The 72089-nt window shown below is 41.1% G+C and overlaps 1 long non-coding RNA gene across 3 annotated transcripts; it reads right to left on the reverse strand.

Annotated features, from left to right (window-relative positions):
- Positions 1-14891: 14891 nt before the first annotated feature.
- LOC111926657 (uncharacterized) lies at positions 14892-25869 on the reverse strand. Of its 3 annotated transcripts, none has more exons than XR_015283711.1 (4): positions 25769-25869; positions 24585-24667; positions 18117-18164; positions 14892-15108 (listed from the first exon to the last, which is right to left on the reverse strand). It is a non-coding gene; the product is annotated as an uncharacterized LOC111926657 (long non-coding RNA). The 3 variants fall into 3 exon arrangements; XR_002863092.2 differs by having other exon boundaries at positions 25765-25869; XR_002863091.2 differs by lacking the exon at positions 14892-15108 and adding an exon at positions 15276-15463 and having other exon boundaries at positions 25765-25869.
- Positions 25870-72089: the final 46220 nt, after the last annotated feature.

The following is a 72089-nucleotide window of genomic DNA, read 5'->3' on the forward strand; positions in this document are numbered from 1 at the left end:
TCTGACCGGCTCTCTGAAAGCAAGGTGCGAGGCAATTAACAGGTATCTCCCTTTTCCTGCTCTTTCAGAGGCATCAGCATCAAGGTAAAGTACAAAGTAGTAGGTGTTGTACATGTCCTGATAGAAGTTCAGAATAATTTTGTGATGTAAAATGAAAGAAATTGTTAGAATAAATGTTATGGAAATTGCCCTTTGTTACATTATTTGACTATAATTAAAAGAGAAGCCAAGTGCTGATAGCTTAGCAGAGAAAATATTTTCATACTTATCTAATCTGTGGTTTTAAGTAGGGACAGACAAACTCATTTTGCCTAGTTTCAAACCCACTTGAACACTATTCAGCAAAGCACTTATGGTCATATTTTCAAAGCTTGAGATCTTTTCTTTCCCCCACAATGGTATCACTGCTGATATTCCTTCAGTGAGAAAGTTCACATGATTTTATAAATGAATTTCAGGAGCATCTGAGTCTAAAAGCTCTATGAAAGTCTGAATTATAACTGTCTGGCTGTCTCCTTTCATCCCTCAGCCTGTCCTTTCCTCTCCTTAAAGCAATTGGCATACAGGTTGATAGCGAGTTGTCTATCCAGCACAAAAAATGCATGGAGTGAGAAGAATATAGACTGCTCCTGGATATCCCATTGGGTCCCTGTCTAGCCAATTTTTTCAGGCAAATCTATGTGCTCAGATGGTACTTTTTTTTTTTTGCTTTGAGATGAAGTTAAGATTGGCTGGATGTCTGAGAAGATGCAGGGTTTTGATATAGAATGGGAAAGACAAAGCACCCTCAAAGGCTTTCCATGTTGGGCTGAAAAGAAACTTCAGTGTCCAAACCTGCTTTGTTTTAACTGTCTTTATTAGACCGAGTGCAGTGGCCAGAAAAAAGCCCAAAAGCTGTGAAAGCACTAATTAGTTCTAACATCTGGTAAGAATGACCTCAGATGTACAAAGGTACTATTTGTACCAGCACTTTTGTATGCATGAACTGGGGACCAGAGTGGGTTTTGGCTGAAAAACAGAGGCAAGAGGTGTGATAGGGGACAGTACCTACTTATTATTATGAGGTGTAAGACAGGATTGATACAGGTTGTTCCATATCACTTGTCAGCTTTGGAGAGTTAGCATATACCCTGGTTTTATTTTTGACTCATCTTTAAGCATATATGCCAACACAGAGTGCAGGTAGAAAGGGGGGGAAAAGCAAAGATAACTCTCTTCCAGCAACTTCTGGGGATGCTCTAAGGCTGTTCTGCCCTGTTTCATACTTGCAAATTGCTTTAGAGCTGCTACTGGTATAAATACACTACTGTGATACCATGAGCTGACAGACAAAAGCAAGAACTGCTTTCTAGTCATTTGTCCTTCTTAACTCAAACAAGACAGAAAATTAGAGTGAAAGAAGGCCAATCAGAAGACAAAGATGTGAAAAACTGTTGCATGACTGCACAGTGAGAGCAGATGGCTGCATGAACTGTCTCTCCGTACACATGAGCACATGGATAATGAAACAAGATCCACACTCATCATCTCTCTCTGCAACGTCCACTGTGTCACACAGAGCCTGTGACCAAGTATTAAAGATCAAATAGACGCCTTTTGTCAGAATGATGATTAACATACAGGCTTTGCTCAGTCCTCTTACTCCTACACATAACTTTGGAAATCTATCATGATCTGTCCAAAAATGAATTGTCTGTTGATGACCCATGTTAGCTGTAAGTCAGGAGTGCTAAAGGGGTTGGCACATACAATTTTCTGTGGGAAGAGTTCTGTGCAATCTCTGTCATCCAAACCAACACTGGAGACTTTTTGGCTGTTTTCTCATACCTTCTGTTACGACTTCATGTCTGTTCTTACTGCATTGTTTTCCCTGGAGTCTAAGGCAGCTGTAGCTACTTCTACCACACTTCGATTTCATCCTCTGTTCACATTCTTTCAGTCACATTAAAAAAACCACTTCATATCTAATCCAAAGTAAAACAGAAATTAAGTACTAGAACTGAGAAGTATTTTGGCATTCTTGGTTCTGGGAAATTGCTTTACAGCCTCTTGTTCTTGGCTGAGACAGAACTGAGACAAGAAATGGGAAACAACGATGGGACTATGAAGGATTTAATGAACTGTTTAGCCAATACCCAATTCTCACAAACATTTCCTCATCTGACAGTATTTTTCTGCCCTATTACTTGAGTTTGTACTGCTACCGTGTATCATTCCCTGGAGCACCGTGGTGCTTCCAGACCTGGTTTCACGTTATTAACCAGTGAGTCTTTCCATCCCTGTACCTTTAAAGTACAACCAGCAGTGCTGGCCATCTCAAAGATCAGGTGGCCAATGGCTGAAGTTGCAAGGTGTTTTCTTCATCCAGGGACTTCAGATTGCCACTTTTTTTAGAAGTTTAAATGTCAGAAGTCTTTTAAGCAAAGTATTGGGCTGTAAGAATGAGGTACAAGTTACTGACTTTGCTGTACATGAATAGCCTTACAATTCTGAGCAGGCACCTCAGCTCTTATCAATCATGTGTTGTGTTGAAATGAAATACGAGAAGATATTCCCTAAATCTCATGTCTGCTTTATCGAATCAAAGTCCCTGGCTAGGACCCTGATATGACCAGGGAATTTTAAAGTCACGTTCCTTTATTCCTCCAGCCTAGTGAATATCAGTGTCTTCCATGTGTAGTGAAACAGCTTTAACAGAGTATGCCCAGCATCCCAGCCTGCTTTATGGACCACTGCTCAGCACAAAGCTGTGGAAATGAAAATGTATAGGTTCAAGTCACTGCAAGCAGATGGAAGATATGAGGTCCCATCTTTCATACACCAAATGGACTCCTCTACTTAGGTGTTTATCTCTCCTCATGACTCTAGATATAGGAGTGCAACAAATCCTTGAGCCCAAATCTGCAGAACTGAAGTAGATTTTTCCCTTTTTAAAAAAATCATTGTTATGCAATCTGTGTCCTCCCACACTTACTTTCTGGGTAGCTTTTAAAATCAGAACAGGAATCACATCACATACTTTCTCCTTCCTGAGAAGGTATTGCCTGGAGCAAACCCAAAATCCTCTGATTGAGGGAAAAACAGGTTAACAGGAAAAGTGGATGCATAATGCTGGAATGAAAGTTTTCAGCTCAATTTAGCATTCCCTCCAGGGTTTATAGAGACTAGTTGTTTGAGATCTCTGGCACTCACATGAGTTACATGGTTTACTCTTTATAGGTAGAAATGAAGTATAATTCTACAACATACTCTATGATGGAGTATTTAAATAATTCAGAACTAAGTGTGCAAATACCTATATTTAATTATATATTATATTGCACACACACAAAAACCCCTCAGTAGCTGAGCTAGGGCTGCTAAACTGCATATTCCTCCACAGCAAAACAGAAAAAGCAATTAAATTATTTAGCAGTCTATTCCTCCCATCAGCTCTACCCTGCCACCACCCACAGCCCACATATTTCTCTCTTTTCCCTGAGCCATCCATCCTAGCAGTGTTCATCAGTTATAGGTGCACTTCTGGGTGAATGTTGCTGCAGGGAGGTTATTTCTGTGAATTACAAGGAGCTCGGCTGTGTGTCTGGCTTTGAAGGGAAAGAGAGGTAGAGGAACAACTGGGAATGATGAAAGGTAAGCTTTCCTGTAGCGTGCAGGGAAGCAGAAGTGTGTGGGAAGATAGAATTGAGGAGCTGTAATGCTGCTATTGCTCCTTAGTAGAGAGCACTCCACTGAAGCCTATGTCCATGCATCAGGTGATGCACCAGACTTCGGGGAGCTGTAAGGCTGCACCTTGCTGCTGAAGAGCGGAAACAGCAGACTGGGAGACCCTGTGTCCCTGAGGCATCAGTTCTGTGCTTGAAGACAGACATCATCCTTGCTCATCCTTGCTTCAGTGTGACAGAAAGTGAGGACAATCCCTGGAGAGACTCACTGAGAAGCGAGGGCAGTGCAGAGATAGTCTTGACCCCGCTTAGCAGAAGGCCCTATTTCACTCTGTGATGGCCGGGCCTGAGCCAAGCAAGTATTCAGGGTATGAGAGCTGTCTCAATTTCTGGCATGCTCAGCTTTGAGGAAGGGAGTGAATTGCAACTACAGAAAAGAATCAGTTCCCAAACCTCAGCCATTTTTACTTGGCTGTGGCTTTGTGAAAGAGTCTTTGGCATGACCTATTACAGCACATCTCCCTGTGGTTTTCTGTGTGTGCCCATTGCCACAGCACATGTCTGAGCCTGGAGACAAAGGTGAAAGAGGTCTGTCCCCCACAGTTACATTGTACTTCAACAGGTATTTAAACACAGGGGAGAAATTCAGTTGCTTAAACCCAGTCTTGTTCTGCCAATTGGGACACCCATGTATATTTGATATATTTTCTTGGAGTCAGCTGGCATGGTAACGAGAGACCAAAGCCTTCTAGAGCTTCTAGAGCAGTGGCCACCAACTGGAGTAACCTTGCAACTCCACTGGCATGTGCTGCCTACATTAGACAAATTAATTAGGCACCTGCAGTTCATCCCAACATAAAATCCAATATAGGCCTAAGAAGAACTGTGGAAAGTTTTCTCTAACTGGTCAGAAGGGTTTTAGGACCCTTGTTTTGTTTTGACTGGGGCAGTTCAACATATCCAAGCTGGAAAGACTAAGTGGGGACACAGGTGATGTTTCTGTGAGTGTTATACATCATGACTTTGTGTAAAGTCCTTGCTTAAAACCTCCCTAATAATCTTGGTCATGATGGAGTTTTTGATATTCTGTCTTCTCATTTTTTGGGTTGTCCCATTTGTATTTTGTTGCAAGAGTTCCTTACTGCTTGAGTACAGCATCTGCAAGCATGGGCAATCTTTGTCAGTCAAGTTAAATGAACACATTCCTCAGAGTTACAGAAGGAGCTAAAATTACATCAGATTTTTCTCAGCTAGAAACTCTGTAGAAAGTCTTCAATATGAGAAGAGAAATTTGGAAACAAGTTTTATTGAAAGAAACTGGATGGGGAGGAAAAAATTGTAATTTTTAAGTTTACTCTTAAAACAAATCCAGCTTTCAGAATGTTCTAAGAATAAATGGGAAATCTCAGCTTCTTACTGGATGTGTGACACTGTCTTTAGTCATATCCACAACATAGGAAGAAGGGACAGCTGTAGTGGAATGTGGCAGTTAACTAGTTTTAACTAGACTAGTTAAAACTTCCACAGGGCCTCATCTAAGACCACAGTCATGGAAGCATGAAGCCCTCATCCATTGCCCATGGCTCTCAAGTCAAGCAAGCTCAGAAAAATTATTTTCTTGAAAGCTATCTTTGACTTTTTCTATTACTTTTCATCCAGATCAGATCCTTGACCCAGCTCAAAAGGCAACCTGTGCCTGCCAGCAGAGGCAGGTATGGAAGCACAAAGACAAGCAGCTGAAATCAGGCTGCCTGAAACTGGCCACTGTGACTGCCAAATGCATGAGCAGGTGACAAGGGGGAAGTGAGAAAAATGCATGTGTGAGAGTGGCCTTCTAGGTCAAGAGAGAACCTCACTTTACAGAAATGTTAGTCCAGCACCTTTTGCTAAAATATTCACTAAAAATATGTGTTTGTCATGTTGGAATGTGCTAATGGCTGCAATCAAGTTGTCTGTCATCTGCAGGCAGTTGCTGACCTCATTAAGGCAAATGGGTTTGCAGCCACATATCACTGGTGTTGCAAGGAGGAGCTTTTCCTTGTGAAGAAAGATAAAGACAGTCAAAGACTTCACCTAAGGAATTAGGCTTCAGGGGAAGCCAATCAACTTGAATTTGGGCAGGCCAAAGCATTTTTTCATTGCAAATGTGGGATCTGGGTGCTGAGCAGATGGTGGGAGGTAGGAGAAACAGGGTGAGGTGTCATGGAAGAAATCCGAGAGAAGTTTTACCAAAGCCCTTGCTGAGAGACAGGCTTGAATTCTTCAATAGGGAAGTTCCTAATCTTCAAAATTTCTCATAGAAACAAGAATTTCTGGGTATAACTGGTAAATAAATTGGATTATATAGAAAGAAACACCCATAGGCAAATTGGTTTTTTTCTAATTTCTATAGGTGAATTAACAAGATCACAGGTACCAGTTAAGGCCAAGGTTCAAGGAAAAGTCAGATAAGGCATAGATGTGCAAAACAAGGGCTTTGATTTTATTGAGTATACAAGATGCCTCTTCTTTCCATTATACAACAGCAAAGGTGTCTTACCATAATGATGGAATTTAATAAACTGATCATATGTTTTAATCAGTTTTAACATTTTAAGAAAAAAATACCCAAGATACTCAAGGTTTAGAAAACAATCAGCCTCTGCTCATATGCAGTAAACATTCTCTACCAAAAATGTCAGTGATTTTTTGCAGAGGAATACAATGTTCATATGCAGCAGGCAGGCTGACACAGAAGAACTTTGCAACAATTACAAGCAGGCCAATGATGTTTGATGTGAGATGAATTGTCTCTGTAGGTTTAAATCTGATGTCATCAGATGCAGGGAAATCCCAAGACTGCAGTATGATTTAGTAGAAGTGAAAAAGGATGAATCACATTTTCTTAGATTTTTCTTGTTTTGAAAACATAAACATCTTTGTGCCATGGGAGAACAGAAGTCACTGTCATCCTAGGGTCTGATTGATTTCAGCAGGACTATATGGATAAAACAGAGGACTTCATTTCACCCTTTAAGAGAAGTAGATCCAAGAAACCAGAAAGCCTGGATGTTACTTTCAGCCAGTCTGATTTTCTCTGTTGAACAATCTGGGGTTGAGTGAGTGGCACAAGTACAATTTGGACCTAAGCTTAGCTATTAAAAGAGGTCCAAAAAACCCCAACCCTGTAAACCATATAAGAATAGTAGCTCCTTCTGGCTTTACTTATATTGTGGAAGGACTGACCTCAAAGTGACTTGATATTAGAGCTATTACTGTTGTTTGTGTTGTTTCTCATTCCATTTTGGCTACCAGCACTAGCCATGAGGCAGGGCCACTGAGCTGACTCTGTACAAACACAGCACAAGAGCCCTCATTCCAAGGGTGAGAGAATGGAACACAGGTAGAGTAAGAAGAAGATTTGAGGGTGGTGTCCAATGAGATTGGATCCCTACTGGTCAGAGAGAGAAAGGGGAGTGCACAGCTCTGTTTCTGTACCCCACCCTGCACTGCACTGCATGCTAGAGGGGAAAAGAAGCTCTGTAAGTTATCACAGCACCTTCCCTAGGAGCTGTAGTGCTTGGATGGGCACCACTCCTCATAAATGCGGCTCCTCAAGAATCAGGGATGCTCCATGTTATTTTTGAGTTCTTTCTTTGCTGTTTCATGAAATAATGTGCAATTTGTCTATTGCTGTCTGTGACTGAATTGCAGTCATCCTCTCCTTGCCCCGGTTTCAAGCTAAAAAATCTTTTTTTCATTTTTTTCATCTGCTGTTTTGAACATGGGGACTGTCAAAGACAGAACAATACCCTGTGTGTGCACACATGTGCATATGTACATGCACAGCCAGTTGCTGTGGCACTAAGAAACTGGAGAGTGGAATTAGAAAGACAGGTTGATGTGCTGGGGAAGATCAATGAATATGAGAGGTTCACTGATGACAGATGGCTGGTTTCATACTCTGAAGGAGTGACAGAGGAGGAGGAGAACCAGCTGTGAGCAAGTTGCAGGATGAGTGCATTGGAAGCACAGCCTTGTGCTGGAGAAGCAGCCCTGTTCCAGCAGAAGCAGGAGGATATAAAGGACAGTGGCTGGGTAACTGAAAAGTGGTAGTAAAGGAGGGAAGAAGTGTAATAAAGAGAGGGGAGCTTGTGCCAGTGCCTAGAACATTTCCCAGAGTTTTAATGATTCAGAAGACAGGGTCTCACAAAATTATGAAATGGGCATGGGAAAATGTGCAGCACAATTAGATCAGAGAAGTGTTGATGGCAGAGTTGATGTTGCAGACAGTTGTTTAAAACACCAAATCCTCACACAACTTAAACGCTTCCAGGAGAAGGGATAGGGATTTTTTAGTCAGTGGGTTACAGCAGATAAAAGAGCTTTAAAACAAGTCTAGCATAATGGATGGTGATTTTTATAAATTATGTAGAGGGAAGGTACTTGTAAAAAGAAAGTCTTACACACCCCTGTTAGCACGTGGAAGAAGAAAGCAGCATAATGGTATTTTCTTGTATGAAAGTGGCTCATTTTAGCACAGTAAAAGTAATAGATTAGATTGATGGTGGGGGGAGGATCAAGAGAAGGAGGAATGTGAGACTTTGGCATGTTGTAAACAACAAAACAGGGAAAGCAAAATGGCAAAGGAGAGATGGTCTGCATTATTCTACACCCTATGGGAGCAAACAGATTGTCCACTAATAAGGAAATGATCTAGCCATTTTTTTAGATTAGTGGTGTGGGAGGAGAAGAATTTAAAGGAGGGAATGCATGGATCTCTCAGTAATGTATCCGCTGGTTGTCGTTGTAGGAGATAATGAGAATGTAAAGCAAAGGTGGGAGGAGAAAATAGCTTCTATACAAATGCCGTGAGCATATTAATGTCAGCAATTGAAAACATGCATTTCCAAGGCTAAGTGTGATATTCCTGGAATGTGTGAGCTAGAATGGACTGAAAACAGAGTAGGGAGATGCAAAGTTTATTAAGGGGCCAGGCTGTGTTCTTCAATCACAGCAGAGACAGCAGCATATATCCATGTCCAGAGCAGGAAACACTACAAATGTTTTGTCTGTCAGAGCAGAGACTGTTTGGGCAGAAGCTGAGGAAGGACAATGAATGCAGTCATGCTATTCCTGGATGTTGCTACAGACCCCCAGGGCAAGCAAAGAAAGTAGGTTGGGAAATGTTTTTACAGATAAGAGAAGTCTGTAAAACAGCTAGAACATTGATCATGAGGGATTTTAATTACTCGGCTATTGATTGGGACAGCAACGATGCAGAAGTGAAGCGGGGGAATGAGTTTCCAGAAGTAATGCAAGATTGCCATCTCACATGGCCAGCTGAACAGCCAAGCTTGTGTAGCCTGAGCCTACACAGTCTTAATTCTAGGAAATGTGCCAAGTTCGATCAATTAAGTTGAAGTTGGGGAGTAGTTAAGATCCAGTGACACGGTCTATCACCAGGAAAAAAAATGCTCAAGAAGAGGCAACACAAACACGTGAGACACAGGAAGAAATTCAACCAAATGAAAGTTGTGCTAATGAAAATTGACTGGAATATTGTAATGTGTTGGAAATGTGATAGGGGATATTTCTTGAAAGAGGCTATAAAGCTGGAAGGGAAGGGAATGGAGCAGTAATTGAAATTCATCCTAGTTCATCCTAGTGAGGGAATACGGCAGCAGAGGCTAATAGTTGCAATGATCCTTGGCTAATGGAGAGTTCAGTGGGGGTCAGGAACACCTGCATATTTTAGAACAGCCCTGACATTGCTGTAAATTTTGTGGCTATCTGGCTGTCCCTGGCAGCTATATTAATACTTTTACACCTTGGTCCTCTCAGGTATATCAGTATATCTGTTGGCACTCCAGTTCTTAAACCTAGTCTTTTATTGCCTATGGCATGAGCATTATGAAGAAATAAGTGCCTCTGTAGCAAAAGTAGAAGCACTGAAGAAAACAAATTCTTATTCCAAAAGGCAAGAATGAAGAAGGATTTAATCAGGCAAGGAAACAATGGCATTAAGAATGTGATAAGTGGTTTCTTCTCTTTTAGCAGCAGTAGATGAGGGAAAAAATACCTTCCTTGGAAAGTTTTAAACCCCAATAAATACCACGGGTGATATGACAAGGCCCTAGTATGGAAAAGTATAAACTATTTGTCAGTTAAAGGAAGTTATTTGGCAGTACCTGATTGCCAGGAAGCCTTCTAGGGAACTGTGGGAATTAATATATATAATCACAGCATGAAAAATGAGGTGGTAACTAAAATACTAGCACAACCTGGGTGGACTTTCTAGAGGATGAACTGTCAAGTGTAAAGTACATCACTCACCTCTGGTTAAAGCAAGCAGAAGGGCAGACCAGGAGAAGGCATTGCCTGCAAAACTTGCAATGTGTTGTGCAAGTGGTCTGCACACAGCAGAGAAGGGCAGATGTTGGGAGTGTGGCAGCAGGAAGCACCTGGAAAAGGCAGCCACTGACCCAGATAGGTGGCCGCACCTGTAAGAGGTGTAAGAGATAGGATGAGCCCATCTACCTTTCCTGCTCAAGCAGTTTAATTCTGTGGAGTTGACTGAGGGTCCAGGGCAGGTTCTTCCTCAGCTGCAGGATGTGCAGGGTTGAGCCCTCCCTCCCTCTGATTCACTCCCTCTGGCTCCACTTACAGCTGATGGAGAGCAGCAGTCATACTCAGGGCTTGAGTAACGTGTACTAAAAATCCCTGCATCCCTCCAGCAGTCATAAGGCAGTAGGGATGATGAGCTCAGATGTAGAAGCCTGTATTGGAGGCATCTATAAGGGGCCAGATGAAGCTTACACTCAGCCTGCAATGTCAGAGCAACAAGTCCCTGATTACATTAGGCAAAGCAGGGACTCAGACTGTCTCCTACCTCCTTATTATTGCTGTATTCACTGGGCTTCTGGCTGTCTGGGCTCTTCCCTTGAAATCTGTTTCAGTACCTATCAATAGAGTGTCAGTGTTGATGAAAGGCATTGCTCCAGCTAGATCATTCAATTGAATGTTTTCTGGTGAATTCTGGTAAGAAACCATTTGCTTGAAATTTTGTTCCCTTTGGTCACTCATTGATCAACATGAAGGAACATCTAGCAAATGAGAAAGTATCCTAAGACATATGAATAAAAAATGTGAAATTTTTCATTGTTTTCTGAGCAAGTACTGCCAAGGGTGTCCCATGGATTTTGAAAATGAACAAGTGGCTGATGATGTATCTTGGTCTACACAAATAAAACACTACTCACCTTAGTGATTCCTAATCTAGAAATCAAGTTGAAGGCTATTTCCCAAATTCACAAGAAATAACAGAATAAGAGAATCAGAAAATACAGCATGGAAAGTTTCTTTACACATAAGCAGTACTGGCTTCAGCAGCTGCCCTTTTCTATGAGTACTGAAAGACACATCATGTATAATGTTGTCAGAGGAGTTATATTTAGGGTACTCTCTCATGCTTTGGAATACATGTTTAGTTCTCATCAGCCTTCAGCAGCATGTGTGGTCACAAAGATTAGCATCTGCAACTTTGGTGTGAATATTTTGTAAATAGCCTTTGTTCTGATGTATTTGTCCTAGCTCACCAACAGAATCCGATGGCTGAATATCAGGGGACAACTCAGCCTGTGTATTTGCACGTGTCCCTGTCTCTACTTGTGCGCTGAATTTCACCTACTATTTCCACTTATATGAAGAGATGGGGAGGTAGGAAGAGATCAGCAATGAGGCAGAGACCAGAACCCAAAGTAAAAAATGACTGTAAAATCTAGAAATGGAGTTTATTTTAAGAGACCAAGAACACAGTCCTGAGGCAATACCCACAGACTGCAGGAGCCTGGCAGAGAGTTTTCATCATGGAAGCCCATATTTGTATGTCTTCATAATTCATTTTCATTTATTTTGTTCCTGGCAAGCTGTTTTCTGTTGAGGAGTATAAACCCATGGTCAGCTTGAGATAATATTAAAATTTTGATATTAACACTGATAGATTTTTTTAGAAGGAAGCAAAGATGAAGAAATCTGTGATGAAGCTCCAAAAGAGAAGGATGATTACAGAAAATGACTTCCTGGTGTTGTGATGCTGGGGGTTGAGGAGGAAGAAAAACAAATAATAAATAAAATGGGAAAGCTGTGAGCTTGCCCCATGTCAAAACATATTTTCCAAAGAGTACCTTCCTTATAATTAGGGCTAAAGCAAGATATTCCTTTCCTGTTAAGGTAAGTGATGCACATTTGGCAATTTACTATACAAAATATTTTTGTGGAAGCAAGAAATGGAAAATGCGTTCAAATAGGGATAAAGTGGTGACAAAGAGGAGACACACATTTGTAGGCCAAACTAGATGAGCATGATGCCTAAAACTACTCAACCCCAACATCAAACTTCCCAGGAAGTGAAAACAAGAAAGAAGAAAGCTTATGTGGGCTACAGAATAAGGCAAGAAATAAAGGTTTCTGGTAGAGTGCTGTGTGCAGAGGGACCAGAGTGATTCCATCAGCTGCAGAAACTCAGGTTTGTGGTTGTTTTTTTTTTGTTTGAAACTCTCTAGTGCTCTCCAATAGTCCCATATAGTCTCCAACAGTCCTAATAGACCTGGACTGGTCTTCCCAGCAAGAGCCAGCCAACAGGACCAGGAGGTGACCTGTTGGTCGACTCCATCCTACCTCCTGTGGTCTTCATTTTGGTTCTTTCTGCTCCACATTGTGGAAATGCTACAGCAAACACTGGGGAGAGGTTTGCATGTGGGCACAGAAGCAGGACATGCTGGCATCCTCCCACCTGCCTGAGGACATGTTCTACTTGGGTGTGAAGAGATGAGGCAGCAGGCTTCAAACATGATGGTGATCTCAGGGATAACAGCTATTGTATACTAAAGCATAGGAATTACTCAGAGCAGTGAAAGCCAATGCCAGGTCTCTCCAAGCATATGTTTCCCTGAGGAGGGCAATGGAAGGCTTGAGGAAACAGGTTTAGGCCAGAAAAAATGAGAGACAAGACAAAATGCTCAAGAACATCAGAAGTTATGCTGATCACAGTGCTTTCACCTTCTGATTCAGGAGCAGGGGTCACAACAAAATGGCAATCTTCTTTATGAGGCTGAAGCCTTTTGCTAAATCTGTGCTTTTCATTATTGGCTCATACCACCTGTTTTCCTTTCTCCCACACAGGTTATTTCCTGACTGACTTGTTGACTGTCTGTTTTCTAGGGGCAAAGGCTTTCTCCTTTGTCACTCAGCCCTGTAGTGTCACATGGGCCCTGATCCATAACTGAAGTTTTTAGATGACACTCAGGTTTAGATTCTTCTTTTGTGATCAATACTTAGGTGAAGGTGGCAGAGCATACCAGGAAACAGGATTCAACTGGCCTCACTGGCACCAGTCCAGCATTTGTTTGCTGAAAGATTTGGGGCGAGAGGTGTTTTAAGAAATAATCTGAAGTCCAAGGGTTCTTCTTATGCAAACCCTCAGCAGCTGGCAGCACGGAGGAAATGACTGTGTTTGTTGTTTCCCATGCGGCACTTGTGTGTGCAGAACCTGTGGGAGGGGGAGAGGGGGATTTTCTCAAGCCGTGTCTGCAAACAGACCCTGCTGATTGCTTTGCTTTCATTGCCAGCAGCCCAGAGGGGAAAAAAGGGCTCATCCTGGTCAGCTTCACTTCACATAGGGAGAGAGATGCTTTTCCCTGGAGAAATGGCCAAGGCAGTAGCTGGAGGGAGGAATCTAGAGTAAGATGTGTGATGACTAATGCTCCAGGTGCTCAGCACCTTCCTTGCAGAGTTAATAGAGTTACAAAATCCCTTGTGTTCATAACCATGCCTCACCTGCTGCAGTCACCACCAGTCACACACAGTGCTGAAATTACGCCAAGTTAAAACTCTCCCTCACTTCTTAACTTCGAGTTCCCCTGTAGAGTTGGAGTAGTCAATGCCAATGTTGGTATTTTACCCCCAAAGTGTCTGTGTAGGAGATTTCCACCTCTAATCCCGCAGGGAGAGGAGACAAAGAAATGAGAGAGATGAAGGGAGACTCCTCTCTTGCTTCCTGGGCAGCAGTGTTGTCCTCAGCAGAGGCACATGGACACTTTGCATTGACTTTCAAGGACCTGTAACGTGCCTCAGTAGACAACCTGTAGTTGCACATTTCTAAGGTGAGAAGAGAGGAGTATGGCTGGGCAGCATGGCACCTGTACCAAATGCAATGATAACAAATGAACACTGGGGTGTTTTTGGTTGGGTTTGATTTGGTTTGTTAGGTTGGTTTAGATTATGTATTTCTTGTGGGTTTTTGTTTGTTTTTATTTGTTTTTCTTTCTTTGTTAAAAGAAAAAAAAAAACAACAACCAAACCACTCTTATCCTATTCAAGTCAAAACTGAACACAAAGGAAGGGGAAATTCTGATAAATACATCAGGGTCCCTATGGCAACATATTGGTTTTACTAAGTCAGTCCTTGCTGCGAGCTGATGTCCACTCAAGCAGAGTCCTTATGAACAAACATAGAGAAGCTGGAATGCACTCAGGCAAGCAGAGGTCAAATATTTCTGTTGATGGGAATATTTTTTCCTCAATGCTTGGGGCATTTGGGGCAGTTGTTTGCTGTTGTTGCTGCAAATCTGACAAAAGTTCAAAAAACTGGAAGTTGACAGTTTCTGTCACAGAAACCACCTGGTCTTGAATGAGGCACCAGAGCAAATCAAACTTTTGGTTTGTTTATGCTATTGTTGTCCCCTTTTCTATTCTTGCTATAAAATTATTTTCAAATAAATGCCTAAGGACTTTTTTTGTTGTTTTTAACCCTAAGTGCTTAGAGGATTATTTTAGTCGGAGAAGCCATAGCCCCATTTGCTTAACTGTTCTGTAAAACCTTTAGTTTGAGTATTTTAAGAATATGCCAAAGAATGGTGCTATCCTTCCTACTTTCAGAGAGGGCATGGAAGGAAAATGTGTTTAGCAAGAACTAGTGGATCATTAAGTGGCTTTATCTCCCCTAAACATCCCTCTGTAAATAAGTCAAGGTTTGTTGCAACCTTGTGCAAGTGCTGGCAAAATTTAAAGCCTTAAACAGTGAACTGCTTTGAAGAAAGCTTATCTTCCTAATGGAAACAAATTGTGCCTGTTATTTATATATGTGGCAAAGCTTTATTAAAACATTCCCTTCTTAAACAGGTCGATTATTTAACATCAAACTTAAACCTTGGATTATATTGATAGAATGTGAACCATACACCATAATAAAAGCAAACAAACTCATTCTTTATGTACCACCAGCAATGTTTTAGAACACAGATGTGAGCTCAGAATTGTCCATTAAGGGGAGTAATGCAGCACCAAGAGGGTAGTGGCTTGGATGAATGCCTACAGAAGTCAATGGGATAATCTTAGTTGTGCTCCTTGGGTGTTGGATCATATTCTTGTTGAGCCAGATGTGTCTGACACATGTACCAGTGTTCTGGAATAAAGTATACTGTCATTGTGGAGAAATAAATACAACAGCATAGGCTTCTTGCTACCCCAATAGGATTTCACAGGTTTTTTGACCCGCAGGATAGCAACTGGGAAAAAAAAAAAACAAAAACCAAAATTTTGCTTGCTTTCAATTATTTAAGCTTTTGAATGTTTTTTCTTAAATTGAATTTTTATTTTTTTTAATTCTGCATTTCTCAGTCAGGAAAGGTTAGCCTTGATAATTACAGCTTTCAGTTACAGATCTGGTTTCCATTTTTGACTCTTACAGAAATGTGCAGATTTTTGGTATTAGGACTGCCACTTCTTCAAGTGAGTAGAAATAGCTCTTTTTTTTTTTCCTTAGAAAAATAGAAACAAGACAATTGGATTATGTTTATAATTAGGTCAGATAACTGGAACATTTTTTATCTCCTGATATATATATATATATAGGCACATATCTTCTTTTAGGTTTGAGCTGTTCAGAGGTGACATCAATGCTTCGGTTTAAGATCTGCCTCTGCAGTTTTAGGTAGGCTATTGTGGTAGAAAGGACCTGACCAAAAGTCAATATATCTGAGTTCGCTCTGAGTAATACTTGAGCATTAAACTAGTTTTCTTTCAAAACTTGAAACTGGGAAAAGTTTCTAAGCCTTAATGGTGGAAGGAGGTCCAGTGGATTATCTGATGTGATTGCTCGTGCATCCCCAGGTTGCATACTGAGATTTTGAGTTGGATAAGGACTAAAAAAATAATAAAATTTTAAAAAATCCATTTCAAAATTAAGACAAGAAAAGGCACCCCAAAAATAAAAAAATCTCACAACTATGGCGTTCTCCCACTGACAGTACTGTAAACCAACAGCTTTAAAATGTCACATTCCCTGGGTGGGGCAACTTCATTCCTGTCTGCCATTCAGGAATGGTACCTTAGCCTTTGGCCTGTTGTCCATCTCTGGGAAAGATGGTTAAGGTGAGGTGTGTTATGTGCTGAACAGTGACCGCTTTGCCATGTAGGGACCCACACATCCAAAAAAAGGTGTCCTGGTACTTATTCTATCCGTGGGCTGCAGCATCTGAGGACCTTACAGCCTTGCTATATTTATTTTTTTGACAAACACCAACACACCTAGAGAAAGTCCTAATTGTATCCTCTCACTGTGTGGAGAGTGCAGGCATGGAGAGAGGGACACAAGGGACACACACTTTGACCGTGTAGCTCAAAAGCTTCTCTGGGCACCAGCAGCTGGGCCCCCAGTCATGAAGGAAAGTAGAGCAGGGAGCTGGAACCCATCTCTGAAATTGCATGACCCCAGGCATGGGAGTGTTTTGCCTTCCTTTTAACTTTGCTTCCAGACTGATACAGGGGAACAGAGAGAGCATTGTTATTAGATGCAACATGAAGTAGCAAACAAAAGCTTATCTCTCAAAATGTTGAAAAATAAGTTTGGCCAGAAGTACTTTGTTGACCTTACTGAAATAACTCCTTCTCTGACCCAGATACAGCATGTGTAATCCACTTTGTAATGTCACTACAATGCTCATCAAGATTTCTACCTTGATATGACATCTGTAGATCAGGCATTCATTGTTCTGATCAGCAGCGTTCTCGTGGTTGTGTTGCTACCTGGGCAGCTGCTGACACCAAAGAGACTTTGGCTGTATAAGATCATTTGAAATTTGCAGCAGCAGAGCATTTAGGATTTGCAGACAAAACCATTAAAGTATGGGCAGGATAGTTTTCTTTCCCTCTAAATATGAAGGAAGAGGACACAGGGATGACACTTTATTTAATTTGGATTAAAAGAATGCTGTGAGGTTTCATTTTTTTGGAAAGGTGAGTTTTGATGTTACCTTAAACTGGTAAAAAAAATATATGAAAGTTCTGGCTGAAACTGTTTCCTCTGGAGTTTATTTCTAAAATCAAAACGCCTCTCTGATTTGAAGTTCTGAAACCCACTGCTGTGAATAAAAATGTGCAGCCATTTCATTTATTCATTTTGGAAGAATGAAAGAGGCAATGAGTAAAACTGCAGTGGGGTGAGGAAAACCTGCTGATCAGAATGAAGGTTACTTATATTACAATAAACATGTGTTGGTCTTGGCTAATATTGGTTTAAGTCACAGTCTCATTTGAACTCAAAGTGCCTTTTGCTTTGGCTGCTCAAAGGACACAATTGTCATCAAGGAAGTAAAATCTCTTCTGTTCCCCCAGCTGGAAGAAAAGAGATTGGAGGTGGCAGTGGAAGGGACAGGGCACAAGAAAGAAAAGGAAAGGAAGGCAGACGCTCGCACACAACTTCTTACAATGGCTCCAGCATGCCCTTCCATTGGCAGGAATCCTTTTGATCAAATCCTTGCCCTGGGCTGAAAGCGTTTTAATGAGCATACAGACACTGTCTTTTTTTTCTGGGTCTATTTTGTGTTCTTAAGGATAGCTAAGTAAAGCGTGCTCTTAAATGATCGTGTCTGTGCTCCTTAAATGTGCTCGAGAGGAAACGCACGCTGCCTGAATGTGGAGGCTGAGCAGTGCCAGCCTGAAGGACAGAAGGAAAATAGCAGAGGAGGAAACTAGTTTTCTTCAGCATTTTGTTTGCTTGGGGAGGAGGAGTATACAACCAGAGAAGTGAGGATTTTGGAGTCAGGAGGTGTTTTGTGGAGACCCCCATGTCTTACTAAATCTCCACAGCACTGGTTTCTCTGAGATTCCCAGCTCCTTCTAGGTGCACCCAGGAAGACTTCGTGGGGTGCCCTGCTGGGTGATCTCACCCAGATGCTCTGGCACAATGTCCTGCACAGCTCCTTGTGGGAGTTTGCTCCTCAGACTCAGTCTTAGACTTCTGCTGTTAATTCTCCTGCCAGGGAGGACATGCTGGGATGAGACTACAGTGGTGATCTGTTGGTTCCTGTCTCCCCACTGCACTGAGGGCAGGTATGGGACTATATGGATGAGCTCCTTTTGGCAGCAGTCTGTGAATAGTGGGTTTGTGGAGCTGAGGAAAACTTTACTCACCTGGGCTGCCAACATGCGTCTTCCAATGAGCTGTAAAATACAATAAACCTAGAATAAAAAATAATTCAAAATAGGATTATGCAGACAAAAGGCAAATGCAGTTTAATTTGTCACATCTCATTATTCTGAGGCATTTGTGGGAAAAGGCAACCTTTGTCAGTATATCACAGGGGTTTCACAGCAGTTACTGCAAAGCAAGAACCTGTCAGGCTTGGAAAAAAAAATCATCACTAACTTCCAATTTTCCTGTTAGGATTCAAAAATGCAGGTGCAAGCGGTGGGGGCCAAGACCTCTGTGCAGAAGAAGCAGAGCCTTCCCCAAAAAGAAATGGAGAGGTTGAAAGAAAGTTTTGCCTTGACAGTAGCATCCAGAATGAAAACATTTTAGAAGTTTTTTTGATGTGCATCACAGGAGGTGCAACTATTGAGATTTGCATCCAAACAAGAACCCTGCAGATTTTTTGAAATCTTGGTGACAAAGGTATTAAAATATATGATTTTTGACTTGCTCCTCAACTGTGAATTGCCAAAACAAAGCTTCCAAAAAGGTAACTTCTATTTGTGACTGATGAATTTGTAAACAGCACAGAAGAAACCAAACGTTTCTCAGGTAGAGCTGTTGCCTGGAGCTGGTTGCCCCAACTGGAAGCAATGCCCTTTCAATAAGGGGAGTGTTATCCCTGCATGGCTTTGGTGTGGCTAATGGGTATACCTGAAGTGACTGTACACTTTTAGCAGTGTGGTGCTGAATAAACAATGGAAATTTATGCCATGAGCTCACAGTTTATCTAATTAGATATTTTGCCTCCAATAATGATACAAGTAGCCCTAGAATAAAAGTGAGACACCAAGATGGACACAAATATGGATACCAAGTTAAAAATCCCTGATTTATAATATTTAGGTATTTATATAGGTTTTTGTATCTAGTGGTAATTCAGCTCATGTCACCACTATTCCCATTGCTGCCTTTTTAACCATCTTCTAGTAATTTTCCATGAAACATCCTCCAACAGAGTCTGTTCTAAAAGTTAAATATATGAAATTTAAAGTATTTGTGGTTCCAGTTTTAATTTTACTGCATTAGTTTATCTAGGAGTCTCAGATTTATCCCACCTAGAATATGCATTGTCACTCTCTTCTGCTCATTTTCATGTGAACTGTAACCTGCAGTAGTGAAGGAAGGAGGCCTGTGCATCAAACCACTTTGGTTCCCATTCTTGGTAATGATTCTTTCTGTTGCACCTATTTTAGTGAGGTAGCAAGATATGTGACACCAGCTAAGAAATACATCTTTATTGCTTGGTTGGTTGTTTTTTTCTTTGATAATACAATATTTTGACAGTAATTCTTTCATTTAACACACCTTTACAATTCAAAATATATTCCACCTGGTAAGACTTAATTTTAAATATTTCATTCATTTAAAGGTTGTTATTTTTTTCTGTTAGTTTTACCCTTCTAAATTTGGGGTGATTTTCTTTATCCAGAAATAATATTAACAACTGATATTCTACACATGCACATGCATAGAAAGATATATATTTATAGATTTACCTACATATAGGTTTGTGTATATATATGTTTGTATAGATACACTCTCACATCTGAACTTGTTCTGCTTATTTCACTCAGTTTTTCAGACAACCCTCCCTTCATGCTTCCTGCCTACAAGCTGTATTGGCACAGGGCAATTTAGAAAATAATTAATTCATTAACTAATCTCAAGGATACCTGAACAAAATACCAAAACCAACAGAAACAAAAACTTCGGGGCTTCATCTGTGAGAATGAACATGTAGAGAATTCAGATAGCATGCAAGTACCTCAGAAAATGTTTATGTGGAAAATTGTCCATGCATTTTATTACTTGTTCACAAAAAATCTCAGTGCACAACTTAGCTAAATTACCGGCAAAGTTAAATTAGGCATGCACACTTAGAATTGAAAACACCCCTTCTGCCTGCCACACAGAGGCCATGAGTTCACAGAGAATGGGAACACAGAAATACCTGATCTTCAGTCTGTAAGACGGGCTGCCTGGATATCCACAAAACAAATTCTTAGCAGAAAAAGCAGACTTAAAAAAGGATGGTAAAAAATTACAACAGGATATATTTCTGCTATGTCATTTTTATATGAATCACACCACCAAAGTATCAATTCTCTTACCAGGGAAATGCAATATTCACTGCTGACAATGTTTCAGTGTCCCGTTTGTATGTGTCAGCATTTTGGAAACATCCTACAATTCAGTAGTTGGAATATTTCCGTTTTAAAAGTGGTACTTACTCCACATGATTTTTTTAATTTTTTTTTTTTTTTATTTCCTGGTAGTCCCTTTTCTTCCAGGCAGGATTTTATACACACATGCACACATGCATATATATATATATATATATATGCCGGTCTCTTTCGTGTAGAATTTATCAGTATTGTGTATTTACAAATTAATTGAAATAATCAGCTGGGGTACATCCTGAGCCTGAACACATATCATCTGTGCCACGAAGCAGATAAAGGGAAAGCTGCACCTTCAAAGAGCAAAAGGTCCAGCACATCAGGGGTTTGAATGCAGCAGAGGCTGTGAGACCAGGCTTGTGCTACAGCACTAGTCATGCCTCTCAGGAGAAATTTGTGACATTCCTTGGAATGATGGCCACTTTTTGAGTGAGTTTGAGGTGGAATCATAAGATGCTTTTATTCCCGGCAAGGGTATGTGACAAACATTCTCATGAATTTATATGTTCTCGTGTGAAGAAATGATATTTAAAGTGCCCAGGGGCAGAGAGTGGGGAAAAAATGTGTATTTTTGTTTCTTTTTAATTTATCTGTTTTCCTTTCTTTATGCAGCTTGCTGACAGCCAGGCTTGCATAGGTATTTGGGTACTGAAAGATGCAGTAAGTGTCTCATGGACCTCCCAGACCTTTTTGCAACAAGAATGACGTATGGTCACAGCAGAAGCTGCAGACGCTAAAGGAGGATTTTGAAAGATCTAGCAAAGGAGCTCTGTGAACCATTAATGATGATTTTCAACAAATCTTGGTGCCCTGGGGAGGTTCCAGAAGGCTGGAAGAAAGCTTATATAGAGCCAACATTTATAAAGGTTAAACGGGATGACTTGAGTAATTATAGGCCTGTCAACCTGACATCGATCCCAGGCAAAATACAGGAACAGCTGATATGAGACTTGATTAATAAGGAATTAAAGGAAGGTAATATAATTAATGCCTTTCAACATGGGTTTATGGAAAATAGATCTTGTCAAACTGGCTTGATATCATTTTTATGAGATTACAAGCTTGGTTGAGAAAGGTAATGGCACTGATGTAATGTACTTAGATATCTGTAAGGCATTTGACTTGGTACCACCTGACATTTTGGTTAATAAAGAAGAATGCTACAAAATCATTGCAGCAAACATCAAGTGCATTAAAAAAAAATAATTGGTACATCTCAGTATGTAATTGTAAATGGGGAATATGCATTGAGCAAGTATGTCACCACTGGAATCCTGCAGAGAATGGTTCTGGATCCAAAGCTATTTAACATTTCTAAACATGTCCTGAAAAAAAAAAACAAAACAAAAAACAAAACACACAGACATATAATCTATAGATTATATAGATTATATAGACTACATTTACAGACCACACAAACACTAGGAGAGTAGACATTATTAAAATTTTATATGTTGCTGATAAGCTAGATGTTTTGGACAGAATCTAATATTTTTTGTCTAGAAACAACAAAAGTTGGCCTTACAGACATTACTATAATAGGCGTGACTTTTAAAAGTACTTTGAACTCATTACAGGTGGATAATCAGGAAAAGAAGACTTCCAGGGCAGTAAGGTACCTAAAAGGGTTATAATTGCATGTTCAGAAGAGAGTGACATGGCTGGAGAGGATGGGTTCATATTACTACTAATATTGGCATTCCCACTGTGAATTCCCATTGTCTAGAGGGATGTTGATAAGCCAAAGAGCTGGGAGAGCACCCTGAAGTGCACGTAAGGAACTGCATGAGGTGATTTATCATGAGGAGCTCTAGGAATTATTTTCCTCCAAACAGCAGAAGACCAATGAAGTGAGCTGATCCCAGTCCAGAATGATGAGATTTGTTCTGCCCAACTTTCTCCATGCAAATGACAAGAATAGTGTTTAAACTCACTCCTTTGTCCCCTTATTCAGTCAGTGGAGAAGTTAGACATCTCCAGTGAGCAACTAATCCTATACTGGGATAGCTGCAATGGATTGCCATCAGGTAGCACCTGCTTCTCTCAATTGGTTATAGAAGGATCCCCAAACACTGGGTGAGACAAGATGCTTCATTTCTGCATGGCTAACGTTGAGTGAGATAATCCCACACTAATTGCCTCCATGGGGAATGCAATTTTTAAAATGAAGCCTCTTCAGTCTGTTAAATAGCAGGCTCTGAAGACTCAAAGTTTTATAGGGACAAATTCAGATTAAAAATCAGGTGCACATTTTTCTGCAGGAACGTAATTAACCTTTGGAACAAATTGCCAAGGGTTGTGGCACTTTCTACACCAGTAGAAATTTTAAAATTAAGATGGAATGTTTTTCTGAAAGATTTCCTCTATTTAAAATGCACAGATTTGGAGAAGTGGCCTGCATGGTACAAGGGGTCAGAGAACATCATTGCTTCTGTCCTTTCTGGACTAATGATATGTGCCTTTGCGTCTTGTGGTGCTAGTAGACCTTTAAAAAATCTTTCCTTAAGTCTTTCTCCATTCTTAAATTTCCTTCCTGTTAACAGTAATTAGAATTCCTTACCTAGGAGAACAAAGTCATTAAGGACTTTGAGGTGTATAAATATCCTGGAAACAAAGGATGACTAAAAATTTAGGTTATGCTGAAGAAACATAGATTATTAGAAAGAGTTTGAGTAATGTGCACTGCAGAAGTGCTAATTGTCTGTCAGTCTTGTTGGAGGTGGGTGCTGACTGGCTACCAAATCTATTGCCAGCTTCCATGTAATTAGGGCACAAGTGTCTCGAAAAAGACACAGTGTTTTCAAAAATATCCCACAAAATGCCCCACAGTTTCCTTTCTGCAACAGACACTGGAGCAAAGCCAGATCCACCCTGCTCTTGGCCTCCACACCCTGATGGTTCATGGTTCAGACTAGCAAGGTCGCACTGTTGATGTGGGGTTAAGTGAACAGGAAAGCCATTAAAATTTATGTGATTTTGGCAATGTGCTGTATTTTCCCTGTCTCAATTCCATGATTGTCTGCATTAAAAAAAAATAAATAATAAAAAAAAATAAAAACCGGTAAGTAGAATGAAAAGGAAAAAAAAAAAAAATAACAAGGAGAGAAAGAGAGAAGGACTAGAACCATTCACAGAAAATTTTCTTCAGTTTAACATTAGATTGACCTTTTAGGTTAAAATCTAAATCCCCATTACCAAGAGATGATGTGCTGGTGGAGATATTTATTCAGAATGCTTCAGAAACATTCAAAGAATGCAAAGAATTGATCAATGTCTAGACGTGGTCACAAAGTTTCCATATATATTTATTTGCATGACCAAATAGTTTTTATGCTTTATGAAAATTATCTACTCTGGATTTTTTCACATTTTGTCTTTACATATGTGCAAACATGCAAGAGAAAGTTTTTAATTTTAAACTGATAATTATCAGGAGTCTGTGTTTTAAAAGCCACCATATTGGCTACTACAGTTTGGACTTCAGATACCTTCATTTCTTATTCTTTTATGTGGGACAGGTTTTTGCCTACCTTTCCCAATATACACTATGATGTGCTGAGATCACAGCATCCATTCTCTATCACATAAATATAACGTACTCTTATAAATAAAAGGTATTCTGCAGTTTCTCAATGGGACTAGTGAATTGTGGAGCCAAAGGGCAACCAGGCTGTCAGAGTGACTAGGAAACACATGAGCTACAAGCCCATGAAGTACCATGATTTTTTAAAATCAAAACTCATAGACTTCGCATGAACATTCGAGAAAAAAATTTGAAAGATGAACAGTGAGGGAAAATTAGAATCTTTGGAAGCTACAGGGACATTCAGGTACATATGTAAGAAGCAACACATGAAAAATATTTAGGTAAGACTGAGCAAGTGATATCCTGTTGGGTGATTCCTGAAGAAAAATATTTGAGACTGACCCAATTTTAGCTAGTGTGTGCCTTAAATACATAGATCCTCACATCCTCAGGAGTATGCCTTGATGAGAGGAGAGGATTTTCTTGCCTCCCTTTTTAACACGCTTTAGCCATGCTTTTTAGAGATTCTAAATGTGTTGGGAAGTGAAAGCGCTTGGACTATATGGTCAAATCTCCTCCCAACACTTTTGGAATAACATCTTTAGGGTATGTGCTGGGCTCATCCTTCCTTTACATTCAAGCTGGGGACACTTTGACCCTTGGCTGGAAATGCTGAATACTTAGAGGGGTAAGGAACTTACAGTGAGCCCAGGTGGATGTACCATTGTGGCTGAGCATCATCTAAAAGGAAGATCAGCCACACTTCACCAGGGGATTTCTCCACCTGAAATGCAAGGAAATTTTACCTAGGTGACTATAACCTCTCCTGCCTTTGTCATTCTGCAAGTAGTTGGTCAAACGCTACCTGAAAAATTCAAAGCAAACCCAACCCAAGAGTCACAGCCAGGCCTTGCTTCCCAACTTTCACTTTCCATGATGATTTTCTGCCTGAATACATATAAAAGGAAGTAAATGGGAATTCAAATTCTGTGACAACTCATTATAGTTTTTTTCTGCTTCAGTAACCTTATTGATTACAGAAAAGACTGGTTGAACATATGCTTCATATTTTTCCCCCAACACTTCCAATAAATCCCCTTTATGTCCCACAAAAATTAAATAAATAAATAAAGTGTGTCTTCCTGAGAGATGTCTGTAGAGTAAACTTAGAGCACCTGCTTTCTTCCCTTTTGTTCATTTTTTACTGCTAAATGAATAACACTTAACACTAAATAAAGAAGGAGGGTGACCATGACTACTGAAAAAGATTCAAAGGCAGCCTGTGCGTTGCTTGTAAAGAACTGATTGCAAACATGTAGTGTATGGCAGATAACAATATTCCTGCACAATAATCTAGCAGTAATTCACACTGTGGTTTCAGTGCCAGATCCTCATGAAAGACGCTGAATAATCTAAGGCAACTCTGTTCTGTCAGGTGCCACTCATTTCTCTGGCAAATTTTACCAATAACGCATTTAAAGGTGCTGGTAGGACAAGCAATGTCCTTGAAAGCTGGCAGGGGGGCACACAAGCAACTCTACCTTATTTTGGCCTCGACTGTAGGAGGGTTTGGGGAAAAAAAAAAAAAAAGCAAACCAACCTTCTTGAGGTCTTGATTATTTTGTTTGTAAATAACCATCTGCTTCTTTCTGATCAAGAGCCAGCATAGTAAGGTATGACCCCAGGGAAAGCTGTGATTGATACTCCGCCACCTCTGTTAGCAGGGGTGCCACACAAAAGATAGCGCTAGGCCCGCCAGTGGCCCATGATGAAAAAGAATACACTTTCTTTAAAAATGTAAATGATCTGATATTATAAAGGGATGCAGGTGGCATAGGAGAAAAGCCCAGCCATCAAACACCTCATTTCTGTCATACCTACCTACCCTCCCCTCTCGCACTCGTTTGTCAGTCCAGCTGCTGATCCTCACCCCGGAGAGGCTTCGCCGGCGGGGCCGGGCCAGGCAGGCACAGCATCAGCCCTGGTCCTGCCGTCTGCCCCGAGTCACGTCTCTGTCACCAGCTCACCACTGACTCAGAGTGTGACCTTGGGCAAGTCCCCTAAGCTCTGTGTGCGTCAGTTTATCTACTGGTGAACTAGATATAATACTTTTACTGGGGATTATGGCAATTAAATGTTGTTTGTAAAGCACGCCGAGATCCTCCATGCTCCAGAAATGAATATTCTGTCTATGAGGCTGCTGTGCAGATCTGTCACAGCGTACCAGTGAGCTAAGTGCTGCTGCTAAGAGTGCTGCTAAGTTCCTGTGCCGTCTTCCTTGTTTCCAAGGACTTTGAGGACCTGTCCTGGGAAGTGGGAGTGCTAAAGAGATCAAGAGTATTTTGCTGAACAAAATGGTTAGGTATGCTCTTGTACTGTCACTTGTGGCAGTCCTTGTGTATTCTGTGTTGTAAAAAAAATATAATTCAGCTGCTTATAAGTGTTTCTATCTATTCAACATTTCCAAAATCAGCTGCTGAGAATTGTTTTTGGCTATTCAGCATTTGCATCCTTCCCTGCAACCCAGTATTCGCACCGATAAGGAGTGAATTTTACCAGGCAGAAGCTGGTGAGGAAACTGTTCAATGAATTTAAGAAAAAAAAAAAAAAAAAAAAAAGGGTGTGGAGGGAAATAGGTTATAGAACCCTCTGGTGTCTGGTGGATTTTTTCGCTTAGGTATTTCAGCCTAATATGCTTTTAGTGGAAAGGTTCCAAAATGTACTACCAGGGAAAAAAAAAAAAGGGGGGGGGGATTTCCCAGGCAAAATAACTAGAGGTAAATTCAGTGTTTTTCCACTCCAGTGAACACAACCTTTGCTTTTATTCTGGTGCAAACAGCTGCAGGTGCCTCAAGTCAGCCAGTTCTATCTATCTGCAATGTCATCCATGTTTACTTGCAGCACTGGACTTTCGATTCTGTCAGGGTGCCAATCCAACGGGCCGCCAGGCACTGCAGCTGACAGTCAAATCTGTAATGCTGAATCCTTCTTCTGGAAAAAAGGGCTAAAGAGGTTAATACACTCAAGTAAGGATAAACACACCAGCTGTTATAGTTTCTAATATTTAATGTCATTATCAAATAAAATAACTCATAAGAAATAAAAAATATGCAGCCTCCAAATCACTCGTTTTTGTTAGGATTAATAAATTATCCAAAAACCTACACTATAAAATAATAATTGAGAGCCTACAATTAAATTCGTATTTGCTCTTCTGCTCTGCTGATGTTGCTCTGCACTGATACAATTACCTTTTGGTGTTTCACCAATACTGATGTCATGGACCACACAGTATCTATAGGATGGATCACTGGAATTCAGAAATTAGGGATGGTTTATTGGAATATAGAGAAAAAGCATTATTTAACTTTTTTATTTATTTATTTATTCCAAGGTGCTTGTAGAAATATTTTCTCTGATTTATTTTGAATGCTATCATTCAAAGATTTCACGAGTCCTGGTCTTTCTCTTTTACAAAAATCTGCTTAGAATCATAAGAATAATGAGTCTTGCAAGAACGAGAATGCTTTTTTGTGTGTTTCTGTGTGAAATCTCAAAGGGTGGCCCCCAACACATTTCTGGGGCTAAATATTTTTAGAGTCAGGAAGTAAATATGTGTTTTCCTCCTGTCATTATAGTTTCAGCTTCTAGTGCTTTTTGTCAGTGTGGAATAACCATGAGCTAACTTGAGCACATTCATGAAGGTTGAGAAATACAAACACACAATGGAAGCAGCTTCACAGCCTGCAAAACAGGCTGCAGTGGCCTCAGCTTCTAGTTTATGGTCTATGTTACAGCAAGACACACTCACTGCCTTGTACGTGGTCTATGTAATTGCAATTGGTCTGTGACCAATTCCATAAATATCCTTGAATTTTAGGATTTATTAGCCAGCCCTTTCAAATTGCATCAGACTGAACTTGCCAGTGTATTTCCGCTTTCTTTTTGGTTTCAAAAGATTTTTTACTGGTTGTTGCCTGAATATGGACAGAAGCACAGGGTTGGTGAGGATTCTGGGGTCTGGCTTTGTCCGTAAAGGAAGTGCTGCTGCTTGACCTGGGATCACTGCTCCCTCCACACACTTTGAGGCACAGAAGGAGACATTTACCCATTTTCTGTGACTTATCTAAATCAATCTTAAGTGTGACTAGTGGTGTTCTTTTGCTGGCCATGAAAGGTGCATTCATTTCTCTCATTGTACTTCTTACCAAAAAAGAGAACAGAAGTTTTTTTCCCCACTTTATAGGACCAGGTGTAAGGTAGAACCATGTAAATCATAGAAATGCCTTCTCATGAGAAAACAGTCATTTTGAAATTATCCCTTTCCCTTCACTTCCCCCACCCCCTCTTAAACTGTGAGATTTTAAATTTTGTTTTTAAGCTTTATTTTTTTTTTTTTGTAATAAATGCTCTCCAGAAAAAAAAAAAAAAAAAAAAAAAAAAAAAGAAAAAGAGAAAAAAAAAAGAAAAAAAAAAGAAAAAAAAAAAAGAAAAATCTCTTTTAGGGGAGGCAAACTGGAATTTCTTGGGGCTTGCCAGCTGCCTGGCAAAAAGAGAGAGCGGCGGGAGCCTCATCGGCAGGCTGCTGCAGGCTGGCCATCCCATGCCTGCCTCTCCTCCTCCTCCTCCTCCTTCTCCTCGCCTTCCCCCTAGCCTGGCTGCTGGGGAGGCAGCTGGGCTGCAGGGCCGGCAGAGCGCCAGGGCACTCAACCTCCCCTCCTCCCTCTTCCAGACCTGCTGCATCTCCCCAGCTGCCTGCCTGGAAGACTATTGTCAATTTTGCTCTCTCCCTGCAGACGCGACAACAAAATCGACAGGAGCCTTCCAGCCAAGCAGCCATGGAGCCATCAGTTTGATTTTTCCTAATAGCAAATCAGAAATTTCTGGCAAAATTGAAATTTTCCCATAAAAGAAATCCCAATTTTTATAAAAGGCATATTTTTCCCCCAGAAAGTCATTCCAACAGAACATTCCCAGCTGCTGTAGTTCGAGAGACCTTTGAATTAAAATCTATAGAAAAAACTGCTCGTGTGCTTGGCTGTGAAATAAGGGCGGGTGAACAGTCAAATACAAATAGAAACAGCCTGGGAACCAGTGTGCGGGGTCCCATCATCAAGGGATCAGGCCCGGGGTATTTACTTGACCTTAAAGGAGCTTTGAGGGGTGGTATCTTTTCTGTAAAGTACTAGAGATGATAATTAAGACTTACATAGCAAGGTTATGTCTCCTCTGAATAATTTACATAGGCCTGAACTCTCGTGAGAATAATTCCCAGCTCGCAATTATGACCAAACTGGTTCAGAAAAGTATTCCAGCTTTTGTGGCCTCATTGGAACAGAAACCTTTTCAGCAGTGGCATACCAGACACTGTGAGAGAGAGGGGAAAAAAAAAGAATTATTTTGCTCACAATGTCAACTTTGTCTCTGTTTCATCTGCTTGCTGTTGGGGGTAATTCTCTCAGTGGTAAACAGGCCAGTGGTCCTGCCTGTAGCACCCGTATCTATGGATTTGGGGGCAGTGCTGCCCCGATGCCAGTGATGTTGGGGAGTCTCTGTGCATGACCAGAGCACACCTTTCATAGGGGTGTGAGATGAGAAGCTGCAGACAGTCAGGACCCATTGTCCTGAGTAGGTTTCTCTCTGTGGCTTCTTCAAGTCTGTGTTGAAGACATTGCCCTTTCTTCCAGCTGCAGGACTGTAGATTGGACTAGAAAATGCCTCCACTTTAGTGGTTTTTCCCTAGCAGGGTTGCCAAATGCCAGCTTCAGATTTCCAGAGGAGTGGGGACAATTCCTGTTGTTAGCACCTGAGTGTGGCTGTAGAAGCAATTTTGAAAACCTTTTCCTTGTGCTGTAGCACTCCTTTTCCCCAGTGCCCTCGCAGCAGCAGTGAGGAGCAGATAGCACAGTCTGCACTCGGGCAAACCTCCTGCTGAGGGCACCTGGAGCTTCAGCTGAACCAGAGCTGCAAGGGGGGCAGGTGTAGCTGCCTTTGTGCTCCTGAGGCCTTGTGCAGGCTCTCTGCCCCAGGTTCTGCCTGATGGGAACAGCTTTTCACAGAACAGCACTGGAGCCTTTCATATGCTCTGGAAATATTCTGCAAGTAAAGCACCATTAAGTAATCAAAACACAGTACAAAAGAACTTCTATTGGATATTTGGATGTAAATAAAAATGGTTAAATGCAGTGCAAATCCATGGAGATGTGGTGAGGTGAAGCCCCTCTGTGTGGTTCCTGGTGGGCAGAGTGCCTTGCCATGGGATTGCAGGATCCACACCCTGTAGGGGCTGCACATTGTCCCTCCTGTGCTATCGATTATACTCCACCAGAGACGCCTGCAATACAGAGGCACAGCGGGGTGAGTTAAAGGATGGAGTGGCAGCTTTCTTTCTGAATGTGCCAGCCTCCACAGATACAAACCAACCCCTTTATTTGCATGTAAATATTTGCAATTAATTCTTGATAGTTTTGTTTTCGAGTGTTCATTAAAACTTCTCTCCTCTATATTTTATTCATATAGATCAGTCTTTGTCCAACATCTTTCATAAAGTGCTGAAATTTGCCCTTGAGGCATCAGATGGAGTAGTCAGATTGTCAAATAAGTCTCCTAATTGAAGTTAACACTGGCACAATATTTGTCTTTTGAAAATAAACATTGCCAGCAAAGTTGCAGGTCCACCACTCTGTGTGTGCTGTGGCAGGGTGGGAGAGCCACGGAGTATAGAGCAGAAAAGGGAGAGTTTGATATGAGAAATAGCTTAGAAATGTGTATGTTAGCATATTGTTTCAGTGAAATACCAAACATGCTGCATTTTTTAAAACAAATCCAGGAAAAGCTGCTTTTTGTGTTGAAGCTCCTTTTGTGTAGCAGGTACAAGGAATAAGTAAATACTCTCTTTAAGCAATGCATTTGCATTTTTATATCTTAAAGGGTCAGAAGCAGACATGGGAAATCAATAGTTCTCCTTGTGCTGTGTGAAATTAATCAGTAACTTCGGAGACACTCTGTGTTTAAGAAAACAAACTGAATGAACATCACATGGCTTTTAAAGACGTCCTCATGTGACGTTCCCAGTGGGTTTGAGGCGCTAAAGGACTGAGTATTTTCCAGTGCAATGCTTACAAGAAAACCGTAACCAGAACGTGAGACAAGGCATCATTTGATGATGCCCACTTCAAGAGGAATTGGGAAGTGAGTGTTACTGCCTTTGTGAGAAGCCTGGTAATGTATTATGCTGGTTAACTCTCTCTGAGAGAAAAGTCAAAGACCTGGGTTCTGCCTCTCACCTTGAATGCAGATTTACCTCTCCACTGCATTGACAGCTGGCTTTAGCATAGTGGTCAAAATTATTGTTCTCCCAAAGCACATATTTGGCTTGAGTGGAAGTGGAACACATGCTTCAGGGTATGCTAGGACTTCTGTGGGTAGTGACCAGATAGGACCACTCCAGGTACCAGGTGATACACAAAAATAACAGAATGTGGGTCCTAATTAAGCCTTTAAAGCCTGGGTTTCTCTTTTTCCTATTCACACAGTTCACAATAAAAAATGCTGGTTTGTATTTGCTGTTTGCCATAATTTTGGATAAGAATCTTCTGTGAACAGTTCTATAAATGCAGAACCCTTGCTCCATAATATCTGGTTATGTACATCACCTGATCCTGTCTCTGCTCCCTAGCTATTTGTTTTGTATGTGGCAAATTGAGGAGTGATAGAGGGGTGTGTAGCATTTACTATTCAGGTTCATATCACTGGCAGGTTTTGGAGTTCATGGTCAGTGATAATTCAAATACCTGGACTGAAAATTCAACTTCATCACCAGCAAGAGGGCTTTTAGATAGACTGAGCCATTAGCAGTCAGTGATCATTAGAGTCAGCTGACTCCTGCCTTAAGTGTCTGTCCTGTCTGGGAAACTCCATGGGTACTCTGTCTGCATCCCCACTGCTAGGCAATGCTATTGCTAACCTAAGCAAATCCTAAGAGTGAAGTGAAACAACTCCATTAAAAATGTCTGTGTACAATGGCTGTAACCACTGGTGGTGGTGGGGTGTCCTGGATGCCCCTCCTGCTGCCCAGTGAGTGCAGCTGCTCCATGCTGCACACCCCGTTGCTTTCAACCCAGTCCAGTGCAGGGCTGCCCCAAAGATGTTATCACCCTTGATCAAGCAGGGCCTGAAAGGGCTCCAGAGTGGAACTGCTGCAAGGGGAGAAGAAAGATGATGTGAAACTGTGTGTCCCTCGGTCTCCCCAGGCAAAAAGCTCCCAAGAGCTGAGTGTTCTTACGCTACAATAAGGACTGAGCGCTCGCAATGAGGTTGAGTGGCTCTGAGCCACAGGAATCCAGCCTGGGAGCTTCACTTTAAAGCACTAATACCCTAACGGGGCTCCCACTGGTCAAACAAAGCCTGCTGACTTTGAGATGAGCAGAATGAGGCTTTTGTTTCCATGCAATATAAGAGAGGAATTGCTTGACGGGAAGTGAAGACTCACTGATAGCATGGGAGCAATTGCTGATCCTAGTTCCATTAACTTTATTGGGAGCAGCCCCAAAATATTTAAGTGGAGATTGGCATATCGCATATATATAATCTAAAGTATCTCAGGATTTATGTTGTGGTATCAGCCCTGAGACAGACAGATGAAATATTACTGCTACTGCATTTAATTTATAATCTTCATCTGACTAGACCTGTACCTACCTACTTATATGGACCCCATTACCAAAGTAACTGAGCGGCTGCCAATTATTCTGAAATATAAATAAAATAGCAGAAATTATTTTGTTCTCTGCCTCCCTAGTTCTCATACAGCTTGTAAGATTTGCCATTGGTTTGTTTAAGGTCTTGTGCATAAGTGAATGGCACTGGGAATCTCCAGGTTTGTTTTAAACCTTTTGAGAAGAACAGGCTTGCGAAAAAGAAATGAAGATTTATTTCTGAATATATTGAGATCAATGACTACCAGAAAGCATAAAAGCAAATAATGAAGTCTAGCTCCAGGAGCTGTGAGAATTTCATTGCACAAGCTCACAAACTTTCCCTGTTGGTTCACAGTCCAGATTGCTCCCACCAAATGTCATGGGAGGTCATGTTGGTGGAAGGAGATGTGATATCTCAGGAAGCAAAGTCCAATACCCTGAATGGCTTTGACTATCAAGACAGAAGCACTGGACAAACCAAAGGAATTTGTGCCTCTGAGTAAATGGACTGATGTGTTTAGAAGTTTCCAGAGCTCATGGCTTCATTCCTAGATGTGATAAATGGCCATGGCAAGACTTCAAAGGCAAAGAGCGCACTGATGTCCACCCTGTGTCTCATAGGGTTGGCTGCATCAGCTTTTGGCTGGTCAGTTACAGTCAGAAAATTGATTGCCAAGGACTGAGTAAAGATGTGCACTTACCCTCTTTGAATTCTCCAGCCTGCAGCAGGAAGCACTGTGGCTCCCAGCGCTTCAGAGAGGCGCTCTCAGAGAATGTGCTGGTGGTTGGGGCTGGATTGAGGCACATCAGACCAAAGTTGCCACCACTTTGGGGTAAATACTCAGCCTAGTTCTCACCATCTTCAGTTCTCATCACGTGGCAATCAGGGGCTGCATCTTGGGAGCGTTCAGCGTGGAGCAACAGTTGCTCTGAGAGTGGTCTAAAAGGAGGAACACAAGATATTTCAAGAAGTTTCCTCCACACCAGGACAGGACTCTATTTTCTATTTCTGTCTGCTGCTTGAGGTCATGAATCTCCACCAATGGATAAAAGGATAGTCCTGGACACTTTTCATAATTGTTTCTGGATATATCCTTCCTCAATCTTATTCAGCACAAAACTTCTTGAATAGCTCATTTAAGGAGAAAACACTTGAAAAGTATATTAGCAAACTCTTTCAGTGGGGTAAAACCATCCACATGGAAAATTCAAGTTTTCAAGAGAGCCATTAAGTGTGATTAAACCTTTAAAAAGGGAGAACAATGAATGCAGCCTTGTATTTAGCAATTTCATATCTTTAATTGTACAAAGATTTTCTTTAAAAGCACAAGGCTGAAAGGAAGCTGAATGTTACAGTATTTACTGAAGGAAAGCAATGAGAGAAGGCCTGTTCAGTAGCTAATGGAGTGAAGCCCAGAAATAATGACAAAAAAGCGGTAACGACCGCTCTCCAACACAACATATATAAAAGAGGAAGCCATAAAAAGGCAACAATTCTTGACTTAGCTTTGAGTTTCACAATGACAGTGATTACAGATAGCAAGTGGAGGAGCATATAAGCCATGATGAAATCTGGTTGACTGTGCAATTAAGATTCAAGTGAAAGAAAGCAACAGGGACATTGAATTTCTGCAGCACAAATTTTGGATGGGGTATGAGAAATCGAAAGAAAGGAAGAAAGAGCAAGGCCATCAAAAAGTTCAGCAGCAAATGAATATATTCTTGTCCATTCCATCTAATAATAAACACAGTAGGGGCCAGATCCTCAGCTGAACTGAGCTGGTGATGCCAGTGTTTGAGCTAGTTTGCTGCTCCTGCAGATGTGGCTGTCACACTGTTACATATATCCCAGAACACTGTAGCCTGTGCCACCTTGCAGCAGCTTCACAAGCCAAAAAACTTAGACTATCACAAACTTGAATAAAAATAAAAAAGGTGGGGAGGGCTAAAATCAAACTGATTAAAGCATACATTGTGCATTTAATGCCTAGTGTTACTTTAAATATAAAATATAAAATATTTTGATAAAAATTATGACACATGCTTCTTACCAACTTTATTTTTCTTGATCAACATCTTTAAAAAGCAGTTTTAACATCTGATCTGCCAGCACAAGTGTGCATGGCTTTCTTCATGTATGTAATACTAAGACTATATATATATCTGCACGCACTTTTCTGTGACAGACTTATCTTGTCTCAGTTACAGCCTTAATTCCACTTCAAATGTTAGTGAGCATCCAGTGCTTTTCCTAAAGCTTTCCCTCTGCATATTGGTGAACATCTTGAAAGTGCAACTTTTATTCACTCTTATATTTAGAAGAACATTTTATACTTGTGATTCTAGAGAAATTAAAAAATATAACAAAAACCTAACCAGCCCTGAACCTTAAATGCACAGAGTCCAGAGGATAGATGAATCCCAAAAATACTGAAATTGCAAGTGGATGACTAGCAGCAGGTAAGCCCCAGTTCAGTGATAGGGGTCCCGGGCAGGGGGAAATATCATAGAGCACAAACCCAGCAAATTCACAGGGAAAAGGCTGACTGAGGTTTGATGTCACAGAGAAAGGTTGAGCAGAACCATATCAGCTCTCTGAGGAGTTTGCCTGCACAATTTTCTTGCACTTACACATACTAACATGAGCTGTATCTTGTTATTTAAAGTCATGGCTACTTGCATGAGCAGTGACATAAGGAGTCAGGGAGGGATGGAGGGATAATGTACAGGTGGCAGCACACTGGCAGGCAGAAGGATGATGAAAATAGATATGATTTCAAAGACTGTAAAAGCCAATGAGAGTGTGGAACAAATGTAAGAGAAACCTGTCTGATGTCTGATGCCTACCATGGAAGCAGAGGCTTGCTGATGGTGGCCATAAGGGGATACACCTTATAGGGGTGATCGAAACAATCAGATGAAAATGCTGTTCCAGAGCAGCCAAAACTGTCTGCAAATGTGGTCTCATTCACAGAATAGTTTCAGTCAGAAAAAGAAAACATGCTGAATCTGAGCAGTGGTTTGTGAGCCTGATAACATGTGGGTAGATTTGTTGGCTTAACATGTTACTTCCCTCTCTGAAAAAAAAAAATACTTTATATATATCATGAGAGCATCAGGACTGTAGCAATAGTGTTAATCCTCTTTGCACTAGTGAAGCAATGGAACACATGTATGCCAACCAGCCTGGGTTATCCTAGTGAACATACACTTCTTTGGTGTTTCCTTTGCATTTATCTTTTAACAGATAAACAGAGATGGTCCGGGAAAAATTGTCTGTTTTCTTTAATTTTTGGTCCTGGTATTGAATTAGAGCAGGTGCTTGGAGCTGGAGGCTCCTTGCTTTTAGAAACAGCTCTGTCACTGAGACATATTTAGTAAGTGGGCATAGTGATCAGAAGAGTCCATCATGGCATAGACCCTCCAGCTTTGGCTATTAATTTTGGAGCACTTACGTTTTTAATTACGAAGGATTTGAGATTGAGGACTCCTGGTAGCCCTGAAAACAATGTTCAAATTTGAAACATAATTGCTGTTAGAGGCACTGAAAATAATTGTTATTAGAGGCACTGATATTTCCTGTAGTCCCACCAACTCTGGAAAATTTTGGCTGGAGACATCATCACAAACCTGTTGTGTGACAAATGAAGAAGAGGGCAATGCCTGTAATTTAGATTTTGCAATCTGCCATCAGTGAAGATGTATGAAAATCACTGGATTGAAAATGGATGGGTTTTGAGTGGGAAAGATGAATGAAAGTGCTCCCTATAGACAATATACACTGGGGTTTTGCTAATAAAGAAGCAGTGCAAATACACAGTTCCACTGTCTAAAATAAAAACAAATTAAATTTCTTTGTGCCCTTAGTGTGTAATAATGGGCACTTAAGCACATATTGTGTGATTATAATAAAAAAATACACCCTGATATTAACAAAATTATTAATTGATTTGTATAGGCTAAATTCCTGACACCTGACACAAATGATGGTGGCATTTTGTTCCAATGAAACGTTTAGGCAGCTACTCTTTATGGATAAGGCAGGAGCATCTGGAGGCACAATAGTTCCTGCATTAGTGAAGTTGCTGGGAATATAGTCTGTTTGCATCCACTAATTGGTGGTGACCAGTTGCCATTATTTCCAAGGGATACAATGGCAACCAGAAACATTACACTCACGATTCTGAAGAATGCACATGCATTAGCTCATGACCTCCCAGGAAATGGTATGTGGCATTGCTGTTCCAAAAGTTTTGGAACTGGTTTGTGGGGTACTTATGTCTATTTGCTCATAGAAAATGACTCCTGTCACTTGTTTTGTTTTGACCTCTGTGGACAATGGATGACCCACCTAGGTGATCTTTAAAAACCTGTCCACATCAAAAGCAGGAGGGCTCAGAGCGAGCAGGTTGAGGAGGCCTAACAGAAATTAGCTATTGTGGCTGGGGGCTGAAATACAAACTTGCTCACATGGGGGAAGAGCAAACAAGGCAGCAAAGATGTTGGAGAGATTTTTTGGCTCCCAGAGGGTCAAGAATGGTTAAACAAAAGTGTTTTTGAAAGTGTATCACCATACCTTCACTAGCCACTCACCATCTGTGGTCCATCCAATCTTGTCCTTGTGCAGGCCAGGGCTATCTAGCACCTTCAGGGAAGTTGCTTAAACTAAGCCTGAATTTGGCCCAGCACTACAAGGAAGAGAGATGTGCTACTGGAAAAGCACAATGAGAAGCACACACTGGAAACAAGTGACTGCAAGGATAAAAAATTGTCCTGGATGGATGAGCCTACCAAGATCACAAACAATAACTGTGCCCTGTTACCTTTCCAGCACTACCCCCACAGTGTGAGAGATACATTTTGGTGATCATGACTGAAGCTTCAATCAAGCTGATTGCTTCATTTTTAAACCATTGTTTTTCTCCTCATTATCTTACTGATAAAATGGTAAAACTGCCCTTACATCTTAACTGCATTTCTTATATTGACAAGCTGGTAAACAAATCTGACCTTTAATGGGTTTTATTAGGGTCACTGAAGCCCTCGGTTTCCTAGATTTGCTTTGTAATGCTTGTTTTTGCCTTTGTTTTGCTCTCCCTCTCACATGCACAAACATATACACATGTCCATGAGCACCTGCTTCCATATTTGCTTTCATGTGATTCCTGTTTCCTGGAACCTTTTTCCAAACAAGTTCTAAAGGCCCCAACAAAATGCTTTAATTTCGAAATTATTACTGTTGTGTCCCTGTTAGCTAGGAGATCAAAAATATTCAGCAAGTTGTTGCCTTTTAGAAAAATTCAACCAAAATTTGAGTTTTCTTTTTCATTGGTGATTTTTAGTCTCTGATTTTGCAATGACCTCTAGTTCAAAGTGTGTGTTGGGCTGCCTGTGGCATATTCTGGGATGACCAACATGGAAATGCAGGAAATCACTGTCTGTCTCCTGCTTTTCTTGATGTTTGGGGGAGAAGGACAAATTGTGGCAGGTGGACACTTCGTACAGCTCATGCTGCTGGGCAGACTCAGGAAGCCAGGAAGAAATTCCACCACACAATTTCTGTGAACAAATGACAGAAAGTGAGTGCAAAAAAAAGGATGTAAGCTAGATAAAATTAAAGGTGTTCAAAAATCTCAATGAAGGTTTTGAGAAGTGTAAATGTTCCTTTCTTAAACTGCTGGATGGAGAGCCGGCTATGGGGACTGTTGGAAATGCCTTCAGAGGAATGTAGAAATGAGTGTGTCCATAATGATACAGGGATATAAAAATACACCCAAACCTATGAGATTGTCTGTTAGAGTATTTCTAAAATGCAGATAACAGAAGCTGCATGAGCAGTCTGCAGGAAGGAGGCTCCTTTATCAGGAGTAACCCATTCCCTCATTCAGGAAAACCTCCACCATGCATGGCTGGTCTTAGGGGTATGCTCTTTCCCTGCAGCTGAGAAGTACAACTGGTCAGTGTGGTTTTGACTTGGGAAGGTGTTACCAGAAATCTGCCTTTAAGAGGGGAAACAAGCTTCTGAAAAACTATTGCAATCATGTTACTTAAATGTTCTAATTCTCATGAGAATTTTCACCATTTTTTTCATCTGTATTTCTGCACAGGAAAGGATGAGAATATTGGGGAAAAATAATAATTGTGCAAATCAGAAATTAATACTAATACTGACCTTGCAAAAGGGGACTATTACCTCCATCTTTAAACTTCTTTCCTCACCTCATTGAAGTTGGCTGCATGCACAAGAATTTTACTGGACTCAGACTCTTGACTCTGTGATATCGGGTCAGCCTCTGTGTTGCTCAACCTGGTGCACTAAACTTGAATGCAGAGATGCTGGAAACCCTATAAGGAAGAACCACTCTGCAAGCACAATGACAGCAATTTTTTCCTCTCAAATTTAACGCTACTTCCAGGTACAAAGGGTATCTGTGTTCACTTTTCTTAAAGCAACAGGAATACTTTGTGTTTCACCCAGTTTAATTTTTTAAGGACAAAGACGGGGTTTCTACCACATTTGTGATATCTTAATTCCCACCAGAGTTCTGACAAAATGGTCCAAGTGTGGCCACTGACTGACTTGTCATTTCCATGACTATGCTGTGTGACCAATGGGGCTCATCAGTGGTGCCTGTGAGAGATGGTGGGGAGAGCAGTGCCTGAGAAATAAATAATTTCCAAGGTGTTTTCAAGAGAGATAGGAGGAGCAGGCAGGATTTGACATGAGAAAGGATGGGAAGGTCAGAGTGGGGGGCATCTGTGGCATTCAGGCAGGGCCTTTTTGTCATCATTGGGTTTGGGGGTGTTTTTTACCCCTTTATGGAAGCGTAATGCAGTGTGCGGATGGATGGTAGGGAATGTAAGTGCCTTGAAAGCAAAACAAGCAAGTACTTGGCCAAGACACTGTGGGTACAATTGCTTATACAATGCAATGGAGATGGGTTTCACAAGGGCCTCCTGTTGTCCTAAAACATCTTATTCTCCTTGTTAAAAGGCATTTAAAAGCACAAAATACTTTTACTAAAAATGCTTTTCAGGGCTATATGATGCTAAGAGCACTTTCTATAGCTTGCATTTCTATTTAGGAGAGCATGTTATTTCTTTTTAATTTGCTCACTCATTCCTGAATAACTTTTCATAGGACTCCAGACACTGCAGTGTGACAGCTAAACCAAGGAGCATCGGATGCGATGGAATTGCTCTACAAGCAACCTTGCCAAAGGCCCTTTTGCTGCACAAAGCTGGCTCTATCTTTGTATATTGAGGGAGCTAAATCAATGTTAAATGCTTGGCTCTTTTCACAGGACAATGACCAGGACCTAAGCTGCGTCCTTCCTTTTTGATTGACACTTGAAACGTTGAGTTGGAATCAGCCAGAGGCACTGCTACAAGCTTGAAGCCTCTGCTGGGGATAACAACTGGTGACATCTGCAGAAAGGCCGACAAAAGGCAGTTGAAAGCCGTGTTTGTTGCTTTCCCCTCTCAGATCTCCTCTCTTTCATGGAGCTCCTTACTTGCTTTAATATTATGATTCAGCACCTGGCTCTTTTGAACCTTGCTTTAAACTTCAAAAGGCGAGGTGGTATTAACAAACATGAAACGAAAAAGTGGCAGTAGTTTGATTTACTGTTGTCGTCTTATCAAGGGGGTTTTTTGTCACCAGCTGCCACTTTCTGTCATCTTTGGAACCATTATCATTTCTCTAAAATCTAAAAGACTCCACTTAATAACAGCTTTGAATACAGGCAGGATCAGTAACCTATACAGTTCTGGGATGACAGAACCGTCAAATGAAAAGAAAGATGTTGCCAAAAAAAAAAAATCCTTAAGAAAAAACCCAATAAAACAAATAAAAGCTGTAGTACTTCTAAGTGACCTTGATTTCAGAATTAAACAAATCAAGCGCAATTCCATTGTTCTTTTTGGATTCATTCTGCACTTTCCTTGCAACATTTCTTTTTTGTTCTCAGGACTAAGCAAAAACAAAGCCAAGGCTTCCAGAACAACTGCTCAGTGCACAACGAGCACTTGGTATCACATGAGCCCCATAAGCTCCTCACTTGTAAAAGTGCCAGTGATAATTGCCAGTCTCATTGCACTGCCATACTGGTGCAGCAGCTCTCATTCACTCTGGGATGGAGCCTCAAAAGCTGCCTCACTAGGGCAGGCTCACTGGTCAAAAAACTATTTCACTCTCACTTTTACACCACCTTTCCATGTTTCCCTGCTGTCTTTCCCAACAGTGCTGCCCTGTCCTTTGGCTGAAATGTCTCTGTGCCTTGTCAGGCTAGTTTGTCCATCAAAACTTTCCAGGTTCAGTTAAAGGCAATCAAATAAAAGGCAACAAGTTTCTGATCACAAACCTGCTGCACTTTCTTACTTGTCACTGTCTTCTGCAGAAAACAACCTTATCCCTTTTGTTGATTGTTGTATAACGCTGTCCAAAATGAACCTATTTGGAGGGAGAAATTTCTTGTGGTGTCTTCTAAACTCCTGAATTATTTGATGGATATGTCTCAGACCAGTGCTATGTGACTTTTATCTCATCAATCTGAACCTACACTGCTGCTCCTGTGCATTTTGGTAGTTATTTACACCTATGCAAAAAGAGTAAAATCACCAAAGGATCCTCTCCTCTGTCCCCAGTGAAGTGTTCTCCCTCCCACAACCTACACAGGCAACACAAGGCACGCAGGGAAATGGCTGCTCCAAAACATCTTCCCCCAGTATCTGAGCAGCTGGTCTCCCTCTGCTGCCCATCGACCCCTTTCCAGACCCTTTTCATCACAGGGATCTGGAATGGTTCAATTTCAGCGTCTCTTGGTAAAATGGAGATGAAAACAACAAAGTGAATATCCTCTGGAATGTGAAAATGCTGATGTTCTGACTGATTGAAAACCAGGATTGCCAGAATCCAAAGTTGATTATGTTTTTTTTTGGATCGGGATATGACAAAACTCATACAAAAGTGAGACGGGGGTTGCTAAAAATACCTATTATCTTCTGACAGAAGGCTCACTGTGTAATCACACTGAGGCTTTCTCACTGAGCATGTCCACATTTGAAATTTTAGTCATTTTAACAACTGTTAATTACCACATGCTAACTAGCAGAAGTGTGTGGGGGGGAGATGTTGTATATTTATTTGTTCCAGACTTGGAACATATTAGAATGTAGGCTTTATTCCAGTTTACTGTCCTATGAATGAATGTATTACCCAATTACAAATGAAAGATATCACAAGAACAAATAAGTAAGGATCTTTACCCAGGATGTTTTTTGATGAGGAAACCCAGAATATGTTTACCACACTGGGAGCAGTGGAAATCTGTTCTTCAGCCTTTTAAAAGTGCCTGTGAAACACAGGAGCAGAGGAAAAGTGACTGTGTTGGGTGGAAGAATAACGCAGAGGTGGCTTTTTATTTTACCCATCAGAAAAAGAAATTCTGTGATAAAAATTAGTAAATGCATGGGAAAGTATTGGTGGAAGTGGATGGATGCCCCTGAAAGAATTAGGATGAATGCAAGGAGAAGAGCTGATGACCATGTTCTACATGTACATCCATATATGAATATATGCATAATTTTTTGTGCAATTCAGCCACTATATTGTCAGTCTATTCAACAATACATATGTTCAATATATTTGTAATTATAGCAACATATATGTATTTTGAGCATACTGGAACTGAAGTTTGGCTTTATGATTTCTTTGACAGATTTTGGAAACAGGAAAACTGAGATCAGACTTAAATGTCACTGATGGCATAACCCAAGATAAATGTCTGACAGGTTAAGGAAACTCACAGAATCTGAAAAAGTTGAAGATACAATCCCCACATCTACTGCATATCTTTACAGTCTCTACAAAATGCCTGTATAAATTCCCAGAAAGACGTAGAATATTAAAAAGCTTCACAGTCTCTGTCAGGGAAGTCTCCAGTGCTGGCAGAACAAGCCAAAAAGGGGAACTGGAGAATTACATGGTGTTTGTGATTCAAGCTATTGGTGTAGGAAGAATACCTTCAGAAGGGACATCTCTCTGTGTGGAAAGAAATGCCAAAGGGAAAGGGAATGGAAACGTTCCTGTAGCCTACACTTATTTCTAAATTAAAAACAAACCCCAAAAAAACAACTAACAGAAGCACTGCAAGGATTTAGTCAATTCCAGCAACTCTGATGCAATTTTATAAGAAGTTCAATCAACATGCAGCCACTTCCAGGCAAATGGAATGAGAAAAAAGTAATAAACACATGTCTATATTAATCAGCATTCTACATCCATACTTGTTTTCAGGAAAAACTGTGAATGGAAATTGTTTCTTCTGAGAGAATGAGGCTGTGGATCTGTTTCAAGCTGATGGCAAAGTATAAGGTGTTTTAGAAACAAATAACTACAGTGAGTATCCTATAATACTGATAGGATTTGTGTAATAAGGAATGAGATAAATAACTGAGTTTAAATATATATTCAGAGTAATATATTCTTTAGAGGGAAGTCATGGACACAAGCCTATCAGAGCTTCTTTGAAAAAAACTCAGTGATAGACAGAAAACAGGAATGTAAAAAATACTTGAAAAATAGAAATGAGATGAATACCAGCAACATCCTGTGCTGAGAGCAGTCTTTCTCACTCCTCCTCCTCCTCCAATCTATAAAAATAAAAAATATTCAATTGCACAAGTGTAGGAACAGAGAAGCATGAGAAAATACAACCAGAGAAGAGAGAAAATAATGCAGACTCTATGTCTTGAAAAATAAGTAGGTTTAGACAATCCAAAAAAATGCAGACAAGGTGACTAGAGGATAATTATGATTATTTGTTATTTCGTAGAACATGAGCTAAGACAACCTGATGAAATGAGGAGGCAGTAGAATCAAAAGAAATTACTTTTACATGTGCTGCTCTATTAAATGTTACAACTTATTCCCAAGTGATGTTGTAGAAGCCCAGGGTACAAATGGCTTCAAAAAGCAACTGCACAGGAAGATCCCTCAAGTGAAGGCCTTTTTTTCCTAAACAGTTATCTTTGGACAGTTAATTTTCCCCATATAAATATACCTTTAAAATTTATGACTGTTAATATGCTAAACTGCACTACTTTTATCAACTGTGATCTCTCCTGTGTCTATATTTCATGCAGCAATTGCCCTTCCCTTTGTCAAAATTTTCTTACAAAAGTTTAGCTTTCATCTGTATGTATGAGGATTAACTTAAGCCATCCTTTGAAAAATGGACTTGTATCTAGCTTTAATTGGGCAGCATGGGTGATTTCAGACTGCCCAGTTTTCAGCAGATGGAGGACACAGGTAGCACGTTTTAAAGTTCTTCTGACACCAGTCAAGGGTTTGCAGGGTTAAGTTAGAAGAATCCATGTAGATTAACAACAATAAAAATGCTGATGTGTTTACTTTTTCAACAGCTCAGTTGACAGGACAGTTATGTGAGGGACACTTTTCCTTCTGCCTACATTAACACCTTAATGAAGCCCTGACAAACATTGCTCCTGCACTAAGTTACCAGGCTGCTGCAGACGCAGTTGGGCCACATCAAATGAAGGGTTTAGATACCAGCAAGGCAGGAGTTTTAAAAGCAGCTCATGGCAGTGCACTGAGAGGTCACTGCTCCAGGAAAATGCTCTGAAACTCCTGCTGTCTGTTAATACAAGTATGATGATGAACTCTAGTGCCACTTCTGCAGTTTAGTATCTTTCCTTACTTCAAGACTCAGCCCCTCAGTCTCATCCTAGAAGTAGGCACATTCACAGTTTTATGAAAAACATCTAGCCAAGAAATGTAAGATTTCTGTTCAGTGCTTTTATAACTTTGCCAAAGTCAGTTCTCATCTTTATTCTGGGAAGGGGTGTGGGTACCACTTTATAAGCTAATGTCAACTCACCAGCATCCCTCTGCTGAGGAAAATGTGTCACTGTGAAGAGGTGAAAGGAAGGTTTGCACATTAAAAGACAGAGTCAAATGGCACCATCAAAACCACACATCACTTTCTCATTTCTGAGGACTGCAATGAGTAGTGACATTGGAGAATAATGGGTGGGTGGTTTGCTAGCGGGAGCTGTTCTGCACTCCTGGTCAGCATTAGTGCTGGCCAAATTAAGTTATCTTTTGTTTTTATTCATATCCTCTATGAGCAGCTAATCTCACACCGAGGTGAACTCCACAGTGTGCTGAAATCATGTGTTTCATCTGGAAAACTCTCCCATGCACGTGCTTATTCCTCCAGCTATAAATATCCCAAAGCAAAACCTCCGAAATGGCACCCTCCTCTGGCTCAGCCGCACCCACAGCCAAACACACTTATCTGGCAATCACAGCAGCTCCAACACAGCTGAAAACTGCAGGAAACTTCATAGCAAAACAAATTGGACTGTGACAAATGCCTGAAAAGCTCTGGAGACCCCAATTCCTGTCACTTGACCGCAGCATATCAAACGTCAAGGACCAGCAGCTACACGGCGGCTCCCAGCCTGCACGCTTTCCCTCAGCCAGGTGGGAGCCATGCACGTTGCCCTGGTCTTGCCTTCATCACAGCAATGAAAGCTGCCCCCAGACAAGACTGAAAATTTCTTTTACATCATGTATATTCTGTGGGGGTAATCCTCTGCAACATGGATGTTTCCAGCAGGTACCTGATTTCCGTAGAGAAAGCCATGAAGCAACAGCACATGCGGGATTTGTCTTTGCTGTAAAAAGGTGAAGCATGTTGCAATTCAGATATTTGTACACATGTACATCAAGGTCTCTCAGTTCTGAGTTCTCTTATTGTGTCACCCTCTAGAAGAGATAGAAGGCTCAAAGTCACCTTGAAATTTCTTTTGTGCAATGATGGAGGGCCAAAAGAAGCAAGCACTACTGCAAGGTATATGAAGCAAAACTATGCCAAACCTCATGACACACCGCTTCTTCTTGTCTATATAAAAACTTTTATGCATTTAGACAAACCTCCATCCAAAGGAAGTTCCCAGAAACCTCGAGTTTTGCCTTCCATTGCAGCCTCAACAAGATGGTACGTCACCAGGAAATGGAACTTCTCCAGAAGATACTGAGACCTTTTTGAAGTACGCACAGCTTGTTAGGCTTATTGTGATTTGACTTCAGGATAGATCAGGAATACATTTTTCCCCCCCTCATTTCCACAGGGTTGCAATGCAATCACACATTAGCACCAGTCCACCTGCAGCACTGGCAGAAGCACTGGCAGATGGTGATGGCTTATAGTTATACTCACCTGCTCCTAAAACTTGAAAAACGAAGCTCCAGGTCTGGCCCAGCAGACCTGAGGTACCCTGATGCAGCTGTTCCTGATGTACCCATGTGCTTTTTGAGGCACCTGAAAGCAGAAGCAAGAAGAGGTTTGCAGGAAAGTGGCCAAAGCAGAACTTAAAGCAGAAAGCTTCTCCTGCAGCTCCCACTCCAGTTCCTGTGCCTGGCAGAAGGTGTAAAGCATGCTCTGTACTCCCTGTGAGATGGTGTGACCATGGAGCTGCCTGACTTGGGCTCTACTGAAGTATTATTTTCAGCAATGCCCCAAACATGTTGAGTTCACTGTCAAGCTAAGGATTGACTGCTTTTTCTATTTCAACTGTTTTTTGTTTTGAACTTTCCCTTTTGGAAATTTCAAGGAAAATTAACGCTGACTGGGAGCCTACCTTAGGTACTAACAGTAGTGTTTCCAAATCCTGGAAACTCTACACAGACTAAGCTGACCACCCACTAGGTCAGGGCTGAGGCAGAGAGGCTTTACATTGTGGGAAGCTGAGTGAAGCTGTTTGTCCTTGTGGCTGCATTCTGCAGCTGGGAAGTAGGCTTCTGGTCTTCAAGAGTTGTCAGCTGAGAATTATTCACTAACAGTAGAAATTCCTCCAAAGGAAAATAAAGAGAAGACATTTCAAGCAGCTTCAGCAATGCAAGACATAAAAAAGTGAGAAAAATCTACAGACATTTCTCACCACCCTTGTGCTTAAAGCATTCCAATTCCTTCTTAACTTTTTATTTGTTGAAAGAAAAACATTGTTTCAAGATAATGAAATTTATGGTCTAGCAAAGAAAAGGAGCCAGCCATGTGACCTTCTGAAATTTCCTAACCAAAATCCTTGCAAGTTCTATGGGGACATATGCTTTTTTTCCTTTTCTTAATTAATTCTACTTTTTTGGTATTCATGTCATATTCTAATTCCAAACATTTCACCACATCACAAGCCCCAAGCTTTTGCCAGTAACACTATCTGGTTGGAGTCAACTTTGACACTACCAGGAAAAATGATGCTCATTTTAGAGCCCTTTTTGCCTAGAGCTTTTCAAATTTGAGGAATTTGCTGAGCCCAGGCAAATGTTTTCAAACTGAAAGATGCTAAATTTAGGCACGACTTCATAGTCATGGATGACCTGGAGAGCTGAAGAGGCACTTTCTGCATTTCCTCCTGTGAACAGCAACTGAGCAGCACGAAGCCACAGAGCAGTGAGGAGCACCCCTCTCTCTCTCTTGCTGGTGAAATATCTCAGATAAGTGGAAGAGGTCAATTTAATAACCTAGATTGCCCTCAACTATTAAGTCAGATTAAAATGTCAAGCCCATCCAATGCCAGAATTTAGGGCACTTGGTATTCCTCGCCTGGCCTTTTTCAAAGACATCTGCACATCCTGGGCCCCGTCCAGGTTTGCGCTCCCAGCGCCTCAGTGCGGAGATGTTCAGTTTTGGTGGCTTGTCCCCCCATTCAATTTCAAAAGAAGTAAAATGAAATGATCTTTTTTTTTTCTTTCCATTTGGCCTAATAAGATCTCCATATTTTAAAATTACCATCTCTTTGCATGTGTTCTCTGTAGAGCTGCCAGTCAATGTCAAATGAGGTGTATAAATCAAAACTCTGGTTATGTTCTGATAGCATTATATGTACTGGCAGAAAAACACAGGTGAACGAGTGTCACATCTACATGAGATTTTTTTCTCCCTTTTTAAATTGAGACATCTGTCTAATCTCAGTACTTCCCAGTAAATGAATATAGGCACCTCAGAAGCTTATCTAAGCTTGATGTTAAAGAAAAACATTTCTATGGGCACATTTGTACCTGTCAGCACTTACTGTAGAGATCTCTCTCTATATATATTAACGTGAGTGACATCAGAATAATTAAAATTATTGTTAATGTTAACACTGCTTTAGCACCCATTTTACCCTATTTTGAAAGGGAGACTTTCCATGAACCCAAATGCAAGTGGGTATTGGATCATTTTTCAAAAACTTTGTGGAAACCAGGGAAGGACAAAGTCAAAGAGAAGGAAAGTCAGCAATGCACATCGCAGGGGATTATGGATGTATACATTTATCTATATGCTGGACTGATAAGCCTTCTCTGAGCTGTTTTCGCAAGGCAGTCATTTAATGTTGAACAAAAGTACAGCTGAGACTTTCTTTTCCCCACATCTAGCCACATCTGCACTTGAGTGAAATGCCTTACGTGTAAACCAAGCCCACTCAAAGACACCTCAACCTTGACATTTTGTTTTCTTTTGCAAAACTCTGTTTCTTTACAGCACCACTTGCCTGACATGCTCCCATGTGAAGCAGAGTTATCAGAATAATAATTAACAGGCTCTCATTAATTTAGGATCAAACAATACCCCCTAATGAAGCAGGGACCGACCAATGTGATCCCTTAAAGTGAGGCGTATGCTTTTCTTACACCTCGTGGCATCTAATCTGCCGTAACCATTAGGCACCGAGCTGACCGTAAAGGCCCGTGTAACATTGAGTCAAGGACAGTTAATGGATGCCGGAGCACAAACAAGAGTGCTCCAAGCATGTCAGTCAAGACTAACCTGAGGCAAAAACATCAAAATGCAGGTTGGAGTTTTGACATTCCTGCAGGCTCTGTACGCCTCGCCAGTGAATTTTTAAAGTCAATATCCCCCTCCTGCTCGCAAACACTTTCTATCTGATGAGTAGCAGTAATGTGGATCTGATTGAACTTTGACTAAAGTATTACTTAAAAGGCAGCTTTGAATGCGTATGCGTGTGTGTGTGTGTGTTGTTTTTTTTTTTTTAATAAATGTCTGTGATAACAATAAAGACAGTTTACACAGATTATCACAGGCTGTGTCTTTAGACTTCAAGGTTATATGATTAGGAAATTAGAAAAGAGATGAGATTAGAAAAACCACAGAACATTTTGAAAAAGAAAGCTTTTTACAAATTATCTGTGTACCGAATTTGCACAGAATCTGATAGATAAATCTTCTCATATTTGGAAATGGATAAATGCTACAATGTAAATAGAAGGAACCGGCTTGGGAGCACACGTCTGGCAAAAGTTCAAAAGCATGTTAAGTATTCTAATTTGTTTAAAGCTTACTTATAAAAAAATGCATATTGTGATATAAAATGTAATGATTTCTGCATGGAAATGTAATGAGCAATAATAATTGCTCTGGATGAGCATAGCACACAGCGTTAGAAAGTGCAGTCCCTTTGCTTTCAGATTTCACATTAAACCTTTATTTTCTCTTTCCCCTTTGCACAGTGGAGTGAAATCATTAAGGCAAATGGACACAAAATTTAAGCCAAGATCATTCCTAGTATTGGGCACTACACAGGAGCACATAGGGTGCCATAAAATTGGGGTGGGGGCAACGAGCACACTTCCTATTACTGGAAAAAAAAGGTGTGCTTTCAAGGGGAAATGGTATTAGTTGAGGTGGTACATTATTATTTAAAAGTCCTGACCAAAATTTCCAAGCAAGCTATAAAACTTGATTAATTTAGGAAGCCAACATTTTCATGCATTCTTTGAAGAGTTTCTGATATTGCACTTATGGTGAACATTTTGATGGGGGTCATTTTGCTCTTGGAGCACGTCAGTGGGTGAGCCATTTGATGCGTTTTTCATTTGTCTTGTGACCTTTCACTTGGCACTGTCCTGTTGTTTCTTTGGTTGCAACTTTTTTAACCTTTTAATTTTTTCCTGGACTTGAGATCATGTGTATTCCAGGGACACAGCAGTACAAATATTTTGCATTAACTGCACACACCTTGGGCATATTTCTTTTCCTTTGGCTCTCGGCTTCATGTGGCATTGCTCTGTCCTATGAAACTGTTGTATTTCAGCCCAGAGATGGCTGCATTATTCATTGGAGAAACTTTTACCTCTAAAGTATAGGTATAAAAGTGCATATATTGTTAAGAGCCCAGATTTTTCTGGGTCTTTTGGGAATGCACTGTATTGTACAAATAAATGGGAAATAAATCTCCAAATATTTTCTTTTACACAAAAAAAAAAAAAATAGAAAATAAGGAAAGTCTTTAGCTAAATCCTTATGTACGGCAATTTCTTCTCTATGAAGAACATTTATTTGATGCTGATTTTTTTTTTGTTCTACTGTTTTATTTCAGCATGTTTACACCCAACTTTAATCACATCTTTGTTCCAGAGCAAAATGCACATTTTTTCACTTTCTTTTCTTTTTAGAAAGGACTCTATGATAACAATAAAGACATTTTTGTTTTAACAAAAAAATTGTGATAACAATAAAGAGCATTTTCACAGATCATCACAGCTCATTAGGTTTCCATTGAATTCTTTTTCCTGACCAAAGACCTGTAGTGCAATGAAGAAATAAAAATCAAATTTTCAAATCCCAAAAGCAGTTTTCTATAGCATCATGTTTTTCTCTCTTGCATGTGACTTAGCATAGTCTAATGATCTCATGGTAATGTCATGGCAACTCTGTGGAGCACAGACCATATTAAGATGTCATTCTGATGGCAAAATGATGGCAATTCAAGCCTGCAGAGACTTCATGACAAGCAATGGCAAAACAAACTCAATACAAGTCTATACAGAACACATTATCATGTCAAGAGAACAGTATAATCTAATAGATCTTTTCTGCCTCTAACTTCTGTGAAAGCAGTGTTGATACCTGCCTAAGAGAAGAGAAGTGCAGCATTGAGCCAGCAGCAAAATGAAATCAGTATCTGCTCTTACCTCCTCTCCCAAGTATTGTTTATGAGCCGCTACGCTGCCTGAGCATATTAAACTGCACTAAGCCTTTTTATCTAAGATTTGTTCACAATGAATATCTTTGTCTTTCATCACCTAATTAAAAGAGAAAAGAAAGCACCAGAAAAATGCAGTGTCTGTGAAGTGTGCAGCAGGGAAACACAATCCTAGCCTTGAGCCTGTTTTGCCATTGCTCTGGGGTAATTCCAGTGCCCAAGATGCCAGCTGGTCCAGCAAGGAGCCTCCAAGCCCCAGCGGTAGGTGGGAGGTTGTCAGGGCATCCCTCTTGGCTCCATTCATGATGCCAGGGAAGGGCAGCATCTCCCATGCTCCTGTGTCACAGACACCCGGATGATGCAGGGGGACTGGGATGGCAGCAGTCCCAGCATGAGCAGGTCCCCAGGCTGTGACTGTGACAAGGGGACAGTGGCACCTGGGAGCTTTGGTGACCTGACTACACAGCTCTGCTATGGCCAGAGGAGTTGCCAGCTTGAATCCCTGCTGTATGATCCAGTTTTGCACAAGACTCAGCCATATGGGTCACTGTGATCTGATTAAATTAAGGATGCTAGAGAAGCCTTAAACCTGAATTTCCTATTTTAATTTGAATGTTACTTTTTTATGCTTAGTTAATAGTCATAATCATGTAGAGTGTGCTAGTCCATTACCACTATGTTAATGGCCAGCTAATACTCAGAAGCCCTTGGCATTGCCTTGGGGCTTGAATTCCCAGATGGTCATTAACTACCTAATAAAAGACCACCACATCATCCATAATTACTTAACATCTTGTACTTGAAAACATATTAAACAAAGTGAGCTTTTAAATATTTAGAACTAAATTACATTAAATAAATGTTATACTTGGTAAATAAATTCAGAGGTGGGGATGTACTATATGGAATTAAAATCTTGCTGCTGCTTCCTCATGACTCAATTGGTTCAGCATGCAAAATGAAAACATTCAGCCCATTTTCAGAGGGTCATTGTGATTCATTTCTAGCTAATGCTTCTCTTTGATACTGAGGGATGCTTGACAGCAAGGTGTTGCTTTTGCTTTTCATATTGGGTACATTAATTAAAGTTATAAGGAAAATCTCTTTGCAAGTGCTGGTATCTGTTCAGCTTGAGCATTAAAATGGTGAAGATTGTGCCAAGTTTCTAAAGATGTTTCTTGCTTTTTGGGGCAGCAGTGAGCTGTTGATACCATCTTTTATACTTTCTTTGCCTACAATCAACAGCCGTAATCACTGGGTTTTTTTCCTGTTAAGTCCTACTTCTGGTTATAATACTCAAATTTTAATTATTTTTTGATCAGAGAAGAGCTGTATATACAGCAAGAGCCAGACCTACAGACACATAACAAGTGTGAGTCTTTAATCAGTGAAACCAATAGTATCAGACATATGCCTCAACACTGCTTGTTTGCCCAAGTATTAGAAAGAAGCAGGTCTGCACACCTGAAGCTGGGCTGAGGTGAAGGATTCATTTGGTGCTGGCCTGGAGACAGACTGTGAGCTCAGTGAGATTTGGATCCAGGACCTTGAGGTGAAAGGCTCTGTGTTGCCCCACCTCTCCCTGAGCTGTGGGGTTCCCCTCTGAGCACTATCGCTTGTTAATTTTCTTTTGAAGTTAATGGCAGGATGTGCCTCCCTGTCTGTATTTTTATTGGCATCACAATAGCTCATTGAATATTTTGAGGCCTCTGAAAGAGGCCATTTGCCATTGCAGAAGCTTCTTTTCCAGGAGGTGATTGACATTTTACATAGATCCTAGGCCTTGGATACATTATGGGTGAAAAGATTCAGAAAATTTCAGATTTGGGAAAAATCAGGCTTCTGCATGTATTTTATGGATATAGCTCTCCCAAGAGCATAGTCAGTCATCCCATTTTCTGACACAAGCTAAGAAGAGTTCAGTGGGCACAGAAAGAGAGACTCTTACAGTTCCTGAAGGAGATGGGCACTCCATGGCTCTTTGCTCCAGCAGAGCAGGGTAGAGCTTTCCCCTTCAGTGTGCCAGTCCCTTACAGAATGCCAGTGAGCTTACAGAGAGAGCACATCAGGGATCCTGGAGCCATGTACTCTACTGCATGATCCAGACCTCAGAGATCTCTTTCTTTCTGCTTAAATGTGCTCAAACCCAGGGGTTAATCCACAAAAGCATGCTCTGATTTCCAGTGTAACTCACTCAGCCAGTCCCAGTACGGTCTGGGAAAACTGCTGGACTCCTGGCACCTCCCAGACCATGTTTCTTCCCTCGGGTGTCCAGATGAGCATTTATACTCTAACTTCAGCCACCAACTGACAGATTTCTGGAAACACTAACATCTCAAAGAGAGTTAAATGTTGAACCTGCTGGGGAGTTTTTTGAGAAACACATTCATTTCTCCCCTATAGCAACACAGTTGAAATAACTCTGGAAATCTGCTAATTCATTTTAGTGCTATAGGCCTGTGTTTTTCCATAGGGAAGAGAATAATTTCACCAATCACAACACGTGACTCCAAGAGAAATATAAATCTTCATAGTTGCTGCATCCATATGATTTACCACTGAAGGGAAGCATGCTTTTGTCACCCAGAAGGATACCTCCAACCAAGACTATTTTGTCAGTCTGCCGTCCAATATGCCGAATTAAATATGCCGAAAGAATACTTCTAACAGAAAGCAAAGAGAAAAACATTTTACCATTTATTTTCACCAAGCATACTTTTTCATGCACTCCAAGAATCACATTGGACTGAAACATGCAGTTCATTTCCTGAAGTAAAGAAAATATTTAGGAGAGTGGACAAAAGGACTTTGGCCTGTTATGTACACTAATGGTCTTTGCTTTCCCCTATTTTTTCAATGAGTCTTTCTCATGTGAATGCAAAACCAAAAATTCTTCTAGGAAAATAGGAGGGAAAGTGGAGGGCATTCCAGCACAAAGGGAACACTACAAGCAATTCCAAAGTAATTTCCAAGCTATGGCATAAACTGCAGAGGTATATCAAAATCAAGGACATTTCTATATAAAATTTGATGCAATAAGAATCTCTGTTTACTGGTGGCATATACTTCACATGTAGATTCATCAGCAGGAGGCAAAATGGTGCCGCAGAACACAGAAAGCCAAATTCCCCTACAGAAAAGGGGGTTTGTTAATATTTTTTATAAGGTATTGATGCTGACTCAGATGTGCAGTTCAGGAAACTGAGGCACAGACCAGGTGGCTTGTCACAGGTAATCTCTGCAGTCGTGGATAACTTTGCTGTCCTTTCTCTGGCCTGAGAACACAGCACTGACATCCTCGAGGATCTTAACTGCATTTCACGTTTCAGGGTGTGTTATCTCCTGGCCACTGCTATATGCTTGTTAAGCAATGGATGGGATGTTCGTCTGACTGTTCATTGATGAAACACCACCAGAAGAGCTGTTTCTACCCTGACATGATTATGAAGCCATGTGCTGATCCATGCCAGTGGAGGGCATGGCCCATCCTGCTGGCAGGTGGCCTGGTGACTGCCCTTTAGACAATGATATTAGAGTCACCCAAAACTCTGGGCTGTGTTGGACAAGCCATCTGCTCGGACAACCCCAACATCAGAATTGTTTATGCTGATGCTTTTCATGGCATTGCCCCACCAAGAAACTTTTCCCAGTAGGCCTCAGGGTATGTATGAATTCAGGATTCCTCAAACTTGTCCTTGTTTCTGCCCAGGTTTACACTGTATTTTACTGCTTGTTTTCATTGCCTTGGAGCATGTCTCTGATGCTGCTAATGTGCTGTTTAGAAAGGATGGATCCTGTTACTTAGAGGATAGGATAGGACTGGATGGATTAGTGCCAAAGCTGAGATGATTTTATTTATATAGGTAGATAAAATTTAATATTTTTTTAGATATGGAGAACTGATAGCCAATTTCAGAAGATTGTTTCTATTTGCAATCATTCCTCAAGCCATTGCTGCAGATTTTGCAGCCTTGCTCTTAGCTGTGGAAATCCCTGAACAAGTTAATTGCCCACCATCAGCATTCATCTTTCTCCTTTAGCAGACTGTAAGTATCAGAAAATTTCACTTATTGTGCTAGACTTTAACTTCACAAATTGAGATGACTTGTCACTTGATTCCCCAAATGACACTTCTAGGTATGAATAGTACTATGCTGTATTTATTACAGCCATTCTAAAAGGGCTCTTCCTTGCCCCCAGTAAAGTGCAGGAAGCAGAGAACATCCACGGCGTTTTTTCATTTCTCAAAAAAGTCGCGGCTATTTCCAGGTTTTGATCACTATCATTTTAACTTTGGACTTTTATTAAAAGTGTTTTGAGTTTGACACAATTGTAGTGGCAGATAGAGTGGGTAGATAAATGTACCTTCTGAATAGGCTTAATACCAAAAGTGGCTAAAAGGAATGGCAAGGTATTTCACCTACGAAAATTTCCCATCCAGAAGATTTGCCACTTACTGCTGATAATACTTTTAGCCTCAAAGGGTCAAAAGGTGAAAATGATTGAGGTACCTTTTGCTATGAATATTTCACGAGCTGCATATCCCTTTTTCACTGAGATCTATGTGCTGACTGAGGGCTTCTTCAGGATGAGTCCTTAGTTGACTGATGAATACAAAACACCTCTTGAACAAAAGGCATTCAAGATTAGCGGAAGACAAGACAGCCTACTTTGGTTTCTGTGAGCAGTACCTGGAGTATCAATGGAGATAAAACACTGAGTGACAGGTAACTGAAATACAGAATAACACCATATATTGTTCTCCTATTGATTGGGGAAATAATGAGAAAGTTAGCAAGTCACAGTAATGTCACAGACAGTGATGAACTTTGGAGAACTCAAGGACCAAAAAGTAACATGAAACAAGGAGCAAAATGAAGATAATATTTGGTTACAGTACAGTTCTCAAATTGTAGTGAAACACATCCCTTCGCCTTTGAGTATGCTCGGTTTTTAAAGCGAAGACAATGGGAAGAAATTGCTGGCTGAAACAATATAGCTATTTTATTTTACTCCAGCCAGTAACGTGAACTTCTTGGAAGACATCTTCTTTCACCACACTATTGCGGCTGGGAACATTTAGAGGCTATGAACCAAAATTATCCTCTCTATGCATAACCTTTCTAGTGTCATATCCTGCAAGGTATTGTGGTAATTGAAGACATTCAGTACCAAGAATTGAGTATTGTTTCGCTACAGCATTGAGATGAAAAAGCCAATCCCTTTGAAGAGGCTTCTTGTTCAAAAGAGAAGTGGCACCTTAGCAAAACATATCTGGAGAAAGTTATTCTTTCTTTCACATCTAGACAACATTTGGAAAGCTTTTAGCTCATTTATCTCTGTGAGGCAGAAGACTCTGCCCCTGCCAGAGGGTCCCCAGCTCAGCCCCAGACGTGGGAGCTCCCAGCTTCTCCCACACCACACGGCAAGGCTCCTGTGTGCCAGCACCCATTGCCTTTTCTATATGCTGAATTGAAGCTAGGCCAACGAAAATAACCACAATGGCAATGAAAAAAGCTTCTGCACCACCTGGGACTTCTTCACTTAGATAATATTTTAAGTATATAAATAGAGCAGTCTTTTCATCACTTGGAACAGAACAGAGCCTTTGTCAGTCACAAATCCTTTTCCATTTAAAACAAGGAAAAACTGCACACGAATGAAATTCCTTTACTTAAAAAGAGGCATCCTAATTTTAAATAAAGAGAAAATTGAATTGTGCTTCTCATCTACTTTTCACTGTTTCTTCTTATTGTTCTCAGGAGCTTGCCTTTTTCCTAGCTGAGAGTTCCTCTAAAAATATCCCTAAGTGTTATATTTTTAGGTGTAATCTTTAAGAGTCAGGAAGAACCATGTCACCCTAATGCAGGACACATTTCAACAGCTTCATCATCACAACCACAAACATTTCAGCTGGATTTAAGACCTACAGGGGTCCAGCATCTACTTTCAATGGGATTTCAGCACCCACTTTTTTAGTCTTCCACAAAAGCCTTAGCCCCCAAGCTATGAAGTGTGGTGAGCCAGAGCTAGGTATGGAAAGGTCAGGGGAATGCACAGGCTGCGTTTGCCCAGGTCTTCCCCAGCTGTCCCCAGTGAGAGTCTGCCCAATCCCTGCAGCTTGCAGGTCCTATCAGATCCCTTAGTTTAGAGAAAACCTCACCTCTGCTTGAAGATGTTCAGGTCAAGACTTTGACATCTGTTTCTTGGTTTGCTTTTCCGATATAAAGAAATTAAATTAATTGTTATGTTTGCATTATGCTGGAACATAGAAATGTCATGGTAGCTGGCCTGGTAACACTGTCTGAATTTAGACATTCAGACCGTGGTTCTCTTCACTCTGAAAATGTAATAAGCATGTGGCAATTAAACTTCATTAGGTCTACTCAGCTATCTGGTTGCAGTTGTGAAGCTATTTCCACAAATTCCAGGCTAAGCATGGGGTGGATGGGACAGCAGAGGGTGTGAAATGGAGCTTTTGCTCCTTTTCCAGGATCAGGATGTATTTGCTATTCCAAGCAAAGAGCAGGAAGAGCGGCCCTCAGAGCTTTTCTGCAGATGGGCACTGGAGGTGTGTGAGCCATATAACCAAAGTAATAAATACATGTTCCCAAGATTGCCCTTTACACGCACTTTTAGGTGGCTCATTCTCTAGTGATTGCCCACAGACTCTTGTGCACCCTCATGTTCCACAAAAGCTGGAATTTCTCTCCTAAACATGTTAACAAACACCTACTCATGACTTACCTTCAGCATGCTTCACCTTCCACCCTGTGACCAGAGATGCTATTAAAGCATAATTCCTGGTCATGAAGGCAATATACCCCATTCCTGCAAGATACCAAATTCCTACAAGATACTGTCTTTCCTGCAGGCAGTCATGAGGGAGTTCAGGAGGGAATTTGCAGCTTATCTGTTCTCCCTTGAGTAAGACCCAGCCAGAGTCTGCAGTTGTAGCAGACAAGAAAATCTTAGGGTAGCCACAAGACACAGCCCTTTGCTGCCTACGAGGAGCACAGAACACACAGAAGTAGAGGTTGTTTTGCTTGGGTCTTACCACATGCCACACACTGTAAACTGCTTTTAAAAGGAAAAATTGTCTTGCCTTTAATGGGAAGTTTATCAGCCATCAATTTGTTAATAGAAAAGTTGAAATTAATGACAAATAATCCCTTGTTAAATAATGTCTTTGTGTTCAGGTTTGGGTTTGTTTTCTACAAAATATTTGCCACTCATTTTCTGCCCCACTATTAATGGGTAAGAGAAAAGAAGGGGAATTCATTACTTAATGTAGGATATGCATCTCATGCCATCAGATTACATCAGGTTCATCAAGTCATGCTTATATAACTTGATTTTAATTTATGGGTTTTATTGTTGTCAGGTTTCTGAGATTATGATTTGATTGAACGTCTGTTGAATGTCTGTAAAATATCTGTTAGTTTGTAAATGGACTGTAATGGATTACGCTGCTTGAGTCTTTTCTTATGGAGCTGTTCACCTTTGCATGGTATAGTAGACAAGTCACATCTTGCTCTGACTGCACGCAGCACCAGCTGTAATAACTGTATGTCAGAGGCTGTAGCACTGAAGATACAATCTGCTTAAAATCACCGAACACATATCCAAGAAGAAATGCTTAGTGTTCAGGAGAGCTCCTACAGAACGACTCACTCCTGTCTGTATTTTTACAAATGCCTCCATTTTTCTACTTGATGATTTGCATTATGAATCACAGGAGGTTTCTTTGACACCAAAACTTTCAAAAGACCTTTTAAGATTATGGGGCCATTTATCTGTTGGTTTTATCAGGCTGGACTGCCTGGAAAAGAAGGTGGCACTAGAAAACCGCTTTGACTTCCTCTTACCTGGCCACTGGAAGCTGGACCCTGTTGTAAACCAGACAAGATCTCCAGGGGTCCCTGGAAGTTGAAGGTGCCCTGCTCGCTCTGGTACAACCCAGGAAGAGCTGCACCAAGGCAAGCCCAGTTTTACCCCAGTGTGAAGCTTTGTGCTTTCTTCCTCAGCTGATGACAGTCCTTCAGGTTGTTCACTCAGCTGCCCTGAACCTCCATTTATTTTTATTTTTTTCAGCAGAAACAGAGATGAGTGTGATAAAACAGCAGTAGAGAGCTCTTCTGCCACCACAAAAAAATCACTGAGAGAGCTCTAAGAGAGGTTATTTAACACAAGAAAGCAGCCACACAAATAAGGAAATTTAAACTATGCAGCATGGTAGACACTTAAGGTAGACACTCTTTAAGGTTTTGACAGAGAGAAAAAACGCAATAGCAGGTCAAATACTCAAATTGTTTTTAATCTCTTGGGCTTTTTTTGATACACACAGAACAACTACAAAATGGCAATGGGTCTGAAATTTCTTAAACAAAACTACAACATTTCTTAAGCCAATCTACATAGTCTGTGACCACCAGATCAAAGAAACATTGCACAGTTTGTGTTTGCAGCCTACTGGACACTTATGAATCTGTGAATCCTGAGCTGTGGTCCTGAGGTTTAGCATGCCACTGGGAGCACCAGCTTCTTGCTGGTGTTGAAGAGACTCTGACCCTGCAGAAAAATATTTCTGAGGGCATCAGTTCTCCCAGCTCTCCTTGCTGTAGAAATTTAGCACAAGGCTGCAGAAAAAGACTCTGTTTGGCCTTGAGGTGGAAAAGTTACCCGTCCTGGAGGAAAGTACCAGATGTCAGGGAGGTTTAGTAGAGAGGCAGCTACTTAGACAGCAACCCAAGATGGTTCATGGTTATGCTAGCTTGCTCTGCATAAATTCCTATTGAAAAGGAGCTTAGCTCCTGCCCTCCATTTTGTAGCACTTTCAAGCCCGTGTGACCTGGGTGTGTTTCACATCACACCTGGCAGCAGACACTGCACACGAGTGCAGGGATCAATCTGCCCTCATCTCGTCCTCAGTGTGACATCCTTTAGCATTATCTGGCCCAACAGGACTCATTTTTCCTGGGTGTGTGATATGGAGACCCAGCAAAACGGACTGAACTGGCATGACAGGTCCCCAGTTCTGGCTGTAGGCAAGATGCGGTGCAGAACAAGTGGTTGGCAAGGAACTGACAGTTTACATGGAAATTCTGTTGGACAAGAAGATGAGCAGGACACTGCAGTGCCACTGGCTGAGCTGAGGAAGACCCTTCAGTTCAAATGTGGGCTTTGGGGGAAGCCAGCACCTCTCTCCAGCTGCAGAGACCTTTTCCCATTGCATCTTGAACATTGCCTGCTCCTCAGTGAACAGTGGACCCTCCCAGGATGATATGCCATGACTCAGGGCAGAGCAGTGACACCATCAAGCTGCACAATGGCTCCCCATATGTTTTTGTGCTTGCCCTGACTTCTTGATGCCACACCAGATGCCAGTGGGCCAGAGATGGCACCTGGGGCTCAGCACAGTGTGGGGTCATCATCTGCACGGCCCTTTTCCTTCTGCTGCCCTTCTACACTAGCATCAGGAAGCTGGAAAGCAGCAGAGAAATCCCTGTGCTGGCTGGCAGGAGGTGGCTATCGTGTGACTCTGGGCAGGCGGTGGGAAGAGGGCATCACCTTGGACTGCCTAGAGGAGAAGGTAAAGGGAAGAGCAACAAATTGCAGAATTTAAGCAAAACTCAGATTGTCACTGCTAAGCTTTCCCTATCCCCAGAGTCTCCTCAGCACACAACAGCCAGCAAAGGCCACAGCAACAACCAGAAATTTTCACACAGGCTGAACTCTCTCTTAGCAAAGCATCAGCCTGTGTCCAGTCCCTCAAGTTTTATGCATTACTGATGGTACAAATCAGGCAACTTTGTCACTTAGCAATTTTACAAGCAATTTGCCTCCATTATTTTTGACCAAGAGTTTCTATTACTGTTCAAAACATTGTCCGCTTATGTTTGGACAAAGACAAAAATTTAGAAAAAATAGCTGGCACCTCTTTTTGCTGTCTATGACTGGCCTGCAGCAGGGACCTCCTATCTTTCTCCAGGAGAAGATGTGCTGGGCAGGGGAGAGGCTCTTAAAGGAAGCAGCAGAGCCCCAGAGCGCCAGGCAAACACTGAAACCCCTATCCGAGAGGAATTATTATTTATACTGCTGGACAGTTTTCTTCTGTGAAACAACTGGAAATGATTTACCCCACAAATGTCTGGCTGTCAGCTGGGTAAGTAGCCAGCAAACACAAGAGGAATCAGACCATGCCAGACTCAGCTAGCTGTACACGATCCATCGCTGATCCATCTGTAGCATATGATATTCGCTGGTTTCTCTGCTCCAGACTGGTTGGGAGAGAGATACTTGAAGAAACAGGAAGCTGTGTCTCCACAGCTGAGCAGTTTCCTAGCTTTGTGTCAACATGGTGTGCCTTCTGGCTGCTCAAATGCTCCTAAACCAGAGCCCCACCACATTTATACCACTGTAATTTAATACACATACTTATTGGGTTAGAAGATTTGTAGAATATTCAGCTTTTGCCCACTGCTCTATAAAATAATCTAAAATTACATGTCTTGGACAGCCTACTGAGCAGTGCCTTGGTGTAAGTAAAGAACCTCCAGAGGCATGTCCTGCTTCTTGTCCATCCTCCCTCCCTCATGGGGATTTGTGGATATACACATCAAACTGTGGGTGCAGAGGGGTATCCTGAGAGCATGTTCTGCCTTAATGTATGTTTTGTTTTGAAAAAAAATTAAATGTCTGTCTCTGCCTAGAGGCCTGGATAGGGTGCATTTTGCAACCTGAAACTCAGCCTAGGAGGTACCAGACCTCTTAGTGATGCTCTAGGAGCAAAGTAGATCATTCAGATAAGAGAGATCTCAGTGGAAACAAACTGTCCTGGCATAAAGCTACTGTAACTCAGGGAGCTATCTATAGTTTAGGCTTAAGCATACTCCACGCTGGTTATGTGCTGCTCAGACTTGAAAGGTGTTGGGATTAGAGCTCTGCTGTACATCCACATCAGAAGGTGAGGATCATTAGAGTAACACTCTCCTATATAGCAGTGATGCAGGTCAAGGTGATCAAGGCTTTTACCCATTCTCTGAAAACCATGTAGGTCAAAGTTGTTCTATAAAATTCATCAGCTTTGATTCCCTTCCTTTTCCATCTTATATGTTCTATAGGTGGGGGTTTCTAGGCTTTCAAATTTTTTTATTTTTTATTTTTTTCCCACTAGAGATACAAGTATTTTTTCATTCTGTTCCTGAGCTTCCTTTGATGTAAAATGAGACTAATGATCCTTATTTGCTTGGAAACCTACTGAAGAAAGTACTTTTACAGAGTGAGGGGGTATAGCAGGGCCATTTAATCCCAGGTTCCAGCAGGGACCATCTTGGCAGCATTTTTTGCTGCCACTATCTGTAGCCATCAGGGAAGTCCTGTTGTCTATGACAGGGTCTGGCCACACAACTCCCACTCAGGAAAACTCTCCTTGGACTTCATCAGGACTGTTGATGTGTCAAGAAAACACAAGATTGGAGTTTGTGTCTGGAAGGCACACCCTGGGCCTCATCTCTGAGGTGCTACGGTCTGAAACGCAACCTGGAGAAATCAGAGCAGCAGAAAGTTGGTCTGTGACTGTGTCTCATGCCCATATTGTACCGTTTGGAGATCTTTGATATTTTTGGAGTCAGTCATGACTCAGGCTGGCGAATATAGAGCCAGGCCCACAGTTCAATCACACCATCTTCCCTCTCCGTATCTGTGCTGCGCTCATTACACAGAGCAAAATCAATTAATTCTAACAGAGGAGTAGGTTCCTGGCCTGCCTATAAGTCACTGGGTAGATAATTGTTGTGTTGCTTACATTAACATCCTAGCACATGATTAGCACTCTTCGGGATTCCTGAGCCCGGTGGCTGCCCCGCTCCCTGCACGGGGGTCTCTGCTGTGGGCTCTCCCCTCGCACCCTGCCGTGGCACCGCTGCCGCACCCAATTAAAGGCCTCCCACGGCCGGAGCCTTCACATGGACCGAGAGACCTGCAAACATGCCTGCCCCTTGATTAGGCAGCTTTAAACCCAATAGGATTAAGGAGAGAGATACCACCACAGAGGGGAAACAATACGGGCATCTCACTGAAGTAGTGGGGAAAGAGGGGAGGACAACAACAACATCTGGCTGAGAAATTCACCCACTATTTTTCAAAAGGGCTTAAAAATGAAAAAAAAAAATAAAAATAAATCACCTTCTAAAATGATATTTGAACTATTGAAAACACACATCCTTTAAATTTCGAGTATGAAAAACCTATAATCCCCAAAACCGGAATCTTTGAGGCACTGGAAATCAAAGAAAAGTTAGTTATGGCTTGTGAGCTTTTTGTCTGCAGAAACAAAGAATTCATGGTTAACAAACAAGCAGCTCAGAATCCTCCCCTTTTTTAACAAAGAAAAGTCTTTTCTTATGGCTATTCTTGCCGGATTAGGAAACTGAAAAAAAAAAAATCAAACAGGCAACAAATAATTTTACCATTACCAGGTAATATGTGTTAATTGCTCAGTTTATATACTCTGAATGACATACCATTAGAGACTGTGTATGCATTGTAACTAGAGCATTAATAAATTTAAAATGTGCCTATTAGGATGACAGCTTTGGAGGTGCAAAGGAATAACAGTTATCACTTGGCAGAAGCAGATCTCACCCCATCTGCCGAGACTTTGCATACATTTTCAGCTTCCTGAGCAATGATTAGGGCTGTCAGAACCTCTTTAACCTTCTAACTGCTGGTCCCAACTGGCCTTAATTAGAGACTAATGAATTCAGAAGATGCAGGCCGTGAGGAAAACTGCCTTGACAGTTTGTGTACAAATTAAGCACCAATTACTTCATGCATCTTTTGCATTGCTGATACAAGTCTCTGTTATTATTTTTGAATATGGTCATTTTAGCATAAACCGAGAACTTTGCTAATGTATTTTGTCATTTTTATGGCTCATCATAAAAAAAAGAAAAAAAGAATACCAGGAGGGTCATGAATATGTGAAATAAACTACTGTAGATGATAAAAAGAAATTCATTTTCCTCTAGGGAATATCTTCCGACATTTTTCCTCCTAATATAATATTATTATTATGATTAGTCACATAATGATCGCAATTTAAGAAACAGGCATAACATGGTCCTCTGAATATTTTTATTAGGAATATAGCTGCTGTTATTAGCACAAGAAGGAAAACAAAGATACAGGTAAGAGTCTTTCTGTTCTTGGATCTCAGAAAAACTTCTACACCCACACATGTTAGAAGAAGGTTGCTGACACTGTTACGATAAGAAGCAGGAGCACAGGGAGCCATAGCTGTATAGTGAAGTAGTTCTGGGAGTTTAAATCACCACAGTTTCTCCCTCTTATCCACATCTAGAAGATGTGAGAGGTTCAACACATCATATATTTGAAAATAACCCCTAAGACCAGTGAAGTTGCACACCTGCCATTATGAGCTGACAAAGCAGGGGAATGTTGACCACGTTGTCCTATAAATGTTGCTTAGAGAAAGTCTGAAAAGCTCCCAGTCCTGCTGCTCCTGAATAAACGTGAGTTTACTGAAAGGACTACAGAGCAGTGCAGAATGTGTGCGAGGTAGGCAACCCTCCAGGCAGACACACAACCATTCCTTCACTGGCTGGTTACCTCTTTCAATTTGGACTGCTACATCTTTTAATTTTTCCTAATTAGCATCATGTTCCCCATTGCATTTAGCAAAATTCATCACTGCTGTGAAAACCAAGGGTAGTTCTAACCCCTCCACAAAACTCTCTTGGCTGTGCTGCTGCAGAAATTGAGGTCAGATCAGCCTCCTCCCTGAGCATCTCCTGTCCCTGCTTTCCCTGTCGCTGGAAGGAGGGAGCCTCCCCAGAGGCTCTGCGGGAGGAAAGCCAAAGAGAAGCAGAGGGATGGAAGAATTAACGGCACATAGTGAAATTTTGCCACTCACATACCAGGTTAGACTCTGGGATGTTTGCTTTGTAATCTGTGGCTGTACAGAGCTGAGGAAGAGCACCAGCAGGACAAACTTCAAACGCAGAGATGCTCTATGTGGAAGGAAGAGAGACAGTTCTATCCCCTTGATAAAACCTCTCCCCAGAGGAGATGGAGGCCATTAAAGAAAACTTGAATACACAAGGCCACACTCTCAGTAGCAAGCCACAGAGCCAGCACCTGTGGGTCTTGAACTTCAGTTAAATAAAGCCCCAATTAATATTGCTCATGAAGTTTTGCCTTTGTCCACACAAACCCATGGACATCCTCTCTGTCCAATCTCTATACCATGTAAGAGCTTCCTCTACACAATTTTCTCTTACATTTCATCAACAATAATTTTAAATTTCTCTACTGAAAATGGCCTAATGATCTCACGTGACCTTTCCCTCACTGTCCCTATCATTAAGGGTTATTTTCTGTTGATAATCCAACGATTTCCTAATTGCATTTATACTAGTACAACATGATTATGACATGTAAACCCAACATGTTTTTACATGTATGGCAGAGTCCTTTATTTTCCTTTAAAAATGTATCCTTTTATGAGCTGCCATTGAACTCAAAACCCTTAGTAATTTTTTTTTTATCTGTTTTCATTAATCAGTCTTCAATTTGGCTTCTGTCCTAGAGAACCAGGTCTATGTTCCAGCTTTAGAGCTTGCAAGGTTGTGATTCCCTACACCCTACACTGTGACAGTGAGATTTTTCATTGAAAACCATGTTCAGAGATGATGAGCTGACCCCTACAAGTTTTCTGAGGTATGTCTAAGGCTTTGGTTTGGATTTGACCCTAACCTGACATAGATTTTTCATAAACTGGTTTTGTTACATTAATGGTCTTTCTGTTTCCATTGTGTTTTCCCTTGGGTTTTTTGCCAGTTCTGGTCACCCTTTCCCGGTGTTTAATAACAAAATCTTTTCCTTCAGTAACACTAACACATGGAATGAATACAGATATGACAGTGTCATCTGGGTTATCATTATGCTGTGTATGGCTCCCTTCTGTTTATCGCAGCTCCTAAACCTCGGGATAGAGAGGGGATTCAGAAGAAAAAAAAGGGAAAAGGGACACGGCCCTTTTGTCTGACCTAGAGCCCTGGCAGGTGATGAAGATGTGGTGGCTTTGACATAAATCCTGCAGAGGGGAGTTTCACTTTGGCGTGGAAGGTGGAAGTGTGCTCTTGGAAGAGTAAAAAGGTGAAGAACACACACACACACACACTGCGCACTCGTGTGTGCGTACACCCGTCTGCTGTGCTCGTATTAACATGTCTTTGAGCAGGCATCCCACCCTCCAGCAGCTGGTCTGTAATGACACCACAGGACTTTGCCACCGTCTGGGCCAGAGCAGCTTGCAGCAGGGCTCTTCAGCCAGCCTCTGCTTGCAAAGCATACAACACTGAGGCAGAATCCCCTCCTCCCAGGGAGGTGTAGGATGTCTGTGGGGCAGCAATTCAACCTGTGGGGTCTGGTGCATGGCCTTGTCACACCGTGATTTTTGTGGTCACCTGTAACTTCTCATTCTCACTTTGGAAATTGTTTTGTGATCAATCACTCCCCACCTGAGGTTCTCCAACCCCAGGTCTTCTCCTCCTCACTGTCACCACACTGCTGCGCCTCCCGTGGCAATGGTGCTAAGCACACACTGGCCTCTGAGCTACCCAACCAAACCAGAACACCTTTCCCTGGAACTTAAGGAAGGTGCCCTAAGTCCTGACTTTTCATTTCTTTTTACTGATAAAGCTGTTGACTTTTTCAGGCGAGTATATGGGTTTCAGTTCTGATTTCAAGCTTTATTCTATCACCTAGGTAGTTGATTCAGTTTATTTATCCCACCAGAGAAGCTGGAAAGAGAAGAGAAGAGAAGAGAAGAGAAGAGAAGAGAAGAGAAGAGAAGAGAAGAGAAGAGAAGAGAAGAGAAGAGAAGAGAAGAGAAGAGAAGAGAAGAGAAGAGAAGAGAAGAGAAAAGAAAAGAAAAGAAAAGAAAAGAAAAGAAGAGAAGAGAAGAGAAGAGAAGAGAAGAGAAGAGAAGAGAAGAGAAGAGAAGAGAAAAGAAAAGAAAAGAAAAGAAAAGAAAAGAAAAGAAAAGAAAAGAAAAGAAAAGAAAAGAAAAGAAAAGAAAAGAAAAGAAAAGAAAAGAAAAGAAAAGAAAAGAAAAGAAAAGAAAAGAAAAAAAGAAAAGAAAGAAAAGAAAAAAGATAAAAAGATAAAAAGGGGGTGGGGGGGAAGGAGGAAGGGAGAAAAAAAGAATTAAATTGACAGCAAATTCAAAATCATAGAATAGTTAATAGTCGCCTCATAGAAGACATTTATATTTAACTACTGTTCATGTAACCAAAGCATCCCCTGCAAAAACAAGCACTCTACGTATAAAAATTTAAAACCACATTGATAACCCATCTGGCATCCTCCTAATTACGAATCTCTTAGTGGAGTAATATTCCCTTTAGAAGCAAAACAGTAAATACAACAAGGGAAACATGATTATGAATTTCTTTTTGCTCTGTCTTTCAAGACAAGCGTTCATTCACATGTGCACCCAAAATCTTTCTCAACTGGAATTTATTGAAGTAAAGACATAACACAATGCTTGCTAATTAAACATGTAAGAAGAAAAAAATACCCTGTTCTCCATCAGGAGACGATATTAATAGGTGCTTCATAATACGGAGTGTGTTTGAGCCCCAGCTGTTTTGGCCAATAAATACAGAAGAATAGAAAGGCTCAGCTTCTCCCTTCATCTTTATGTGCCAGTCTAACCAGTCCAGCTCCATAAAATCCAGTCATCTTGTGGAAACGAAGCAAAAGGCTTGGTTGTCTGGAGACAATTTATTTGCTTTTTGTGGGAGTGCTGTCTCTGAGGAGGTGCTACCCATACATGACTTCTCTCAACACACACTAACTCCCTTCCCTGTCTAAAAAGGCATCAGGAAAGGCAGGCAGTGACTTTTGGGGGGAGTTGTGTTCCAGGCCATCTGGCTGAGGGTAGCCTTGTTTTTATTTTGTGCTATGGGCAACAGCTTGAATAGTTGCTTCCTGTAAAGTCGTTACGTCTTTACAAAGAGTCAGACGATTTTATTTGTTTTAAAAAAAATTTGCTCCAACAAGAGCTCTGGAAAGAACTCACAGAATGGGGACATCTCCTTTAGGAAGTCCTTCAGGTTTGGCACTGCTTTTGAAACCCAAGTTTCTCAGATGAATTTTAAGTAATGGAACATCATAGACACTGGACAGTGAAACCCCTATGGAAACTTTCAGTGCCAGCTAGAGATTCAATTGTTGAACCTGTGGCACAGGAGAAGGCACAATATGCAGCACCCTTGGAAAGTGTGACCTGTAGCAAAACTTCAAGGCCCCAGATCAGTGACACTCAGGTTCCTTACTTATCATCCCTTTGATTTGGGCTCCTCCTCTATAATAATCAAACTCTTCCCATGGCTTTTGTAGAGCCCCATATCAGTTGAAGTAGCTGCCTGCAGCAGGTACCAGTAACCTACAGCACTGTGCCAGGCTGCAGCTTAGCAGAAGCTCAGCATCTCCCCATTTCACAAACCCAGAACTCCCCCCGACCCTGCACACAAGGAGATCTCCAAACCCGATAGCTCAACAGGCTGAGCTGCTCAATATCGATTACCAGCTTTAAGAAATCTTTTCAGTTCAGTCATAGGCTTATCTGCTTTGGTTGTCACATGGTCAGGGATGATGCCATCAATACAGATTACGAATCTGTCTCAGCACCCTATAAATCTGCAAGTTTCCCAGCTTCAGCTGTCCTAAAGCACCTCAGTGGGTCCTGACAGGCAGCGAGAGAGGCCGTGCGTGCTCCATGTCGAGTGGGTTTGGCTGTACAAAGGGTGGGAAATGAAAAATCCAAGAGAGGCTTAACAACGCTCTTACTCCGACATCTGCTCCCAGCAAGGGCATCTAGGGATCTGCCACACAGGTTTTTTTTTTTCCTTAAAGATGATCACCGTGAATGTTGCAACAAATAATAATGTAAAACATTTTGACAGCCAAGTAAGCCATGAAACATTAAATCTCCAAGGTCCATATGCTCCCCTCTGCTAACGCAAGCAGAGAGGAGCAAAAACCCTGTGGAAGCTGCCAGGGAGAAGCTGTTGAGACACATCACAAGTGTCCCATTCCCCTCCATACTATCTGCCACCTTCCTGCCCCAGGGATGGGGACAGGGAGGAATGGAGGGGGCAAGAAGTGCCTTGCTGCTCTCTCAGCACTGCCATCCTTCTCTTGGAGGGGTTTTCTTGTGCTTGCAGTTTTGACATCCAGCCACCCTGCTGCAGCTGCTGAGAGCCCAGGGAAGTCTGACTGCAGGCAACATGGCATGGCCAGGGGTGAAGTGAGTGCAAATCTTGTACTGCACGGTGCAATATTTTTATGAGAGCTCTGAGGCAGGATTCTCCTGCTGCGCTTATGGCCTTAGCTGGCATCGTTGTGAGAAGTTTTGTCACACAAAATTGTGACTTCAGAGAAATTCCATAGGGTTTTTGGCTCTTCTTAAGCGTTCCCAATCCTTTCCCATCCCCAAAAATCCCACTGAATTGCAGAACCTTTTCTTCATTGACAATAGTAACCCTAAACCCCAATAAAATAAAATAAAATAAAATAAAATAAAATAAAATAAAATAAAATAAAATAAAATAAAATAAAATAAAATAAAATAAAATAAAACCTAATAAATAATAAATAAAATAATAATAAATAACGAATAAAAGTTGGATCAGTTTGGGAATGACTTATGTTCCAATTGACTCCTGAAGGTCCCACCCTTGGCAGGCTCAAATGGGAGGGAGGCACAACTAAACAGAGAGACAAGGCTTACCAGAACCTCCATGGTGTCCTCAGAGAAATGCATTTATTGTCACAGACCTGCTCAAAAGCCCCCATACCTGTTTGTAACTACTCACAAACGTGAAAAAGTTTTGCAGCCTCAACAAGGATCCTCAGCCCTTCAACTATCATGTGTCCACAGACACGACCAGGAAACCTACCAGGTTTGTCCCTTAGCCCAAAAACTCTCTCTGTCACAGCAGTTTCTAAACCTATGTCCAAGTGAACAACATGGCACTGGTATGAATGGGGCTCCTGGAATTTCAGTGTTTCAGAATTAGGTATTTGTGATTCAGGTGGCAATACTGAAGTCCTGGTAAAGTGGCAGTTTGTAAGGTTGAAAGTCTGTAAGGCTGTTTGGCAGTGTTAAGTCAAATCCCTTTGGATCTGGATGTCTGTTCTCAGGGGAGAAGCAGCAATGGCTGGCACACACACAGGCACAGAAAGCTTTTCTGGGGCTTCCAAAGGGGAGGCAGAGGCACCTGGGGCTTCACGTGCCTGATATTTGGCAATAGGTGAACATGCTCTCACATCAGATGCTAAATATTCTGTGCCTCTCAGTTTTAATGAATCGTTATGACTGAAGAAATCGAAGGTCCCACGGGGAAGAGATGAACTAGAATATCAGACGAGGAAAACTTGGTGTGGGGTTTTTTTTAATAATGATAAAATGAATAGAATTATCTTCATTAATTCAATAACCACAGAAATATTTACAGTGTAATTACATCCATTCTTTTTCTGTTCAAATATTATTTTAAGGGCTTCTTGGCATCGAAGAGCCTCTTCCTTTGAAAATCCTGACCCAGTGTCAGGACAAGAACAGACCTAAGTCTCTTAATCTAATGGCTGTTAGCGGGGGTGACTACTTTAGCAATGCTCGGCTGAAAAATGAACTTTGCAATAAATGACCTTCAGAGAAGAAGACTATTCATGTTAATTAGTAGCTCTTTTCAAACAGGACTTATATATGCATTAGGCTATGTCATTTCAAACAATGCCATCATTGTAGTAAACATCAAGACAGGGCTCAAGTACAGTTATGAAAATTTTAGAAAACTCTAGTTAGTTTTTTTTTTCCCCTAAGATTATGAGTTACGATTACTGATGTGTTGCACAATAGGATCTCTCCTAATGGCTTTTAGCTTTTGCCACTGCCAACTTTCAGATTTTAAATCATACAATTATGGACAATTTATAGGCATTATGAGGCTCTCTCACCCCATTTTTTGCACTGATTCTTACTGATTCAAAGCAGCTTTGAACCTGGCACCAAATACATTTTGCTTAAAGCATAACATTCATTCTTACAGAGCCCACTTTATTCTTATTAGTACTTATTACTTATTATGCATATTTAATTTAAGAATGCATGTTCTCCATTAAAAAATCAGAATATTTTGAAGTACTGGGAAGTGATTATTTTGGTTAGTTCCCCTTGATTAACCACTCAAACGTAGATGCATTCTCTCTAAAGCACATACATAACAAGAATAGAAAAATTGCAAAAGAAGGCTACCAAAAGGAAAAACATGAACAGAAAAAAAGGATGCACAAAATAAGAGGCATGATTTTTACAGCTAATGTCAAAATGCATGTTAAAAGATAGTTACAGAATATAAAAAATTTGCTCTTTGCAGAGAAGATAAACTTTGTACAACAAATCTGATTCAGAAATGTTATTTGGAGTTACAATAGGTAGAAGGAAATGTGCAAGCAAATTGCCTAATTCTGACTTTGCATTAATTTTGGGCTACATTTATTGATTAATTCTTTTAAAGTGCATTTTAGGAGTCTTTCCCTCACTGCTGATCATTCAAACCCAAACACAAAGTTAATTTTAAAAGCTAACCTGTCAGGAACTGTGCATAGTGGCATCACAATCCAAAAAACACACATTCCTAAGTAATTAGGGAATTAACAATAAATGTATTGTGGAATAGCATTTTAGCAAGATGTTTAATAAATAAAGTAATCTGTGTTGCAAAACAATTAGCTATCAAAGGGGAAATTAATAAATATTTATAAGACCAATGGATATGGTTTGTTTAGAGCCTTGCAAGATTCAGCAAAGGCAAACAATTAGTTGAGCAAACTGCAAGATTGGGCTGATTCTAACAATCTGGCACATGGGAGTGTTCAGTATTCACAGCTTGGAGGGGCTGCCATGCACCATATCTGCTCTCTGGCCTGAGAGCAGCTCCTAGACAAGGGGTGATGGACACAAACCTTGCCATGGGCTTGGACAAGCACGTCCCTACTCACCACTGGTTTTTGGAAGTCACCTTCACCAGGGGCCAAACTTCTTTCACATGTTGTGTAGGGAGCCCAGCTGCTTACCTTCATATCATGAATTCCATGAGCTTAATAGCTTCCTGAGACCTCCTCCCTCTGAGGACAGCCCTTTCTAGCCACTGCATGCTTCTTTTCCCCTCTCAGATCTTTATTTTGTAACACTAAACACAAGGACTGCAATGGTTTAGATGTAGCTGCTTTGTTTAAGCAAGGGGGGCATACAGACTTTTTTGGATTTAATCTCTTGGCATTTCAAAAAGAGACAAAAAGTAAAACCTGGGGCACCCTTGACTTGATCTTCTCTGCTTGGTTTTTTTGCGCACTTATGGTGTTATTGTATCCATTCTTTAAAGAAATGAGAAAGAAGAA

The sequence above is a fragment of the Cyanistes caeruleus genome, chromosome 2 (assembly GCF_971803275.1).
Source record: "Cyanistes caeruleus chromosome 2, bCyaCae1.hap1.1, whole genome shotgun sequence".
Taxonomy (NCBI): domain Eukaryota; kingdom Metazoa; phylum Chordata; class Aves; order Passeriformes; family Paridae; genus Cyanistes; species Cyanistes caeruleus.